We start from the raw sequence: 72,089 nt of genomic DNA, 5'->3' as shown, positions 1-72,089 counted from the left end.
GCAACCTGGGCATGAGGAAACCTTTCTTCTATATAAACATTCAAGTTATATGCCAATCCTATAAAAGTCTTAAGATTCCTGGCTGCAATCAATTAAAATTACTAATGAAATGTTGATCTTTGTGCCCTAAGTCACATCCTCTGTCTTTTCCAATCTCCAGTACGTGTGGTTTTCCTTCCTTGATCAACATCCAATCTCAGGAATGGAACCAAAGTTAATTCTGACGTAGGTAAAAATGACTGATGACTTTTTAAAATATTTCCTTTCCCTGAGAAATTTTCTTTTCAACAAAGATTTGGAAAATTATGGTGGCATTGAAAACATCTACAGGCAGAAATAAAACCTTCAGTGGTGGAATTTCAAGTGATTGCATTCAGGAGAGATTAGGGAAGATAGAGGAGGGAGAAGGGGTTTTATGCTACTATTGGTAGCATTAACATATGCAGTGAAATGCCCATTTAGGAAGCAGAGAATATAGATTTAGCTAAAAATGCATACCTTAGATATCATATCCCCTTTATCGATTACAAAGCATTGGTACCCTGACCCAGCTGAATTCTGTGTAAAAATTAAAGTCTCAAGCTTTTTCCCAATAAAAAATTTTTTTTCATAAAGAACTGAAGAGTATGTCTCTCATGGGGTAAAAATAATACTAACAATGGTTAAAGTTTGTTTTGTATTTACTTTTTAAAAAAAATGCCTCCAGTGCCCTTCCTTTTAGGAGAAACAAAAGCAACACACACTAGAAAGTACTAGATTTAAAAGTAGAGCAGAGGCCCTATTATTTGAAACACAGTTCATGGCAACTTAGACAATAAAGCCATTGGCTGGGGTAAAATTTAACTGACCCTTTCAAGGTTGAGAGAGATCTTCAATCAAAATGCTTCTCTGTCAGTAGAAGAAGAGCTCTGTATTGAACTGATTTAATAGTCAAACCTACTGAAATCCCTCTCACTGGGGAAACATAAGCTAAAACAAAAACAACAACAATAAAAACCTGCCACAATTGTGGTAAGTAGACTTGTTGAGCTGTATTTCTCTACTTCAAAGGATACCACAGGTGAGAGGATTTTTTTTTTAAGTGAAACAAGTCCTATGGACAAAAATTTTCTTTAGGAATAATATTATTCCTTACTCCTGTTGTGTTAAGTTTACTCAGTCATTGTAAACTCTTTTCAGCAGACTTTAGACATCTCTTACATGATATTTAAATAAAAGCCTCTATTTTTTGGACACAAAAGGATACTTATGGTTTGCCGTAATGCATTTACTATCAATGTCACTGACCTACCTTCAGGACTGAATCCATGAGGAAATGTTCCCCTGCAGTAAATGAGTCACAGTAAATATGATGTTAGCTGTGCTTCTTGAGAAATGGAAAACATTTTCTCTGGAAGTTGATTTTCATCCTAGTGAAGTATCTTTCAGGGACTCTATTTTGTTTTTCAGCTCTTGACCACTTTAGCCACAATCACGGCAGACTCACAGAGCTATCAAGTTGGACAAGTTCAGATCGGTGGGTGGTTTGAAATGACTTGACAAGGTGAGACTGGTGTGCCTTCTTAGGTTTGAAATGAAGAACAACAAATATTATTACTGTACTTCTTCTGATTCTCTCTGGGAGCAAATCTGATTGGTGCGCAAATCCCTCACAAAGAAATATTAATAGAAGCCATAATTCTGACACCTCCTCGAATTGTGGGAAGTGAGTCAGAGGCCACACAACAAACCAGCACCATTATTAATTTAACACTTGAGTAGAACCACAGAGTTAAGCATTCGTTGCATGTATTCAAACCACAGCAGACAACTGGATTCAGTGATAACCAAAAAGGAAAGTTGATTTTTTTAAAAAAAAGATGAAAACTACAGAATACAAGGCTTTCTATCACAAAAAGTCACTTTTACTAAAATATGTACTTCCTGGATTTGATCGTAATTTATATGTATGTAGTATGAACTATCAATGAGGCCAAAACTTATACTATTTGAATGAATTAAAGTATAAAAGTAATTTTCCAGATAGTTCTATAAATGACAATTCCTCTTGCCTGGAATCTGAATTAGGGTAAAAGTATTCTCCTCCCTTTCTCTTTCTGTCCCTAATTGTCACAGTTATTTTTACAGTTTGCTCAATTCTTCACTTTGATAATACAGATCTCTTCCAATTACCAAATTTCTCAAATAATTTTGTGATCCTTAGAAAGGCTGTATAAAACATTGAATATACAGTCCAGGAGATCACTATTAAAACAGTGGCCTGCATTATGAATATGCATAAATACATTCATTGGTTGAACTGTTAAATAAATAGATAATATCAGTTTGGAGTGGTACTGATTTAGAAAAATATATAGTGAAAGGAAGAAAAGGAGAGATTACCCAGGAAAAAATTTGCTTGCCAAATGATGGAAAACTGATATGTTTTTCAAAGTAACATCAAAGTAATTTTAATGTTAAGAGTTTCACCTGACTTTTAGCTTTTATCAACATAAAACCTAACAATTTGCACACACACACACACATTCCTGCATTTATCTTTTATTCCTGCCTTTGTCTTAAGCCCTGCATCTGTTTCAAACTCATCAATAAGATCTTTTGGTGACGTGAATTTAGACTTGAGTAATGGACTCATGTTCACTTAGCATTTCACTTTCTTTGTACAAGGAAACATACATTCTAATCTAGATCAGCATCCTCTTTCTTGACCTAATACCTACAGCTGTGCCCCATCCATCAGATGAGTGGATGTTAACACAGATGTTAACAACCAAAAACAACTCTAAAGTGAAAACATTGGTTAAAAAAAAGTTGCATGTCCTTCAAAGCTAATTGTTACTGACTCGAGTATTTTTAAAGCTGATTTCAAGTGAAACTATTTTCCAAGTTATAATTGGAACGATGATAATTCAAATCCAAAGACTGATTTGCTGCAAGCAAAGGTTGAAAGCATTTGACTTAAAATTCTCGACTTTCTACTTCAACTTATGCGTACAAACATGGTCTCAGGGTATACAAGTTGTCCCCATGAGAAAATCACATTTTACTTGGAAAATGATTTCAAGACATTGAGCAATTAATAGGACAACTTTTGTAGCAGGCAAGGAGAGCCACAAAGGAAAGTGTAACTGCTTGAAATCTAGATTAACACAAAAATTCAGTGGACTGGTAGTTTCTGACATGACTTTTTGGAACAGATTTACTGGTGGGCCCAATGCCTCCTTGCCTGGTATTGTGAAAAGTTGACTAGCTCACGCCAAGTCTCATCTCAGAAAAGCATTTTTAAGATTTATGGGTGTATTTTGAGATTTTATGATTGCCGTTTGATTTATGATGTATGTAGTGAATTTTCTAATAATATGCAGGGTGCAGGCACTCAAACGCAAAAAAAATATTACTTTCTAATCATTTTCCATCAAAATACAGAAAGATATGAAGGTGGGATTGAAATAATGCTACATTTAGATGGTTCCCTGACTTGCCTCTCCTCCTTTTCACACCCCGCACCCCCCTCTGCCCATGGTGGTATGTCGTAGCCCATCCTGAAGGCATATGATGCTTATACTACAGCTGCTGCTGCAACATCTTTGATCTACGTGCCAGCTGTGTTTATGTTCCATATATTTTCATGAGAAATCAATGATACTCTTTTTGTTTTTTAAGGGACCCAGGAGACCAAGGGTTTGAGGGACGTAATAGTCCAACTTGACAGTATTTATAATTCGAGAAGTTTAAAATGTTTCCAAGGGCTCCTGATATCCTCATGTCATAGGCATAATTTCTTCATAGAGAAGACATTATCCAAAAACAGAGGATTGAACAGACAGCACTGATGAATTCTCTTCAGCATACCTCCGTTCCACTCTTTTGGTGGTAAAGTCATAGAACCACCACTATGATCTTGTTTAAACTAACAGGAAGCCTCAAATGCTTTTCTGACAGTAGAAAGATCTTGGAAGACTTGGCCAAACAGTTAAACCCATGAGAGATGTTCAAAATTTAATCATATATCATTATTATATTTGCAAAAGTTGTATGGCCCCAAACAGATAACATGAATATGAAATGAATGTAGGATCTCCAAAATTTTTAAGGTCTTTTTAACTTGCAAAGGAGGCCACTTAAATATTAAGAGCCAAAGAAATGCAAAGACCAATCAATTAATATAGCATCATGGGTGGGAATTTCAGATTTCCATGAGTAGCCCTGGAAAACAGACCTCTGGGGCTATAGGGCTATGGCTCTAAATATGAGAGATTATAAATAGGGCTTATGATGTTCCATAAATGTCATGAAAAAGAGGCCAGTGAATATTCTGTCAAATGCTTCTGGTCATTGCACAATCATAACCAGCTAAGAAGGTATCCTCCAAATTGCTTGGGATAATAAAATTGTTTATTTAACAAATAAGACTCTTTAAACTCAGGGAGGTTTTAAAATTAAGCATAGAAAAGCCTTAGAGAATCAAGCATGTGGTGTTAATATCTTTGTGTTAAGCTATCTGGGCTTTTAGTTTCTACAATTTGTAGTGTTCCAGAGAATTTGTCCTATTAGAAGAACAGCCTTGTGATTTCAATTTAATGTGTTGCTGAATAATTGATTTCAACTTGTGATTTAAAGTTGAAAGTGCAAGTGAAATACTAATGAAAAGTATTGGACATTTAATGGAACTTACAAATAACCATTTTAATAACTTTAATAAGTAAATGTACTACTTGAGCATTTGAATGTTGATCAAAAAATCAAATTACTTTAAAAGTATATTTGACTAGTTAAATGAAAATTTAGTTTAAAATATTTACTAGTCTTTAAGTTTTAAATAGCACCAATCATTAATTATAGATCTCTTTAAGGTATTATTAAATTCTTCTTGTTTTATAACTCTATAAATTGATTTACAACTTAACAAAGAACTAAATTTTAAATTTTGTGACTGTAACAAATTTAATATTAATTTTTAAACAAAAATCCCTTAATAATTATTTTGTGCACACACACACACACACACACACACACACCCCTTAGAAGCATCTATAAAGTCACATTCATGACAAAGACTTTTGTGATAAAGAGAATTTGGATTTTTTTTCCCCTTAGAAGTACCTACTATGCCTGGACTACATAAAAAATGTAAACAAGGACTGTTAGGAATTAGCAGATTGATTCTAAAATAAATAAATTGTGTAATAATTTCAACAAAAGAGGTGAACTAGCTACCTTGTTTTTTTTTCTATTGAATTTAGTCAGATTTAAATGTATGGAGAGAAACATCTAAAGCTATTAATTATCTGGTTGGCTTACAACATTCTTAATCTCCATTTATAAATTTTGGAAATGATAAGTATAAATATAGTTGAAGCCATATTATTCACTGGGTTTGGAGAAGTAGTTTGTCAGTTAATGGCAAAAAAAGAAAAGAAGAAAAGGTTCAAGCAAGTAATCATTAGAAATAATTAAATTAAAATTTATTTTAACATAAAAACACATTTGTTTGCCTTTCTTTACATATGGATATTTGCTTTGATTAGAAATCAACAGATTAGAATTTTCCACATTCAGAAGTTCATTATCTAAAATTTCCAGTTTTATTTCTTTTAAGTGGTCCAACTTAAAGCAGCGGCTAGCAGTATAATCGGATACAGAAACTGTCAGCTGGTACTCCGTATCTCTGTCTTTCACAGCTCTTGCTCATACCTAGAGAGCCTTTTTAGTGACTCGCCTTTCTTGATTCTTTCCATAGCATTCAACATGGTTTTCATAGAAACAAAGATAGATCTTCTACTGTATCTAGATACATTGGCAGATATGTACATATGTCATGATATATAATTAAAGTGTATATTATAAAATTCTAATGAAATATAACCTTGTTTCAGTCCCCATGTCAACACCATAAATGAGTAACTTGATCATTTGTCCAAATTGATTTCTGCCCATTTAAGTCCTTGACATGTGCAGCAAATCTGCAAAAACTGAAAGAAGGAAAGAAGGAAGGAGGGAAGAAAGGAAGGAAGGGAGGGAGGGAGGGAGGGACATCACATGAGATTAAGCTTCAATATTTTAACCTATGTTATTATGTTATAAGGGGCAACATCAAATAACATATATACAGAAGTACTGTGTTTAAAGCCAGCTCTTACAGGCTTATAAGCATCAATTCTTTAATTTTCAGGAAGTTTGAAAGTCAGTCACTAAACATAGCCATTATCAAAAATTTAATCACATAAACTTAAAATTAAATAAATTACATCAAAATCAAAGACAGTAAATACTTAAAACTCATCACTTCTTAGTTGCTTTAACGTATTTTCCTATTATCTATGTTCTTGAGGTTACTTACATTTGTTATATATTTGTGGTGGAAATATCCTATAATGGTATCCTACTAATATCTCTTCCCAAATCTCCTCAGTGATGTCACATTGGTACTTTGAAATTGGCCACAGTGGAAGTATTTATACCATGGAAACCAGAAAGTATGGCAAAACAGGTCGTTGCTTTTTTGGGTGGGGGAGAAGATGGGTGTAGCGATGCAGCAGTGAAACATTTACCAGCACACCATTGTATATAGGGTATAGTATATTACCAGCACACCACTGTATATAGGGTCTAGTATATTACTAAAATATATACTATAAATATTTTTGTCATGTTCTTAAATTACTGAAATTAATTTTAGGGCAATGAACCTTCAAAGGGTTCCTGTAGGTCATTTCTAAATGTGTCACCCCACTGTACTCAAGAAGAAAGAAGAGTGCTTTGGCAGCCTTAATGAGAAATCAATAACACACCCTGCCTTCCGGTCCAGACTTGACCCATTAAATTTCATTCCATTAATTGTTAAAAATAACTGTCAGCATATATTTTCCATTGTTGGCTGGGAGGCCAAATGACTTCATGTTCTATTTTATATATTTATACAACTTTTACAAGTAGAATTGAAAAAATTCCCACAAGAACACACCAGAATGGACACAATATAAAATATAAGAAATAACAGTCTCCCCTCCTCCCAACCTCATACTCCTGTACCAGTCACTTTTCTTTCTTAGAAAGATACTTTATTTACCTTCTCCAGATTTTACTGGACTCCAGACTTCTATTAGGCTACCTGAAATAATGCGTGGAGAATTGTGCCTACAAAATCTAAGTTGGTTTATATAAGAAAGAACAGAGCTACATTTAGGAGAAAATAAGAAAATAAGTGACCTGGAAGAAAGTGTCATAATGAAGTAAGCTAGAGTTTTGAAAGACCCAAGGGAAAGAAATTTGAGAAATAACTGCCACTATGAGGGAGAGCAATATATAAAAGAGATTTTAAAAATTAATAGCAGTAATAAAAATTTATTGATTATTAATTATGTAACAGGCACTGTTCTAAGTGGCTTACATGTATGGCTTCAACTTGATCCTCACAACAACACTATAAAATAGTAATAGCATCTTAGCATCCTCCATTTTACACATAAAAAACCCTGGAACATTGAAAATAAGTACCTTGCTAAAATCAGTTTAAAAGTAGCAGAATTGGAATTCATACTCAGTCTGGCTCTTAGCTTATTCACTTAGCCATTAGACTGTAGATAGTTTACTTACAAAATATGCTTTATAGCAACATCAAAAATACAGAAAATATCCACAAAGACTTTACTTTCTAATATTTTTGGAATTAAGATTTGTGTTTCTTTTAATCGTGTTAGCACATTTGAACTGGCCTCAATGGATACAGTTTTATTCAGACTAATACAAGTCAAGTTAAAAGAATCTGAAAACCAGTGTCCTAGTCACTGTGACATTCTAGGAAGATTAAATACAAAATGAATCGTGACATTTAATGTGTTTTGGCTAAAGGCTGAAAATCTGACAAAATTTCTATTGTGTGTGCATTTTTTTGCAACCTGTAGATATACAATTTTGCACATCAAAAACTTTTACAGATAAACGGTCGCATACTCTTCTTTAGTAATGAGAATTTAAGAGAAAAATCATGTAGGCTGGATAGACTCAAGGAATATAAATTCAAAGTTTATTTTGCATTAGGTTAGGATTCATGAAAATAAAGCCTAACCTTTCTAGGCATATGCCATCATTGAGAAAAACATCCACCTAAGTTGCTTGTGGCCAAAAGTCCAGTCTTTGACCTGTACTCAAAGGTTTATGTGCTGGAAATGCTGGAAATTAATGAAGTGGATACTCCATTTAAGCATTAGCAGCAGAGTACCAGGAAAAGGCCAAAGGGAAAGATGAACCTGGGCTCAGAAAAAAAGCAGAGTAGAAGAAGTATAATCTGAGATTGGAATCTTTGCCTTTTGCACAGTCATCCCTCTACCCCCAAGTCCTTTTAGCCTTTTTCTGTAAAGGAGAATAGTGTTTCATCAAATCTGAGACGTTATCAATTTTAAGATGCACCCCTGGTTCATGTAGAGCTTTTTAATCAGCCAATTAAACTGACAATGCTTTCTTGTAACTAGAATTTTTATTTTATACTTGTTGAAAAATGTGCAAAATGTTATATATGCATATAATGCTTTTCATACCTCACTATTTTGCACTCATAAAAAGGAAAAGAGAATAAAAAATGAATTGGTAAAGGAACTCCAAAACTTCTTCACCAGATCTTACTCTTTTGGATCACTTCCCACAAAGAGTCATAGAGAGCTCTGTTTTCTCATAAAATATCACCCTCTATGCCATCCAGAAAACTAGTGATACTTTTAAAATATGTCCCAATATTGTCTTTGGGGTCTTCTTTGAAGTTTCTGACATCCTGCAAGTTTTTGTTTTTTTTTTTTAATTTTTTATTTATTATTTATTTATTATTTTTATTTTTGGCTGTGTTGGGTCCCCGTTTCTGTGCGAGGGCCCTCTCCAGTTGCGGCAAGCGGGGGCCACTCTTCATCGCGGCACGTGGGCCTCTCACTATCGCGGCCTCTCTTGTCACGGAGCAGAGGCTCCAGACACTCAGGCTCAGTAGTTGTGGCCCACAGGCCCAGCCACTCCGCGGCACGTAGGATCTTCCCAGACCAGGGCCCGAACCCGTGTCCCCTGCATTGGCAGGCGGACTCCCAACCACTGCGCCACCAGGGAAGCCCCATCCTGCAAGTTTTGATACTTGTGCTTTCTTGATCTTAACTGGTACTGACAATGGAAGGTTTCAGGTAACAATTAAGACCTTCTTCTATAGACTGAATGTTTGTGTCTGCCCAAAATTCATATATTGAAACCTAATCCCTAATGTGATGATATTTGGAGGTGGGGACTTTGGGAGGTGAGTAGTTCATGAGGATGACACCCTCATAAGTACAATTAGTGCCCTTAGAAAATAGGCCTCAGATAGCTCCCTTGCCTCTTCCACCATGTGAAGACACAGCGAGAAGGCAGCCATCTGTGAATCAGGAATATGATTTTCACCAAGCACCAAATCTGCCCTTGCCTTGATCGTGGACTTCCCAGCCTCCAGAACTCTGAGGAGTAAGTTTCTGTTGCTTATAAGCCACCCAGCCTACGGTATTTTTGTTATAGCAGCCTGAGTGACCTAAGACACCATCTTATTAAGGTCCCTAGATAGTTTATGATTGAGACATTGAGGGTTTCAGTTTTCCCATCATGCTGTCAGAAACAACAGCCAAGGTCGAGCACACTCAAGCAATAACACATCATCCCTTCTACCTGATCAGAGTCCATTTTAAGATTACATCGATTGTAAGATATATGCCAATTTGGGCTTCCCTGGTGGCGCAGTGGTTGAGAGTCTGCCTGCCAATGCAGGGGACACGGGTTCGAGCCCTGGTCTGTGAGGATCCCACATGCCGCGGAGTAACTAGGCCCGTGAGCCACAATTACTGAGCCTGCGCGTCTGGAGCCTGTGCTCCTCAACAAGAGAGGCCGCGATAGTGAGAGGCGCGCGCACCGCGATGAAGAGTGGCCCCCGCTTGCCACAACTAGAGAAAGCCCTCGCACAGAAACAAAGACCCAACACAGCCATAAATAAGTAAATAAATAAATAAATAAAGCATGACACAAATTAAGCAATGTGAACACCATCAAGCTTTCATCATCAAAAAAAAAAAAGATATATGCCAATTTCAGAAAAGCTAAAATGTGGAAAATGTACAGTTAGAATTAATGACATTAAGTGTTCAAGCTGTTCCTTGTTAACTGGGCAAAATGATTTAACAGTTTTGACATAATTCTGTATTTACTAGAGTGAAATAACTGCTGATTAATTTAACCTGTCTGTCCGTATGACTTTTTCTTTCGTAAGAGTACTGACCTTCCTGCCCTCAAAATCCATTATTTTGGAGTCCCCTACATTGTTCTCCATGCTTGGATCTAAAGAGATTGTAATGTCAGCAAGGTTTGTTTTCCCAATTTCTCTTCCCCTGAGCAGAGTGTACTTTGTAAACCTCTTCTCTCACAAAAGGATTCAACATTTTTTAATACCAATTAGTAAAATACATAATAAGTACTGTCCAATTTGAAGTTTAAGAGTACAAGCTGTATAATCCCTTCTCTAAGACCTTGAGACAGATGTGTTTCAGAATTCTCAATTTTCTTTTAATTTTATAAAGATAATATCATACATATACCATATCCTATGTAATCCAATAAGATCTAGGGTGGCACCCTGTAATCAGATGTGTTAATATTTGTGCACTGAAATGTGTGAATTGTGATACTAAGACGGATGAAGGCTATAAATGGCCTCACTTAAATCCAAGTTGGATTTTGCCACCAAATGAGATCCCATCAGATGAGTTTTGCCACCAAGTGAGTTATGCAAATCTTCTAGTTTTTCAACCTAAATGGATTTTAGAATTGCAGATATGGAGCTGTGGACATATGTTAAGCATAACGATTCAAGTTTTTGCATAAAGTTTTAGGCATGAGCTAGAAGGTGAATGATATTTTAAAAGGTTGAAGGAAAAGGCAGGTTTTTCTCAGTTCCCAAGTCATCGCATCACATTTGGAGAAATGGACAACATCCAACACTTGAGATTGGCCAGGTGGCTCTGAAAATTTTCCTCATGGCATCATCTTCTTCCTCCTTAAGTTTCCTCATCTCAGAAAATGGTATCACAAACTACCCAATTGCAAGCCAAAAATCTTAGAGTTGTTCTTGATTCCTTTCTCATTTCTCCTCATGTCAAGCAGTCTTATCAACTCTACTTCCAAAATATGCCCTTTTGGAGCATATATGTTATAGGGCCTATAACATCCACTCTCTCCATCTCCACAGCTACTAACTCAAGCCAAACCTCTTCATGTCTTCTCTGACAAAATAGTCTCTTAATCCATCTTTTGTTTCTACTGTTAAGTCCCCACATAGCCACTCTCCATACAGCAGGCAGAGCGATCTTTAAATTGCAAATCAGATATCTCGTTCACCTGTTTAAAAACCTCCAAACTCTTACCATGACCAGCAAGGCTTTGCATGACCCAGATCCCATCCCCCACTCCCCCTTCACTTACTGTGCTTTTCTTACCTTCATCGGTTTCTTCCTGTTTTCAAATAAGCAAGCTTCTTTCTTCTTTAGAGTCTTTTGCATTTTCTGCTTCCTTGCAGACGCAGCTGGGGACACTGATTCCCCAGACCTATGCCTCACTGGCTCCTTCTTCCTTACCTATGACCTTAGATGTCAATTCCTCATCCAGGACTTCCCTGGCTCCCAATTCAAAGTAGATCTAACCCCGTCACTCAACATATGACTCTTGTTGATTTTCTTCAAAGTACTTACCATTATTTGAAGTTATCTTGGTGAATTGTTTGTTTACTTACTTACTGAGCTGTCTCTACCTTCTGGAATGTAAGCTCCATAGAGGCGAGCACTGTTTACCATTGTATCTACACTGCCCAGACCCTTGCCTGGCATACAGCACTTAATGAGCAGAAGCTCATTAAATATATTTCAAGTGAATGAATGAAAGCCAAGCAATTAATTATTTAACATATTCATTCTATTATTGCAGTCAAATTACTAGTGCTCCTGGTTCACCTAGGCAGTGCTCACACATTTGAAGTAAACTACGCACATTTTGGGGAAAACTATGCACATTTTGGAGAATGGTGGTATGACCAGAGCATTGGAATATTTTTAGTTAGCTTGATATTTTGGCTGCCTAAATCACTACTATATTTCTGTAATTTGTGTTATATTTAATAAATGCTTTCTATGAGCCATGGTAGCCATAGGCATATATATATATACACATATATGTGTGTGTGTGTGTGTGTGTGTGTGTATTATGCTTCCATCAACTCTGAGAAGTTTAAGTAACTTGTCCAACATCTCATATCTAAAATCCAGCGGCACGGAGTTGATTCCCAGATTCCTCAGAGCACAAACCTGAGGAAATGAATGTAATCATTCAATTTATAATGAGATGAATTTAACCTTCTTTTAAAGATTCAAATGTCATTGTGAGTATTGCTCTTCTATAGCACAATGAAAAAAATAATGGTTATTTGAGTCCTGTGGGTTTTTAAAAATATGAAGATAGAAGAGTTTACTGTGTCTTTATGTTGGAAAGATTATCTTCTCTGTGGAAAACCTGAGTTCAGGGCCTCCAGGTTTATGCCCTGATATGCTTATAGAAGATATAAATAAATTAGGAAAACTGTCTCACAAAAATAACTGGGTTTGCAAGGCTATCATTTTAAGCAAGGAAACCAAACTCTGCCTCCCCCTATATCCTTGACCTGAAGGGAGACATGTTTTCAGTAAGAAATTTAAATGTTTTGGTTTAATATTTATAAGAATATTAACCCTGTGTTATAGTGAAGAATATCCAGATTATTTATCAGGACAAAATCATTTTCATGTAATTCAATTAAAACTGTAAGACGATATATTGCAATAAAATTGGGATAGGCAAGTCTCCTGAACAGACCAACAGGGTGACCAAGATGAAGCTTCCAGCTGTCCCATGGGCTAGTTATGTGTCTATTTTAAGACTATCCTGCTACTTTAGCTAAATAGCATTTTCTTTGGCTTATTTTCTCATTTCTTTATTATGTTGCATAAAAGTGTAATTTCCTCAAAAATGACACACACAAAATATAGAATATTAAATCAAAAAAGTTGTCTTAAGGTTTTATTTTCAGTTCTTCTTGTCAACACTTCTCATTAATGCTGACTATATTTAGTGAAACTTCCTTTATGTGTGTAACGACCCTTTCAGCTATAACTATCCCTGTTAATATTAACAGCTAAAGTTTGAAGTGTGATTATAAATGACTTTTTTTCACATGCCAAAAGTCTTTTATTTTTTGAAGTGTCAAATCCTTCTTTAATTGCTGGCTCCACACAATGGCTACAAACATCCTCAAAAGCAATTTTTAAAAAGCCATTTCAACAAACATTATCTAAAGTAATTTTAAAATAAAGTGTTTTAAAATTATAAATACTCTAATACATGCTAAGTATAAAAAATTTAGGACTGCAAAATAGTTATTTTGAAACATTTGAGTGTCTTTTTTCAGATTTCTTTAAGGAATCTTATAATGGCAAAAGAAAAAAAAAAAGAGGTTAATTTCCTGAAAGATACAAAAGAAAGAAATCTAAACAATCCATATGTAAGTCTCATGGCCACATAAAAATGATTGCACCCGTGGTCAAAATGTTACCAAACTGGTCAACCGGACCTAGGCTGGGGTCATAGCCAGGGCCGAGACCACCTGTCCCGGCCAGGGAGATTCCTCTTCTGATCAGATTTCTGCGCCAATAGCAAAAGCAATGCTGAGACTGGAACAGCACAAGCTTTATTCAATGATCAAAGAATGGAGAAGTGGGAACCTAGTTCACAAACTAACTTCTTTTTTTTTTTTTAAATTAATTAATTAATTAATTAATTTATTTATGGCTGTGTTGGGTCTTCGTTTCTGTGCGAGGGCTTTCTCTAGTTGCGGCAAGTGGGGGCCACTCTTCATCGCAGTGCGCGGGCCTCTCACTGTCGCGGCCTCTCTTGTTGCGGAGCACAGGCTCCAGACGCGCAGGCTCAGTAATTGTGGCTCAGGGGCCTAGTTGCTCCGCGGCATGTGGGATCTTCCCAGACCAGGGCTCGAACCCGTGTCCCCTGAATTGGCAGGCAGATTCTCAACCACCGTGCCACCAGGGAAGCCCACAAACTAACTTTTTAACCCAATTCAGGTGGAGACACCAAATATATAGGAGGGGCCAGGTAAAAAGGGAAGGAATTGGAAAGAGCAGGAGGAATATTCATGAGTTATCCAAGAACAGGGGTGTGGCTTGAACCCGGAACTGATGCAACTCTCCTTTTCCGCAATTGTCTGGGCTTTTCCGGTTGTTGTCATGGCAATCATCAGCTGGTGGGCATGTCATTTAGCTAATACATTACAAGGAGTGTATAATGAGGCTCAAGGTCTACTGGAAGTTAAATGCTCCACCATCTTGGGCCTAGTTGGTCCTAACCGGTTCTTGTTTTTTCTCTTTGCAGCTTCCTCCTGAAACTGAGATAAGAGTAATTGGTTTCTATTAGAGGGAGGGGCAGGGGTATGATTCTGGGGCAACAGCCTTGTTAACAATAACCATAGAGAAAAAAATTTTGTATTTGAAAATTTTATACACATGGTGCCATCATGTGCTTTCCAACGTATATTACTTCAGTGATTTTTCAGTAACTTAATTTTCCTAGATCTCTGTTTCACTATTTCTCAATCTCCCTCAAGGCCACCACACATTGGAGGAAAACCTGTCTTTGCTAGAGGTGCAGTTTATAACTGACACAGAACAGGCAGGTCAGCCTGAGTGGGGCTTATATTGAGTCCTAGCTTATTGACTCAGAGAGAAGGGCTGGAATTTAACCAGCACCTCCCAAAACGAGACTATGTCTTTTACCAGCACATCAGCAAACAGGCTGATTTAGAAGCCTCGAATCCTAAAGTTCCTCCATAGGGAGGGTCCTATTGACATTCCTTACTGCATGTAATCCTCCCAATAACGCTGTCTTTTAGGTTCTGCTATGGTTCTCATGTTACATATAGAAGATACTGAGGCGCAAACAGCCAGTCAGGCTTGGGCAAGGCTTTGACTAAAAGCCTCTTTGGTTGCAGGTTATTCTACTGCTTATACTTCCTTTCCAAACACTGGAGAACTGAACGATTTATAGACGAGTAAAGAGGGCCAGGGCAATGATTCTCAGTTGGTTTATGGATAAATAATGGAATACATATATTCCATTAGTTGTATGTATAGAAAGAGAGAGAGAGAGAGAAAATATACCAGTGGTTTTGGTAGAAAATACCAAATTTTAAGAACAAATATAAAAAATGTAAACACAAAGATTAAAAAAACAGAAGGATTAATGTTATGACTGCTTATTCAGAGAAGAGGATTTTTTTTTCTGGTAAGTTTTCATACATGAAATCCCTTCTCTATAAGCATTTAGATCAACCTTCATTCACATTAAGAAAAATTAATTGCTTTCCATTTCAATTTATTTTCACTTAAAGCCAGCCAGTTTTTTCCCTAATATTACAGACTCATGCTTCACAGACACTATTAACTAAAAAAAAAAAAAAAAAAAAAGAAGTTTAAGTTCATGACAAGGAGGGAATGAAAGGCTTAAGAGCTTGAACTTGACCCTCAGATTGCCTGGATTCAAATCAACTGTACCTCAGTTTTCTCCCCTGTAAAATGGAAATTGTGAGGATTAAATGAGAAGATACAAAAAAAGCACTTAAGATATCTGATAAACATTAAATTATAGCTCTTACAACTATTTTGATGTTATTTTACATGCAGAAGTGATCATTTGAATGTCTTAGATAATAAAATGGCTTCAATTGTCAACAATTCATACTAGAAATGCATAGATTGTTGAATCAATTCTGTAGTGAATACAGGGCTGATTGCCAGTTTCCCTAAATTTTCAGATAATGAGATTTCCTTAAAGGTGAGTGATATTCCATAGGTACAAATGCCCCATGCCTCCTGATCTTAAAACTATACTCCAAGCCACTCATGAATCACTTCATTTTGGCATTTGGAAAACTCAAATCAGCATAACACAGCCTTACAATGTCCCTAATGTGACCCCATAAAAGATTTACTTGTAAACAGACAACAGAATCATGACAAGCATTTTCCTTTATCTCCATCAGGAAGCATGGCTATTTTGAAAGTCTGAGAAGATTAATAGGCTTTATAGCTCAAGCATTTTCCCTCCAAAATTCCTGGTTTCATGCGGGCTAGATTAAGGATGATATGGTTGAACAATTAATGCCCAGGATTCCAAGAGTAAAACTGTATTGCCCCAAGCAGCAGCCTCAAAGCAGCAGCTAGCAATTAGCCATTCAGAGCAAAGGGCTGTTTGACTTTATTTATAACTCCTGGCTGTCCATTGCCTGCAGGGGCCCATGTCTGCTGCCAGTGGGGCATATCAAGGAATGAGGATGTGGCGGATTCCATTCCTGGGACCTGTGGAATCCGGGTGGAGCTTGGCATCGCTGCTGTTGTTCAGCTGGTCTTGCTTCATGTGCAGCTGGAACTCTGTCATGTAATAATGGAGACTTTCACTTACAGTTAAGGTATGCTGACATCTGCATGTGTTCATCGTGCTGCGTGATTCACGCACACCTGAGCAAAGTTGGGTTTGTTCTTAGTTAAGTCAGTAATAAAGGAGCTACTTTAGGTGTCTATAGGAATTTCAGAGATCATAGGTATGGTGGTATAATATCTACACAATAGATATCTATAAAATATCTATATAATACCTATATAATATCATATATACCAGAGCAGGGAAAAATTCAGCAGATAAAATTCATGTTGTTAACTGGTTGACCTTAAAATAGAGCGAGTATCTTGGAACATCCAGGTGAGTCCCATGTAATCACAAGATTCCTTGAAAGTTGGAGAGGGAGGCAGGAGAGGTGGTCAGAGTGATGTGACGTGAAAAGGACTGGACACGTCTTCACTGGAGGGAGGGACCACCAGCCGAGGGCTGTAGGCAGGCTCTAGAAGCCGGGAAAGGATAGGCAGTAGATTCTCCCTTAAAGCCTGCAGAAGGAACACAGCCCTGCCAATCGACCCCTTCCTTGTAGCCCGTGAGACCCAGGTCAGACTTCTGCCCGGTAGAACTGAAAAATAATACATGTGTGTTGTTTTAAGCCACTGTTTGTGCTAATTTGTAACAGCAGCAAAAGGAAACCAATACACTTTCTCTGTGGCCCCAGAGACCTCCCTGTTTTGCCTCTTTTTGTTTCCAGGGTGCTTCTCTTTCCTGGTTCCACATCTCTTACTGTTCCTTCGCAATTTCTTGTTAGCTTCTCTTGAATATCTCTAAAAATTGGTTCTTCCCCAGGTTACGCAGCTAGTTCTCTTTTCTTGCTCTACAGGAATCACAAATTTGCTGAACATGGCCCAGATTCAGCTTGCAGCTATGTTTTCATTGGCCTACACGGTGTTTTTTCACAAACCAAATTGAAATGCACTTAGGTAAGACATGTGTCCTCTAGTTTTCCATAATTCACCCAACTCCATACTGTATTTCACCCGGCCTACTTCCCTGGCTTACACTATTTGCTTTGTCCTTTAAGGTTTTGAGTTGAAGATCCCTCTCCTAAAACATAAATGGGTAATGAGATGTTAAGATGTTATATTAAAAAGAATTCTTGGGACTTCCCTGGCGGCCCAGTGGTTAAGACTTCACCTTCCAATGCAGGGGGTGTGGGTTCGATCCCTGTCCAGGGAGCTAAGATGCCACATACCTCGTGGCCACAAAAACAAAAAAACATAAAACAGAAGCAGTATTGTAACAAATTCAATAAAGACTTTAAAAAAAAAAGGTCCACATCGGGAGAAAAAAAAAAAAAGAATTCTTGAGTCAAAAAGGTTTAGGAAATGCCAAGATAGACAAAGGTAGGTTGTTATATGTCAGGAGTTGACAGCCTTGATTATGCTAACTATCATATATCTATATAATATAGGATATAGCTGCATACAGCAGGGCTGCACATAGCATATAGCATCTCCCCAACTTATGTCCCCATGGAACCTTAGCTAGGGGACCATCTTACAGGTAGGTGCGCCAAGTATACACACTGAGATGTGTTGTTCAGTACACTCTTTTCATTACTGCAGCCATCACCTGTATCTTAATGATTTCCCAAAGCTATAAATATAATAAATCGGACACCTACAAAGCATGTACATACTGCATGTCACATACTGTTCTAAGCACTTTCACACATATAAGCTGATTCATGACCCTGAATGATAATAGGCACTGTTCTTATCCCAATTTTACAGGTAAAGAAACTAAGACTTGGGGAACTTATCATGTACTCAATGTCACACAACTAGAAAGTTACAAAGCTGGAATTTGAACCCACCTTGTTCCCGAGTCTGTGCACTGAACCACCTACATCTAGCACTTACCCTGCTCTTGAACTGGAGGTGTGGGTCCAGTATAAGAAAGTACTGTGTACCAGAAGTAGCTGAAAATATAACAAGCCATTTCAGATAAGATTAAATTCATTGCCTCAGAAAGAGGTTGGAGGACTTATTAAGGGGAAATTTTCTGGGAGGTGCTAGTATTGAAGACATCTAATCTAACCATAAGATCTTTCTAAATATGAGATTCTAAAAGGGTAAGAGAATCTATGCTGACTGAGAAGGCAACATGAGCAAAGGTAAGGAATGTTGTCTGGAGCAGACCAGCCTGCCTGTTAGGAAAAATTCATGGAGAATGGCTGCTGAGTAACGCTTCAAAGATAGACTGGAATCAGGCTGCAGGAGGCTTTGAAGGTCAGCGAAAGAGGGATTCGATCTCAATCCTTTAACTGACGGGGAGTGCTGAAAAGTACTGCATGAGGAAAGTGATAAAGTTTTAAATATATATATACATAGTGATATGAAGGAAATTAAGACAATCGTCTTGATCTCCTGAGTGATGACTAGGGTCAGTCCTCTTTTGCATCTTCTCTTCCTCCCTGTCCCACTAGGTGGCACCAGAACCCAAAATTAGGCCGCTAGAAAAGGCTGTCTCTCTGTTCTTAGCCGTTCTTGGAGGATGACTTTGTATAAAGATATTTGATGTGATTTGAACATATCAAAAAATATTTTTATTGCCAATCCGTAATTTGCCTCTTCATTCACCCTGGGGTATTCTTCCAGTAGTTAACAATTTTCAGCTTAACTAACTGTAACGTTCTGAAGAAGAGCTTCTGGGGACCCTGCCAGTTTAGAGTACTGGTATAGACCAATGAAGTAATGCATTCGGCAGAAATTGCTAACAGCCAGCTGGAAGCTGATACAGTGGAAGCATCTTGATGCAATAAGGGGGAACTCTTTTAATTCACAAGACAGGATTTTCAGGTGGCTGGTTGAATTACCTCCTAGGCACTGAATTCTACTTAGAGTATGGAAGGGGGTGAAAGCCTGAGCTAACTAATTACCTAACTCTTCAGGAAAGAAATCTGAGAGCCCAGCACCTTGTCCCTCCTTCCTTTCTGAATGCCTCTTCTAGGTACCAACTATTTTACGCAGAAGAGGGCTCCTCCTTTACGTGTTTCTTAATTGAAGCTTTTTTTTCCCCTTCATGCCACAGTTCTGTTCTTATGCTGCCTTTTTAAAAGATGGGAGGGCTTTCAATTTGTTGGAAAGTTAGTGTGCTCACAAATTTAAATAGAAAGCAATCATTTCTGGTCACATGTAAATATGTATGTAGTGACAAAAGTACCCATAAATCAAGATTCCTATTTTAAACATCTAAGACCAGTTCACGTGGTTCAAAGAATCAACAGGCAAATGGCATATTGCTCAAATCACAGGTAAGTGGGCACATGGAATTTTCCCCTAAATCCTTCAAACTGAAATTTGAGGAGGAAATGCAAAGTTAGTGTTCCTGTCACAAAAGAGGTATTGTTTAAAGATAAACAGGCTTTTGTCTAAATACCATGGTCTCAATTTTTCCCTGATTTTAAAGAAAAAGAAAAAAAATGTATGTACTCTACTTAATTTTGTTTATTTGAAATTTTTACACTTCCATTTTTCTAAACCTGTCTTTTCTAAAATGGGCAGTAGAAGAGAGAGGCTAAACTAGATGATAGACTTATGGACTTGGATAAATAATTAATGGCCTGGAGTAATTAGCTGGAAGATGTTTAATCATTAATCTGTCTGAGTCATCACAAGCATTTGCGCCTACCCACAAAGTATTGCACTAATTATGTGTATATATATTTTGTCAAGATGGAAATAAATATATGATGAGAATCAGCACTTTGAAAAATTAAAATATGAAACAAGTCTGTTTGGTCTACTCTTTGTTTGTTAAAGATAAATGAAATTTCACTTTTCCTTATTTTACCTAATAAGAAAAAAGTTGTAGAAATTCCATCTGCATTTCTAAGCAAGAAGTCAAACTTTCTGGTTAGGGAGGCAAAATAGTTGGCTAATTTTGTCTTTCTTTAGGGACTTTTTCCAGGAAAAAAAAAAAAGCCAAACCCAAAACACCTCATTATTAAAGTATCTGGTGAACAATTAGGGTTCTTTCAGAGGACTTAACGGAAAAAAAATGTCCTTTAACATAATGCTGTTTTGCAATTTATGGCTGTGTTCTTCAATGTGGTGTTTTCCAATACAATTTTATTACAGGCTTTAAATTATACTTTCACAGGAAAGGTCTGCCTTTAAACTTTTAGGTCAGAATTGTTCAGATCTTTTCACACTGAATCAATCAGGTTTAAAGCTGGCAAAATCCTTGGCAGCCTTGTAAATCTTTCAAAAGATGTTATCCAATTACCCTTCATGGGCCACAGGATTCTACAGCGTGACTATTTCCTTCTCTGTGTGGAATTAAGTGCTCGTGAGAGGTTAGAAACCAATGGAGTTGAAAAATAAGGTTTTGCATTTTTCTTCCCATTTACATGTTATAGATATAGCTCCAGCTACTAATATATTATGAGATCTGCCACAGACATTCTGATCTAAACAGTGGCCCTGGTATTTACTTGTTTTAAATTAGCAAAAAAAAAAAAAAAAAGAAAGAAAGAAAGAAAAAACACATTATAATAGTACCAGAATGGTGCCCATTACAAAAACTTTATTTGGGACCTGTATTCAGAATTTAGCGTAAAGATATATGCCAAATAGAAAGCATAAGAGATCACTATTGCTGTTAGCTTTCCAAGAAAAATAGATTTTTAGGTACACTCAATAAATACACATGGATTGGAAAAAATAACAAAAAAGATAAACGTACTTCTTTGGTTTGGGTTTTGATCTTCTAAAAAAATGTGCTTATTTTCCATTTAAAAAGCACATATTAATCTTTGTTAGTTCTTCCTCCTCTAGGTTTCCAATATAGAATACTAATAAAAGGCTAAGGAGACATTCAATTTATATAAAAGCTTATTTCATGCCACTTGGTTTCAAGAGGAAAAATAATCATGGGCAGAATCATTTCGAAATAATTTTTCAAGAAAAAATGTGAACATGCCTATAGATTCCTTCACAGAAGCTAGAAAAGCTCTGTTCTCCTTTGTGATGTAAAAAACCGAGTGGAGGTTATGGGATTGCAGTTGCACCTTTGACCTCAAGGCCTCTGGAGTCATTCACTTGTCATGACCTTTGACCTTTGGCAAATCACAACCCTGACTCTCTGTTTCGCTTGATTTTTACTACCTATAACAAAAGGTCTTTCCCCCTCTGGAATGCATAAGAAGAAGTCATATAAATGTTTAAAAATAGTGTGTCAGCCAACAGTCTGGCCAAGAGAAGATAAGTATCAACAACAAAAACGAAAAAGTCACAAAACACGAAGGAAAATGGCTAACATTTAAAGTGTCCTCCAGTGGAGTAGGTTGATTTCAGGGACTACAGTGTGAACAGTTGACCACATGTTCCCTCTCTTAAAATCTTTGTTTTCTTTGATTTAAAATGTAATGTAGCAAGTGGTGGGAAGGTTGGTGCTGTTATAAATTGTGCTTCTGATTCTTTGCAGGCCGGTCATTAAAACTTGCAGACATCACCCCTGCAGCTGTGTGTTCATCAACACTTCCTTTTAACCACTATCTAAATTGCTTCCATCTCCAAAGAAATGCAATTCCCCTTATCAGGATTGTGAGTGAAAGGTAAATATGTGTAAACACTGGGAGTAAAATGTAGAATTGTAACCAGCTCAAGTACAGCTGACCAAGGCAGTTCATAGTTTTAAAAATGTATACAGGAGCCCTCTGGATTGAATAGTCAGTTACTGAATATATACAGTATTAAGTCCCAAATATTACTTAGTCTTTTTTTTTTACAGTGATTTAAAAATTTTTATCATTTATTTATTTATTACAGTAGGTCCTTATTGGTTATCTGTTTTAAATATAGCAGTGTGTACATGTCAGTCCCAAACTTAGCCTTTAGGATATCAACTGTTAAGGATCTAACATACACTACTGATTGGTTAACTATCAAGTAATTCGAGTTTTCACTAGTTTTCCTTTCTAATACTCAAGTTTATTTGCTTGCTTATTTATTTTAAACAAATAATGGGGAAGGGGACGCTTGAAGATACAGATTAAAAAAGTGTCTAGAAGGCTCAATACAGCAAAGAGTGATGTATGCTTTTTCACCAGGATGAGAACAAATGGAATCTCTTGAATTTTAATACTGTAGGATTTGTCTACTTAAGGAATACTCTTGTGGTTACTTATTTCCCAGCCCGCATGGAGATTCTTTTTTTGTTTTGCATTAAGATAGAATATTTTAATATTTATTTTGGGGACAGTTTAATTTTTAGCTGTTTTCACTGGCTGTATAGTGGAAATCCACCAATTTCTTTTTTTTCCTGATAGTTTCTCATTCCCTAAGAATCAAAAGAAGTGCTTGCTACTTTGAAAATACAGTGAAAACTGGCACATTGATGAAGTTAGTTCTAGATGAGCAATGACCTGGTTCAATTAGAATTTAGAAGGAAAGTTAAGGGTTTGCCAAGTACTCAAACAAGTCTAGTTAAAATCTTTGCAACAAAAATTTTTCACTATTTGTAATTCATTTTAAACAGAGCTGAAAACAAAATCTCTTTTAAAAATCTTAATACAAATCTGTTTATAGAAGTATATCTGCAATCTATCGTTTTTGTAATCTGTAGACAGAATTCATTAGAAAGGTGTCCAACTTTTAAAATGTTATCCTTCCTGAGGTCAAGGTAAGATAAAGTGAATGGGCAGCAAACTATGGAGTGGTAGGTATACTATGCTCTCTGAACGTGTTTCATGCTATGTGACATCCTGTGCTATTCAAATGTACTTTTTCCTAATTTTCACTTCTATCACCACAATACCAAAAACTTCCTGCAGCAACCAGGATCTTTTCCCCTCAGATCTCAGCTAAGGGTCCTGTGGTTTCAAATTAGAAAGCTCAGAATTTAGTCTTCGTTACCTTTCCACTGGAATATTTATGACTTCCTGTAGAGCTAGTCTTCAATAAAACTTAATTAACCATATGGAAATTTGAGGGAATTTGTTGAATTCTTACCCGAACATGTTTTTGAGTCTGAAAGTTGAGTCAATAGAAAATAAATTGATCCCTTAATTTCACAGAAATCTGTGATACATCATTTGGATAAGATAACTAACTGATGGACATTATCCATGTTTTAATTGTTTCCCCTACTTTGAGTCACTGAAATACTGCTGTCTCTCATTTTCTCCTTCTTCCTGAAAGACAGGGTTCTAGAATTTTTATAGCTGTGATTTTTAAATAATAATATTATGAAAGATAGTAAACAAACCAATTTTACTTAGGGTTTTACAAGGCTAATATTGACAGCAGTATTTCTCAAGACCCCCTGCTATGGACTTCCTCTAGAGCAAGATATTTTCGAAATGCAAACCATCAGTCTCACTGCTCTCACCTCCCACCACCTCACCCCAACTGCACACCCGCAGCTCTGCTTAACATATGTCAGTCACTATGCATCCAGATAGAGCAGGGTTTCTCAACATTGCCACTGCTGACAATATGGATGGGATAATTCCCTGTTGTGGGGATTGTATTCTTTCATTTCAGAAGATAGAGACTGGTCTCTATTCCCCAGGTGCCAATATCACCCTCCCCAAGTGGTGACAACCGAAAATGTCTCCAGACATTGCCAAATGTCCTCAAATTTCCCCCGGTTGTGAACCACTGAGATAGAGACAAAATCCTTAAAAAGTGTCTGCATGGTATTTTCGTACCTATCAAAACCTGTGTTATTCAGGGTTCTCCAGAGAAACAAAACCAGTAGGAAGTGTAGTATAGATAGAAAGAGATTTATTATAAGGAATTGGCTCACGCAAATAGGGAGGCTGGCAAGTCCAGATCCACAGCATGGGCCAACAGGCAGGAGACCCAGGAGACCAGATGGCACAGATGAAGTGAAAGGTGTTCCACTGGAATATTCATCTCTCTCAGTGACCCCTTCCCAAGAAGGGATCCTCAGGCTTTAGGGACACAGACCTTCTCTCAGTTCCTTGAATATATGTCCTTTCCCATGGTGGGTCTTTGCACCTGATGTGCCCAGTCCTGGGACACTTGTTTCCCACCACACCCTCCATTTGGGCAATTAACTCCTTTCCACTCACCTTCACTTGCACTTCCTGATGACATTCTTCTCCCCCTTCTTGGGTAGGTAACGTCTGCCTAACTTTTCTTCCACAGCACTTATGCAACTTCTTCAGAGCACTTATCACTGCAAAGTCCTTGGGGCTTTTTTCATTTTATCTTTCTCTGTATCTCCAGCACCTAGCATATAGTAGGTACCGTTGTCCCTTGGCATCCACAGGGGAGTGGTTCTAGGACCCCCATGGATAACAAAATCCATGGATGCTCAAGTTCTTCATATAAAATGGCATGATATTTGCATATAACCTATGCACATCCTCTTGTATACTTTAAATCATCTCTAGATTACTTAAAATACCTCATACTATGTAAATGGTATGTAAATATCTGCTGGCACATGAGAAATCAAAGTTTTGCTTTTTGGAAATTCCTGAAAGTTTTTTTTTGAGAATATATTCAATTCATGTTTGGTTGAATCCACAGATGTGGAACCCAAAGATACAGAGGGCCGACTGTACTCATATTTGTTGGCTGCCTGAATAAATGAATTAACATTTACCCCAAATATTTTTCAGATTATTATTGGCTTACTGAGTGACTGTTGGTGAAATGACTGATACCCTAGGCCTCACTCCCAATGTTTGTTATTCCAACACTTTGAACACTGTAAAATGCATCGCTTTTTTTATACTGTAGCATAAAATGTGTCATGAGCATTTGCACACTACACATTTTGGAATTTAATGACTTAAGGAAAGGTAGGTATGCCCATGATCAATTAATTGCCTCTGGGCTCCAAATTTACCCTTCGTTGCCTTGCTTTATGATATTGGAGTTGGAACCCATGAAGATTTCTCCTTTGCCAGCTGGCAGCATATTAAGCTTTGTCAGTAGAGGGTGTCAGAGGAGGGACAGTGCCAGAGAAAAGACTTTTCTTGACTTGGTTGCATCCTCTCATCTTGCTCCTAGGATACAGCTGCTAGAGGTGTGTGTTCAGGAGGTCCAGTGGCACAGCCTTCCAGCAAGTCTTGCCGGGACCCCAGTGGAAGGCTTTCTGAATTCAATCCCTTTGCAGGTTTCCCTTCTCACCAGCCCCTGCCAGCTGGCTGTGACCAGTTTTGTCCTGGAGCTATTCAGTGAACTTCTCTGCCATCCAGTGGGTCCAGCCACACTGTCAGCAATGAATTCTACATCTGTGTTGGAGAGAATGCGCCCCTCTCACCCCAGTGGTCTTCCTTCATTGAGTACTGTCTCTCAGCACTAGGAGATTCTTTGAGTTCTCCTTTATGCCCTCTTAGAGGCTATATACCTGCTACCAGTTAATAATTCTTTGTATTAAATGTTCCCTTTTCAAATTACTGGTGTGGATTCTGTTTCCTTGGACTCTGTCTGGAACAGTGGATCAATGAATAAAAAGTCTGAATACATACACACAAGCACATGTACATAGTTTTATCTCAAGAATATTGAAATATGCCTTTCTAAGATGAAAAATTGTAGCAAGCAGAGCTTTTAAAGGACCTACTGCAGTGATCAGTATCCAAGAAACAGAATTTTACTGCTGGATGGAGCCCAAGAGTTCACCCAGGCCCTTGTTTTCCAGTTGAAGCATCTCTGTCACCAAGAGGTTAAGTGACTTCATTTACTACTGAGTGGAAGAGTGGATGCAAGACCCTAGGGGCCTAATAGGAGGCAGTTCCTCCATGAAATGTCCCTGCCCCCCTTCTCCCCCCCGGGGAAGATGCTCTCCCAGACCTTCACCAGATGACTCACTGGCTTTTTTACGAGGACCCATGGGAGGGGGAAATTTCTCTCAGGTCTAAGTACCAGAAATAATTATGCTTCTTCTGAACAACTGCTCCAGATTTAGCTCATGGACAATGTGAATCATGTAAGTGCTTGTTTTCCATTTAGGATGGTGGCCAGAAAGCTTCTGGGCCATGCGATGGCTCTCTCCTGGCAAGGGGGCAGCACCTCATGAAACATACCTTTTGCATCCCAGGCCTCCTGCAGCTTAATCTCAGCTGTTTTCTACCCTGCTTTCTCCTTTCCTTGATTATCTCACGTATTAATTCTCATTATCTTATTACACATCAGACACTTTAAAACATCAATTTAAGAATAGGCTAGCTAATCAACTATACTCCAATATAAAATAAAAATTAAAAAAAGAATAGGTTAGCTATAAATAAAATATTCAAGTACAAATCTTCAATTACCCTTATGCTCTCTTCAGCATTCTTTTCATTACGGTGTTTGCTGACAACAGAAAGGAGTTTAAATACTTACGTCCTCCCCAAAGTGGGTGCACCTTGAATGCCTAAAAGCAATTTGTTCAGACATTTCAAAATGTTCCCTGTCACTTGCTCACCTAATTAATATGTTTAATAAAATGCCAGTGTCATATCCAAATAATAGATATATTTAGCTTTATCAGCTTCTTAGATGTTCTTTCAATGCAAAGACATCCAAGCTGATAAAGACTGACTATAGAAAAGCTGGCCATAGGTTCAGAGAGGATAATCTTTTATTTTTATTTTTTTCTGTTCATTGAATTATAGTGTCAAAATTTGGTTTGTTTCAAGGATGGTCATTTAGCAATATTCCACAAAATATAGGGGAAAAAACTCTTCTCTGTCCTTTTTCTTTACTTTTATGTTCTCATTATTTTTTCTCACTGAATAAGCCCTTTTCATTTTGTGTGTCTCTCTGGATGGTGAGAGATGGCTATTCAAAACCTCATTTACACCTGGAACCCCTCATGTTTCTGTCCTTCTGCAGCCCAACTCTACACCTGCCCTTTATCATGGGCAGTGGCTCAGACTTTGTAGGGACAAAATAAATATTTGCTGAATAAATCCTCAGAGCTGCTACCAAAAATGGACAGTATTGGAGACAAAGAAGTAATCATTGATATACAGTAGCTGCAGCTGGAAACTGCATGAAATTCCAGCTTTTCTCCTCATAATTCCTCCAAAGAGAAAGGTTTTTTTTCTCTGTACTGAAGCTGAAAAACCATATACTTTTGGTTTTGTCTGATTTCAAAGACATAATTCTGAACAGTGTTTTTCTTATTTTCCTTTACTTCAGAAAAATGCAGGCACTTCATGCCACTGGTAAAGATTCATTCTTTTCATTAAGTATCTATGTGAGAATTTGCCAAAGCTTTTGTGCAAATAAACCTGATAACCTTTGGCTCCTTCATACCCAGAAAGACTTCAGTGAAACAAAGTCAGGCAAATTGACATACAGACCAACTTAAAGGAGGGAAATCCTGGGAAGTGGGCCACAGAAACATTTAGCCCAGAAAAGTGGGCTAAATGAGGTAAAAGTTAGAATGAAACACTAAGGAGCCAATACCTCTGCACTCCTCTTGTTGTTAGGAATATATTGTAAGACGGAGGCTTCCTGCCGTCTCTGATTTAATTCTGAGTGTGGTTCACAGATAGTGGGCCAGCATCCTTTTAACGCTCAGATTTTGATTTATTTCAGAAAATATAAGATCAATTTTCCAAGTAATTCAATTGGCTTATTGGGTTAATGCCCTTCATGGCTTCAAATGTGTTCTTGTGCCTATTTCTATTACTCAAGGCTTTGATCTGCAAAACTAAAGTCTGCATTTCTCTTAGGGCTCTTCTGGGTTGCATAGCTCAACTGAATCAATGAGGAATGAACCCTTATCTTCAAACACCCTAAGTTCTTCAAGCGACTGAACTAACGGAAATCAGAATAGACAAAGGAATTAGGAAAGACACATTGCAAATACCATACCCTATCAGTTGATATTTATTAAAAGAGGCTAGTAGATTTTCAAATATATACCCATCTGGAAAGTGTGTTGGTTTTGAAATTATTCATAGAAAATATGTTTGTGTTTTCCAGTGTTATCAATCACCTGAAAATTTCTGATGAGCACTTTTAAGACATTTTAACCAAACAGACTTTGCCTGAAGTTTGTAATCGTTTGCTTAAAGAAAGCCCGTACATTGTAAGTGGAAGTTCTCCTGGCATGGTGATGTAACATCGAGCACTGATATAAAAGGCAGTGGTATAGCAGGAACAGAGCTTTCTAGATACTGTGCACAGACAGGGTCCCTGGGAGCCAAGGGAAACCATGTTGGAATTTGCTGCAGTTACATCTGCTCTTGCCCAGCATGGTCAGCCCACTTCTGATAAGATGTCGAATCCCTGAGTAATTATAATCTCCCCACTAAAGAGCCTGTCCTTGGCATTAATATTGGTGTTGCCCCTGAAGGATGCATTACCTGAGCTTCCCCTTGACAACCACGCAGGTTCCTCCAAGGCCATTTGCAGGATAATGTGAGTGAGTAAACATGAAGAAGCCTGGCTTGCACAGTACTTACTAATATAAATATAACAATTCCTGTGGCTATATTTGACTGTTGCCGAATTACAATGGGAATAAAGCAGCATGGAGAAAGCTATGGCTTAAGTGCGCTTAGTTTTGGGGTGAAGGTAGAGATAAGGGCTGGTGCGGTTTAAAAATAAATGATTCTGTTGCCATGGTTTCCTTCTTTACAAATTCTTTTCAACATGAATTTCTGTTGTTGTGTTTAATTTTAGATTCATGCAGATTTTCGACAAACAAGAATTCCTATACATCTGAGAAATGGTTTTTCAAAAGCTGCAGGAAGAGATGTTTGGCAGTCTGGCTTAAACATTTCTGAATAAGCTGCAGGATTCTGGCTTTAGACAACTACCAAAGGAAAGCAAATAAAGAGAATGAGAACTTAGAGAACGCATAAGACTACGTTTAACCTTATGATTAAAAATGAATTCACATTACTGCAACCTTTAAGGGGAAAATGTTGTCTTGAAGATGGCCTCTCAATAGGGGGAACCACAGGGAGACAGATGTCCCTCCTAGGAAATAGCTCTCTTGACAACCAACCCATAAATGTTAATTTAGCTAAATATGCATTCATTAATATCAAAGGCTCTAATTGTGTTTTCAAAATCTGTCATATTACTTCAAATATAATTCAATTCTTGAATAGGGTTTCAGAATTACTTAAAATTTATACCTGCTCAAAAATAGCTCTGCTTCATTTTTTTCAATTTAATAATAGATATTCCAAACTTGGAAAAACATAAACAAAAAGGAAGAGCTGACTTTATCAAAGAAATTCTTTTTCCTCATGCTTTTATTACAGGATTGTTTAAATAGTAAAATCCTCTACCACAATTAAAATAGGACTTGATTTTTAAAAAGAAGGAAAGGATAAAATTACTTGGGCAGAAATGCATTATTATACAGTTGTTAGGTAAACAGTAGACACTGAAATGTTGGTAAATGCTAGTTTCAAAAGTATATTTAATGGTTAAAAGGTTCACAGTATTTTAAATGTTGCTTTTGCTGTTCATTTTCTTTTTCTAAGGATTTTGAGGTTAATCTCAATAATCCAGCAAAATGAGAAATCCAGAAGTTAGAATACATTAAGATAGTAAGGGATGAAATTCATTGTAACTGAAAGGAAATTAGTGAACAATATTTGTCTTTATAAACTTATTTTCTAATTCTGTTACTCTGATTTATTACAGTAATAAATCAACAATTTTGTTAATTGTATATTTAGTGTTTAGTCATTCAAATTCTATTTTTGCTTTTTCTTTAAAAAAAACCTCAGAGAATAAAAAGTAATTCTTGCAGTATTTTAGTCCAATTAAAGTTGAAACAGAAGTTTGTGGTATTTCTCTTTTTTTTGAAGTATAGTTGATTTACAATATTATACTAGTTTCAGGTGTACCCCACAGTGATTCAGTATTTTTGCAGATTATATTCCATTATAAGTTATTATAAGACAATGGCTATAATTTCCTGTGCTATACAGTATATCCTTGTTGCTTATTATTGTATCAATCTCATACCCCTAATTTGTCCCTTCCCCCTTTCCCTCTCCCCTTTGGTAACTGTAAGTTTGTTTTCTATATCTGTGAGTCTATTTCTGTTTTGCATATACATTCATTTCTATTATTTTTTAGATTCCACATATAAATGATATCATACAGCATTTGTCCTTCTCTGTCTTATTTCATTAAGCATAATATTTTCTAGGTCCATCCACATTGCTTAAATGGCAGAATTTCATTCTTCTTATGGCTAATATTCCCTTGTGTATATATATACACAACACATCTTTTTTTTTTTTTTTAAACATCTTTATTGAAGTATAATTGCTTTACAATGGTCACAACACATCTTCTTTATCCATTCATCTGTTGATGGGCACTTAAGTTGCTTCCATGTCTTGGCTTTTGTAAATAATGCTGCTATGATCATCGGGGTGCATATATCTTTTCAAATTAGTGTTTGTGGTATTCCTCTTGATGTACCCTATATTTAAATTTACACATATGAATTTTAGAGCATTTTAGAAGGGGTGTTGTGTGTATTTGGGAGAGAGGAAGGGGATTTGATGATTAAGATATTTCAACTAATAGCATAGACACAGCCCAAGTTGATGGAATGATCGTATCAGTCTCCACTTCTCTCTGTAGGTGAGAGGGTAGTGCCTCATGTTTTATAATATTTCTATAGTATAACAATCAGACAAAAGTATTGTGAAAATTCGGACATTTTGAAATTTCCATGCATAGTTCAGAGCTGCTCCTCAGAGCAGAGTTTGTCAAGTATCTACTTTTTCTAAAGGGGTTGGGATAGCCAAGGACCTACTTCTTTGATTTTCTCTGAGCTTTGCTTATGGCTGACTTGGAAGAACAGCTGGCCAGGCTTTCCTTGATGGCAGTTTGCCTCTGCCCTGAAGCTAAAAGGGCTTTTGGACTATTGCACAGCCTCAGAGTTTCTATAGCTAGTAGGTCATGTGGCTTTGCCAGAAACACTGAAGGTGAATAACTCAAGCTATTGCAGACTAGTGTAGACTGGTCTTCCCACCAAGAACAACTTGACAAGCTTGACAAAATACTTTTTAAGAATTTGCGTGAAGGTTTTGGAGAGCAATCGGGGCAGCCAGTCTTAAGGGGTCAAGATCCCAAGCGGAAGAGACACTCATTGAGATGAGCCTCCATTTTATGTCAGTTTTCCCTTGAGCTCTCTGCCCTTCCCAAACAGCACAGATATAAAGGCTGACAAATTGAGGAGAATGTGGGTATGAAGGGTCAGAAAAGATAAGCAGAGTTTTCTACAGTCTCACAGGGCTGGGGGGAGAAAAATTGGAGTCCAGGAACTGAGGGGCCAAGATCATGGAGAGAAAGTAAACACAGAGAAGAGAACCAAAAAATCTGAGATCAGATGTATAGAGAAAATAGGTGACAGAGGCAGATATAAGATAGATAATGGAATTATGGGGTACAGACTTTACAATAGGTCAAGAAAATATTTGAAAAAATGAAGAATATCATTAGTCCTATAGACTGAATGTTTACATCCTCCCAAGGTGCATATGTTGAAAGCTAATCCCCAGTATGATGATATAAGGAGATAGGACCTTTGGGAAGGGATTAGGTCATGAGGGTGGAGCCTGAATGAATGGGATTCATGCCCTTATAAAAAAGATGCCGGAGAGCTCCCTTGACCATTCCACTATGTGAGGACACAGTGAGAAGATGGTCATCTATGAACTAGGAAGTGTGAACTTACCAGATACTAAATATGCCAGCACCTTGATCTTGGACTTCCCAGTCTCACGAACTGTAAGGAATAAATCCCTGTTGTTTACAAGCAACCCAGTGTATAGTATTTTGTTATAGCAGCCTGAATAGACTAAGACTATAAGAAAATTGTAATCTATTCAAAGGAGGAATCAAATGAGCTCTCTAGAACTAAAAATTAGATAAAGTGAAATTAAGGATGCAATAGATAGGCATAATAATAGGTTAGACACAACTGAAGGAAGGAAAATGACCTGGAAAATGGATCCAAGGAAAAAATATCCAGATTGAAGTATAGAGAGAACAAAGCTAGAAAAGAGAGAAAAGAGACTAGGAGAATATTGGACAAGATGTCAAAATCTAGTATATGTGTGATTAGAGTCCCAAAGGGGAAAACAAGAGCAAAAGAGAGAGAATTCATATTTGAAGATACAATAGCCAAGAATTCTTTAAAATAAATAAAAAATATCAAGCCTCAGATTCAAAAGGCAATATGAACCTCAAGTATGATAAATACGAAGAAAAACACACCTAGGCAAATCACCAAAATGTGACCAAAAAAAAAAGAAAAAAAGAAAAGAGATAACCTTCAAAACATCTAGAGAAAACTTACAAGCTTTTATTTTCAAGGAGCAAGATGACCCTTATAATAATAACTCAATAGAAATAAATGAAGCCAGAAAACAGTGCAATTACATCTTTTAAGAAAAAAGAAAAAAACCTACCAGCTTAGAAATGTATAGTCAGTAAAAATATTCTTCTAAAATGAAGACAAATAAAGACATTTTTAGACAAACTAAAATTATAGCAATTGTTGCCAACAGATTTGCATAAAAGAAATATTACAAGTATTTTTTCAAGCAAAAGGAAAATTAGAAGCACAGAAATGCAGGAAAGAATAAAAAGCTATGAAATCTTAAATATGTATGTCTAAATAAATAAATATAAACTGAAAATAATTATAATTTCACACTATGTGGTAAAAAGTATTTATAGAATTAAAATGCATGACAACAATAATTCAAAAGGCAAGGCATGGCAATAAATGCTATTAAAGTGTTCTAAGATCCTCATATAGTCTAAGAAGTAATAAAGATTCCATTTATATTAGACTCTTATAGGTCAAGGATTGATGTTATGATTTCTAATATAATTAATTAATGTGTAACTAAAAAGCTAAAGGAAGGAAAATGTAACCATAAAAATATTTTATGAAATTTAAAGGATGCAAAAAAAAAAAAAAAAAACCCACAAAAAAGAAACTTAGAACAAGCAGAACAAATGGAAAACAGAGTGAGATAATAGATTTAATGTCAAATGTATCAATGATTACATCGCATATAAGTGGCCTAGTAAAAGGGTAAAGCAATTTAATGGCTTTGCAAAACTTTTTGACAACTTCTGACAAAATTAAATGTACAGGGCTTCCCTGGTGGCTCAGTGGTTAAGAATCCACCTGCCAATGCAGGGGACACAGGTTCGAGCCCGGGTCCGGGAAGATCCCACATGCCGCGGAGCAACTAAGCCCGTGCACCACAACTACTGAGCCTGTGCTCTAGAGCCTGTGTGCCACAACTACTGAAGCCTGCGTGCCCAGAGCCCATGCTCCACAACAAGAGAAGCCACCGCAATGAGAAGCCTGCGCACCGCAACGAAGAGTAGCCCCCCCCCGCTGCAACTAGAGAAAGCCCGCGTGCAGCAACGAAAACCCAATGCAGCCAAAAATAAATAAATTAATTAAATAAATTAAAAAAAAAAAATTAAATGTACATCTATCCTATGACCCAGAAATATCAACCCTTTGTATTTCTCCCAAGAGAGGCAGAAATGTATACACATACAAATGCTTATAAGAACTTTATACATAGTATGCAAAAATGGAAACAAGTCAATTCTATGTTGACAGAAGAACAGTCATACGATGTTATACTACTCAGCAATAAAAAAGAATATGTTGCTGATACATGCTAAGCACGTCTCAGGTGTTTCACGTGGAGCAAAGCTTACATGCTGTATCATTCATTTATATGAACTACATATCTAATTTCATTTATGGTATTAGAGCTGAGAACAATGATTGTCTATGAGAGTGGAGTGGAGATTGCCCGTAATGTGGCCAACAGAACTTTCTGGGGATACGAGAAAGTTCTATATTTGATTGAGGTGTTGCTTACATGTGTGTATACATTTGTAAGAACTCATCATGTTATACATTTAAGATACACCTCACTGTATGTAAATTTCACTTCAATAAAAAATTGAAAGCAAACAAACAACAAAAACCCATGCATAAAGATAAGTGGACTAAATACTCTAAATGTTTTTAAAAACTACCAGACTGGGTTTTTTGAAATCCAAATTAAATGTTGCTTAAAAGACACATTAACAAAGACACATGAAAAGACAAAGAAAGGCTGCAAGCAAAAGCTTGAGAAAAAGATATTTCATGCAAACACAAATTCAAATAAAACTAGCATATATAAATTAATATCAAAGTAGAATTTAAGGAAAGAAGCATTGCTAGACATAAAAAGAGATATTCTTTCACATTCCTCCACAAAGAAGATAAAACAACTCTAAATTTGTATGCACTTAATAATATATACCTGCAAAATATATAGTGTAAAAATTGCCAGAATATAAAGAGAGGTAGAAAGGTCATAGTGAGAGATTTTAAATACCTGTCTCAGTAATGGAAAGAGAAATCAGACAAAAAAATTATTAAGGTTCTAAAAGATTTGAACAATTATTCTAACACTCTTGACCTAATTGACTTAATATATGACAAAGCACCAAGAACTGCAGAATGTACATTCTTTTTCAAATAAACATTGAGTAGTTATCAAAACTGTATGCAGTTTTAGAAAGCAAGCTGCGACAAATTTCAAAGGAATTTAATCAGACAGAGTATCTTCTCCAGTATAATGAAATCAGTAACAGTCAAATCACTGTAAAACCACCTTATGTTTGGAAATTGAGTAATTCATAAAGAAAGAAAGAAAGAAAAAGAAAGAAAGAAAGAAAGAAAGAGAGGGAGAAGGAAAGGAGGGAGGGAGGGAGGAAGTGGAATTTTTAGATACCAATCATAAAAGTCCAAATTGGTACCATCGGTTTTGAAAACAGGTAGTATCAAATGAAACTGAAAAAATGCATGTCCATCGAAGCAGCAATTCCACTCCTAAGAATGTACTCAAGAGAAATGCATACATAAAAAACACATGTACAGAAATGTTTACGGCAACACTATTTGAAATAGTCCCAAATTGGTTGACATTCCCTTCAAATGATCATCAAACCATTACAGTAGATAATGGTGCCATATTCATAATATTCATTCAATATATCATCATGTGAAAATGAATGAACTGTAGATACATGCAACTTGGATAGTTATCAATTTTGAGTAAATAACACAGAAGTATGCATATTTTGTGACCCTGTGTATATAAAGTTCATCTATATAAATTATGTTAATAGCTATCAGGATAGGGGAAGAAAAGAATTGCTAAAGACTGTAAGAGGGCAAAAAGGGGGCTTTGGGATGCTAACAAAGTTCTATTTTCTGACATGGAAACTGGGCTGTGACTAACTGGCGTGTTCATTCTGTGAAAATTCATGGAGCTTTACACTTAGGATTTATGGAGCTACCTACATGTATATATTATTTATACTAAAAAGTCAAAATGAAAATGTGGGGAATTTCTTTTGAATATCTTCGGTAATGGCAAATGTTCACTTCTTTGAGGGTGTGAACTTTTTGAAAAAAATCAAAGGTAATTTTGAAGCTGTTGAGTAAAGTGGGTGATTAAACCAAGGAAAGGTGTTCTGACCAAAAAGGAAGTGCAGCTGTAACATAATGAGATTGATTCTTTATTGAAGCACAGAACGTGGTCACAAAAATATCATTTCAAAAGGCGACTTCCAAGAATTTTAATGGTTAGAAAAAACTGATAGGAATAAGTGTATCGTTTGTAATGAAATCATGCTATTTGATCATGAAGGCATGTATTTAACTGTGTTTCCATATATAGCTTCTCATTTGGGCCACTCTGAAAATCTGGTGAAGTAAGGCTTATAATCACTTTAGAAAGGCAGGAGTTAATATCCCATTACTTTAAATTTTGGAGGGGAAGAGATAGATGAGGGGGAATTTCAGGAAAGTGGTCAAAAGGAACAGACTTCCAGATACAAGATAAATAAGTACTAGGGATGTAACATGCAGCATGAGGACTATAGTTAACGCTGCTGCACGTTGTACAGGAACGTTGTTAAAAGAGTAGATCCTGAGTGCTCGTCACAAGGAGAAAATTTTCTTTTCTTTTTGTATCTATATGAGATGATGGATGTTAATTGAACCTATTGTGGTGATCATTTTACAATATATGCAAATCGAACCATCATGCTATACACCTTAAACTTATACAGTGATGTATGTCAGCGATTTCTCAATAAAACTGGGGAAAAAATATTAGAATTACAGAGAAAGAGAGACAGACATGCAGACAGAGAGACAGAGACAGGTAGGCTACCCAGGCAGTGAGTTACCCAAGATTACACACAGTGGGAAAGTGCTAGAGGCTGAATTTGTCCAGCATCTTCTGATTCCTGCCCATTTTCTAGTGCCACGCATTCTGGAGAGTAATAAGGATATCTGTGTTTCTTTTTATCTTTGAGCTGTTTCCTTATCTACACTACTCTTTTGAGCCATATAGCATGTTAAGCGTCTGATCATGTATTAAACTAACACACCATTTATAGTATTTGTAAGGCAGCAATTTTAATGTTGTAAGATCTAGCAGTTTTATATCTAGGTTTGTGTCATCCATGAATGATAAACTCAGTAAGAAAAATTTTTAAATCAATATTTTTCTTGTACCATTGCCACCAATACCTTTTAAAATCAAGCTTTTCTTTTGGGGTGAATTTATATGATTCCATTATTTTCTCATGCAGAATTGGGCAGCTGTTTAAATTCAAGTACAGAGTTCCTCTTTCAAGTTTGCTAACACATTCACTAGTGTTTGGATGATATCTCAAGCTACTTCTGATGAATTACTCTGTCCTCAGAGAATTAACTTGGAGCATAGAGAGATAACTTACTTCCCCAAATAATGCATTTTACACAGTAGATGACCAACAAATATTTGCAGGATGCATTAATGAATGGATGGATGATTAATGATACATAGCACTTTAATTAGAAGAGAGGCTCAGATCATCCCACTATTTCAGGACCATACCTTGGACATGCTGTATGTTCTCTGCCATTTCTAACAACTTACGCAGTTGTGCTAGGCAATGCTGGATATGCTTGTGATACCACACATTCACATATAGGTGGGTGATTCTCACTTTACTGTTAATTTGAGTTTTGTAGCTTTTTGATGTTTTTATTTTATTTTTCATTGTGTAGAATCCACATGACCTACGGAAGACAATAGCTAATAGGTATAACCAGAGCCAAATTAAGCTTTTGCTGATGTATTTCAGAAGATGATGTTATCTTGGATTTCTTGTGAGAGGTGGGGAAAGACAATGGTTTTTCTTTGTTCACCTTTCTTGATCTATGTTTACAGCTGTGAGTTTTAAAAAATTGGTGGCCTATATACTTATATGCAAAGATCACATGGCAAAACAAGTTTTACAAAATCAGAGACTTCTTATATTTCCAGCATTTCATTTTTCTCCAATTTCAGTGTATCAGTTCAAACAGGAAAGAGATGGCTAACTCAAAGGATTAAGAGAATATTGACAGAGCTATGGGAAAGGTTAAAATGGAGCAGTCCTACAAAATAAAACATGCACTGAACATACAACTCAGCAATTGTACTTTTGGGCATTTATCTCAGAGAAATAAAAACTTATGTTCATAGAAGCTGTATTCCTAGAGCGCGGAGCAAGGCAGAGAAAGGCCTGGGGACCAGAGAGCAGGGGGCAAATAGAGAAACCTGCATGTCTCTGCTACAAGCAAATATTTTCTTCTAGTATTTCCCAGAGCGAGATTTTTCTTTTAAAAGTAGTATTTATTTTTCTGAAATTTCATTACATGTTTTTCAGTTGTCTATGTATGCTTCTGCCTAGTCGGCCCTATGATCAGAATCATTCTACTGGTTGTGAACCTGTGTTTATAATTTCTGTACAGTAAACAAACACCTTGTAAACTGGATACATTTCATTTCTTAAATTTTAATTAAGGGTATTTATTAAGCTCTCACAATAAGTAAGTCTTGCCGGAGACACAATTAAAAGTGGGAAAAGGGGGGAGAGGGTTTCCCTGACCTCTAAGTTATTCATAACCCTATGCAGAAGATAGAAATATTTACCAAAACCCACCAGTACATGGAACAAACTGAAAGGGAGGGGAGGCTGTGTCTTTAATCAGGTGTAAAATTTTAAATTGAAATATTGACGTCCTTACGCGTAGAGCTTTAAATTTCCGCGGCAGTCGTGCAAGTGTTTGTGGTGGGGGGTGAAGTGAGAGCTGTGATACTTCTGCATCTCATCCCAGGAACGCAGTTAGCGGAGACTTGAGATGCCTTTGCATTTCTGAGGCAGATTAGGCTTCCTTCCACTCTTCATCATTTTCCTGCAGAAACTTGAGATGGTTTTTTCCGCAGTCACCTTGTCCCTCTTCCCGTCTCATGTTGCAACTATCTGGACTTCATCAATCTTTCAGCCTTAATCCCTGACCAAATCTTCTCCTCTTTTCCTGCCACATCACAACATTTGAAGAGAAACAAACTTACGATTTGATCGTAGTTTTTTAACAAGATAGAAAAAAATTATGTCTATCATCTATTAATTTTGAAATGTAGGCCACGTAGGACATCGCTGTGACATGAAGGCATGTTTTTCATTTAAATTCCAATTTTTTGAATAGAAGGAAAGATTTGACTGGGATTTCCTGAATGAAATAAATATCATCTCACCAACTTTGCAGTATTTTCATCTGAGGAAATGTAAAAGGATCCACATCTCCTCTAAAGTATTTATTTAGCTTTTTTTCCCTTAAAGCTGTGTTTTCTTGCATTTGCTTGTCACCAGCAAATATAGGAAGTGATGAGTTTTCCTAACGGCTGGAGCTAAACAAGATCTCTCGTTAAGTAGCAAAGAATCCAACAGCCTTTGTTCTTCGTGCTCACTTTCCTTACACAATGACTTCTAATTTGCCCAACTGTTACCTTCAAAGTAAAAGGAAGAGTCTGATTTATAATCAACACAATTTGCTCAGTTTTACAAAAATTGTTTGATTTAAATAATTTGTACAGAATGAAGATGTCAAAAACACTTCAGATTTTACTTATCTTCTAAAACAGATTTGCTTTGAAATCCAATCTAACTAGTATATACATTTTGAGTCTATTAGTCTTTAATAAAAGATAGTGGATATTTTTATCACACTGTCTCTGCAGAATACCACTACTCTGCATTTAAAATAAAGCATCTTTATCTTGAAAAAGTTGGAATATCTTTCATCTCATTGCATCCTAATTCAGGGGCAGTAGAATCCATCTTGCAGATGAAGGATTGAGACAGAGACAAATGATTTGTTGTCCAAAGTGACATCTGCATAAGGGCTGGCCCTGCGTGAACTTAAGACCCTCACATCCAGCGCCACTTGCTCTGCTCGCAGTAGCCAACACTGCAGGAGCCACAGGGACTGATGTAAAAGCTCCTATCTCCCTCTGCAATTCCAGCAGCAGTGGTCACTACCCTTCTGAAGATGGCTGCTGCAGGCACACTTTAAAAGTAGAAACTCAGGAAGTAAGAGAAAGGGTTTGGGTTTGTTTTCTGGGGCAGGAGGAAAGGCAGGAGAACTCCTCTTAGCAGGATGCTAAACTGGTCACTCCTGGAAGTCACACTTTTCATCCCCAAAATGACAGCTTTCTAAAGGAAATAAATAACCCCTCCCATCCTGCATATTGCCAGGGGACTCGGTGGAAAAAAGATGCGCGACCCAGGGCAGTGTGCTGCAGGGGCTGGATGCGCTGGGGCTAGGGGTGTGAAGGAGAGAAGGGCCAGGAAAGACGGAAAGGCAGATGGTAGGTGATGAGCAGCCGGGGCTGGATAAGAAGAGAGTGCAGTTGAAAGAAAGTGGGGAACTTACCGAGATTGGCTACAAAGGCTAGACAGCCCTCACAGTGCTGCTGCTTGAAGGTGAAGTCACTGTATCGGGAGCCTGTAAGCCCTGTAAAACCAAAAGAAAGAACGATCAGGAAGGGTAGGGCTGAGGCAAGACCTGTGGTTACTAACTCACAAATGACGAAGAATAGGAAGATTTAAGTCCACTACTAAACAGCATTTCTATAAGCACTTCAACCAAAATGTTTAATCAATTCTTCGGTCAATGTCCATGGTGCTCAATTGTTCCCTTTTTGTGACAAATCCCAAAGAAGTAACCTCAATCTGTTACCCTTTGCGAAACTGCTGATTCTGGGTGGGCTCAGAAACAAAGCTGCAGCACATGCATTTTGCGGAAGGAAAGTAAAAAACGTAACATCAAGTCCGGTGTTTTGGGAACTGGACGACTTTGGTTGCCAGCTCCAGCCTCCTTTATCTCTTCCGTCTCAAATTAGGAAGAAAAACCTGTTCTCCCTGACTGCATTCCTTTTCAAAAATGTTCCTTTCTCATACCCAGATGGTGCCCTTTGAACTTAAAAGCTAAAGAACTTTGTTCCCCACTGTAAATCGTCCCCAAGGCCACGTTGCTTTTCCATTTAGCTGCCAAGCTGGGGAGAATTGGCAGTTATACTGGACAATTAGCACTTTGAAATATTATCCCAGCACATATGTAACAGGTTAGCACAGCGCCTGGACACGAAAGGGAGTGCTTTCCTTCCCTCTGGGCACTAACCTAGGCAGGTCTAGCTGCATTTCTACCACTGAGATAGGGGAAAGCTGGTGTCCTAAGAGGGGATAGATACAAAAGCAAAGAAAAATATGAAAGAATGTTGCTGGACTGTTATTTTAAAATTAAGTTTTAGATTGATAAGTCATTAAGCAAAGCCCGAAAAAAAATCAAAGGCAGAAAAAGACAACAGGAAATGAAAATATTAATACTGAAACCCCTAAAAGCAATCATCTTTATCTCTAGCTGTAAAACAGTACACACTCTAAAACTCAAGTCCAAAGTATTACAGACACTGACCAAAGACCTATCACTGAACTGTCTCTATTAATAATTAGGGATGGTTTTAAGTTTTTCCCTAGCACTTTATTTAGTACAATCCAAAATGTTATCACCTAGAAAAAATAAGCAATAGCAGGGCTGTTATTTATATGATCTGTGAAAATAAGCATTAACCCACTCTTCTAGTCTCTGAATAAAACCAGACATATGGTGAGTATTAAAAAGCAAATGTAGTCTATCGCAACTTTGTAAATTTTTGTTTGTTTGTTCATGGAACCTCTCACTTAAAGGAAATTTTCCTGCTTCAGTCTTCCTTTAAGAGATGAATTCTCTGAAATACTACCCACCGCTTTCAAAATCCTTAAATCCAGAGAAATGTGGCTCTTAAAAGTATTCAGATTAACCTGGAAATAATACGGCAGTTTAGCCAGCTAAGAAGTATGTAGGACTTTCTAGCTATTCCTCATGATTTCCTGACCAGAAGAGAAAATAACTTCTAGCTTCACCTTGAGCTAACAAGTCAAGAGAAATTTGAGCCAATGTTTAAATAGGACATACATAATCCAGACTGTTATACAGAAAAGAAAATTGCATTGGATTTGGTTGAGTTTTCAGAGTTTGATGGAAAGACTAGATCAGGAATCAGAAGATGTGGGTATTAGTCTTAGATATGCAAACTTGAGCACTACCTCCCTGATTCTCACTTTCCTCATCTACAAAATAGGATAAGAGAATCCACTGGGCCAATCTTTATTTTATGTGAGAATTTCATAACTATAATCAGATATACATTATCATTCACAGTTAGAGGGTATTCATTCAACAAACTCATTTTGAGAGTTCCACCTTCCAAAAGGATTTTATTCCATTTAAATGTTTATTATCATTGGGTGTAGCCAAAACCTCTGGTGTTTCTGGAAATAATAAGAAGGGTTAAATCTCAGGTATCACAAAGCTCGCTTTATTCCTCTGACCTCTAAGCCCTTAATTCTGGAAGTCCTGCCTATCCTCTCCATGCAGACAGCTTGATCTCACTTGGGGTAGGGAAAGAGATGCTTCTAAATTTAGTCTAAGTGGATTTAACATATGGCATCATACCTTCCTGGGTCAAGAGGTCCCTGTGTTTCTGGAAAACTGGAAGACAGATTTTGCTGGGTGGTAGAAATTGGAGAAGGAAGACCATTCAACTATTTGGAGAAAAACAGTGACTTGAGGATGTGGGGTTGCTTTAAACTAAATTTCTAAAAGAAAGCTATGCCCTAATGCTAAAAAGGCTTCTTGATTTAGGCCTTTGAGATATTTCCCTGATGGCATTTAAGACATATTAAATTATTTGGCATTTGGTCCATGTGTGAAATGGACTCAGCTCTAAGTGAGTTACTCAGCCTTGGACTTGGTAAATTATCTTTATTGTATTTGAGGATAAAAATAAATAGAAGCACAAGGAGGGTTAGAATTGAGGTTTTCTTTTCCAAAGCCAAAGGCTCAGAGTCAATAAAAAGTCAAAAGATAAAAGTATAAGAAAAAACAACAGCAACAGTGAAATTAAGACTTTTAAACTGGAAACAAGTTTTTTTTTGGAAATAATTTTTAATAAAACTGTGATTCAAATCTCATAAGTTTCTTATTTAAAAAGACCTGGCTTTAATTTCAGGTGAGCATGGGTGGCTTCAGATCAGCAATGACAGTAATGTGTATTTCGGTGAACTTCAAATACTCGTGAGGGAAAAACAGGTAGGATCTGCCATATTTCCTTATGGCTTAAGTAAGGCATCAGGATTCATGCTTTTATGTCAGTCTGGGATATCCACGATTACTAACATTCTTATAAATGTTTTTTCCCTCGTTGCACCAAAGGCATAAAAGGACTCCAAGAAAAGAGCAGCTTTAGAGACAGAGCTGAAATGGTGTAAAATCCAAAATGAAGGTGTATATTTGGTTCTGTGCAATAAAACGATGGCAGTAAGTGCCATTGTAAACTATGTGAACACTGCCATCTAATGCATTGCTAAAAATCAGCAAGTGCTTTGGAAAGTTTTGCTGGGAAGCAAGAGAAACAGAAAACAACCACCTAATCAAGAACACTATTATCAGGATTTTACTTTACATTAAATGGAATGCAGTATTTAAATAAATCATGGCTCTTGTGCCTTATTTTTCAGCACACCAGCGGTATTTATTTTCTAAATACCTCTATCTTTTCTCATTTTCCAAGAATAGATTTTTTATCTTACCAGTGCTGTGTAGCAAATAGTATTTAAATTAAGATCTTTTCTATCTGAGGACTGCTTTGTAGCTTGGAGAAAACAGGTCATCAAAACATATCAGTTGAAAAAATCCAAAGACCTAGAAAAGATCCACCAGTGTGTCTTTATTCAATGTGGGATGTGATTAAAATGTCAGATGTTGTGTTAGAAGCTATCAATCCTGTATCCACCATGGCCATTTTCATTGCTTCAAGACTACCAAGAAAAAAAATTTTTGAAACCCTGTTCACCATGGTTGAGCTAAAAGAAGCATATCACACACATGTACACACACCCACCCACCCCCATACACACACAATAAAACTATCATAACTTCCCCTAATCTTTACATAAGGAATATTTGGGGAAAAAATACTTAAAAGATATATCAACCACTTCTAATATTAGCACTTTGCAAACGGGCTTTACTAAAACTTCAAATGAGCCTGGCACAATCATTTATATAAACTCTATAAGCAAGTAAGTTGAAATAATCCTGTATTCTTTGGTTTCACTGCCGGGAAATAGCTGATGGTTATCTTGCTGCAACAATTTCCACCCTGAAGAAACTGCAAATCACATAGATCCCACATGCATGCCACAACTAAGGAGCCGGCAAGCCGCAACTAAGGAGCATGTCTGCCGCAACCAAGACCCAGCACAACCAAATAAATAAAATTAAAAAAAAAAAAAAAAGAAAGGATGAGTAGTGGGCCAAAGGAGAGAGGGTGCAGTGAATTTGATAAGTTTGGGGAGGGAAAGTGTACTGCTATAAACTGCAGCTGAGGTGAGTCCTTCATGGTAGCGAAAGATATGTGAGGGGCAAGGCAGTTGTTTATACAGACAATGGTAGAATGTTTAGAAAATGATCGCATTTGAGCTTCATTAATTCACCCAGTTTTCTGAGCTGAGACCAAAGAGTGATGGAGAGATCAATGAGATGATGTCTCCATGTTTTAAAACTTCTACCCCAGTAGGAGAAAGAAGATATCTTCATAAATACAATAATATATGTATATATTTTTACATAAATATATGTGATATAATATGGCTCACAAATACACAGTATATTTGAAAAGAGTTTAGTAATTAGCAGAGTAGATGCCCAATAATTATATTTTTGAATGTGTGGATAACTATTTGGATAAATGAATAAATGGATTTATGAATTAGTGTCCTAAGAGAGGTTATGGGAGTTCAGAGAAAAGACAAATGATTTCTGTTAATTTTGGTAAGCTGGGGAGTGGAGACAAGTTATAGGAGTTTAAGAAAGAATATAAAATATAGTTGGGATTTGTGCAGCACATTGAATGATTGTTAATATAAACCCAGGTAGTGACAATAATAAGTTAGGCCATTGGAGGCAGAAAGAATAATAAAGGCTTGGAGACAGGAATTTATTCTGAATGAATGCATTTCTGTTTGCCTGATGATCTAAAAATGAGGGGGAAATTTCTACCTCCCACCATATACAAAAATTAGCTCAAAAGAGATCAATGACCTAAATATAAGACTTAAAACCCCAAGAAGCAAACATGGAGGCAAATCTTCATGACACTAGATTTGACAATGGATTCTTAGCTATGACACCAAAAGTACAAACACCAAAATTAAAAATAAATTGGACTTCAGCAGAAATTTAAAACTTCCGTGCATCAAAGGACATTATCAAGAAAGTGAAAGGGCAACCAACAGAATGGAAGAAAATACTTGTAATTCGTATATCTGACAAGGGTCTGGTAAATAGGATATACAAAGAACTCTTGAAACCCAAAAACAAAAGGATAAACAAAGCAGTTAATGAAGGGCAAAGGGCTTAAATAAACATCTGTCCAAAGCACATGAAGAGATGCTTGACATCGTTAACCATTAAAGAAAAGTAAATTGAAGCTGCAGTGAGGTACTGCTTCACACCCATTAACATGGCTATAATTTCTTTAAAAATACAAGTGTTGTCAAGGATGTGGAGAAACTGGCACCCTCATATGTTGCTGGTGGAAATGTTAAATGGTTCAGCCACTGTGGAAAATAGTTTGGCAGTTCCTCAAAAAGTTAAACATAAAATTTCCTTATGACCCAGAAATTCCACTCCTAGGTATCTATCCAAAAGATATGAAAGCAGGTACTCAAACAACTATATATACATGCATGTTCATAGCAGCACTATTCACACTATCTAAATACAACCCAGAGGTCCATCCACGGGTGAACAGATGAACAAATGTGGCATATCCATACCATGGAATACTATTTGGCCATGAAAAGGAATGAAGTACTCATACGTGCTAACAGTGATGAAACTCAAAAACATTATGCTAAGTGAAAGAAGCTAGACACAAAAAGGTCACATATTACATAATTCCAAATATATGAAATATCCAGAAGAGTCAAATCCATTTTCTGACAGAAAGCAGACTGATGGTTTCCAAGGGCTGGGGGGAGGGGAGAATGAGGAGTTACTGCTCAATGGCTATGCCGTTTCCTTTCAAAGTGATGAAAATGTTTTGGGAGTAGAGAGAGAGGGATGGTGGTTGTACAACACTGTGAATGTACCAGATGCCACCAGACCGTTCACTTTCAAATACCTAATTTTATTTTGTATGAATTTCACCTAAATTAAAAAAATATATGTTAAGGAAATAGGAAAGCAGGATACAAAATAAAAATATAAGTTGAATAATTGTTATTTGCTGCCAATCAAATGCACACACAGGGAAGAATCACTCTTTGTAAGTTCTTGGTTAGAAGAGCGATGTGATCATCTCCATGCTAGGGGACGTTTGAAGTAGCTGCAGTGTGTGGTAGAGATTGGACAAAGTGACAGGAAGCAAAACTACCTGCTCATAATTTTAAAACTAGTTCTGCTGCAGGAAAGAAAGCGGGGCGCAAGAGGATGGTCATGTCCCAGATCTCAGGTGAGTCCCTGAGACGGCTGCCAAGTATGGGTTCTTGGCTTCTCGCAGGAAAGAATTCAAGAGTGAGCCATAGTAAAGTGAAAGAAGGTTTAATCAGGGAGATACACACTCCAAAGACAGAGTGTGGGCCATCTCAGAAGGTGAGAGGCCCCAAAATATAGGGTGGTTAGTTTTATAGGCTGGGTAATTTCATAGGCTAATGAGCGGGAGGATTATTCCAACTACTTTGGGGAAGGGGCGAGGATTTCCAGGAGTTGGGCCACCACCCACTTTTTGACCTTTTATGGTTGGACTGGGAACTGTCATGGCACCTGTGGGTATGTCATTTACATGCTAATGTATTATGCGTGTATAATGAGGCTCAAGGTCTACTGGAAGCCAAATCTTCCACCGTCTTGGACCTAGTTGGTTCTAACCAGTTTATGTTGTTCATTTCCATGGAGTTTAATGACATTTTTTAAAACTGGAAAGTTGTTTCTTGGTCATAAAGAGATTAACAAGACCTGCTGTATTAAGAAATTAAAAATAGAACTACCATACAATCCAGAAGTTTTACTGCTGGGTATTTATCTGAAGAAAATAAAAACACTAATGTGAAAAGATATATGCACCCCCATGTTCACTGCAGTATTATTTACAGTAACCAAGATATGGAAACAACCTAAGTGTCCATCTATGAATGAATAGATAAAGGGGTGGTACATATATACAAGGGAATATTACTCAGCCATGAAAAGAATGAAATCTTGACATTTGCAACAACACAGATGGACCTTGAGGGAATTATAAGTGAAATAAGTTAGAGAAATACAAATACTGTATGCTTTCACTTACGTATGGAATTTAAAGAACAAAACAAACAAACAAAACAAAAGCATAGATACAGAGAACAGAATGGTGGTTGCCAGGGGTTTGAGAAACGGGCAAGACAGGTGAAAGGGATCAAGAGGTACAAACTTCCAGTTATAAAATAAATATCATAAGGGTGTTATATATGGCATGGTGACTATAGTCAATCGTTTTGTACAGTAGACTTGAAAGCTGCCAAGAGAGAAATTCTAAAGGTTAACTTAGTACAGTGACAGATGGTAACTAGACTTATTGTGTTGATCATTTCACAATGTATACAAATATCAAATCATTATGTTATACACCTGAAACCAATATAATGCTATATGTCAATTATACATGGATAAAAAATTTTTTTAAGAATTTGTGACTACAGTCATATAAATCATACATTTGGAATTATAAACATGAATATAAAGTAGCCTCTCCACCCATCATCTATCAGGAAATAATTTCCATTACACAAACGTTCCCACTAAGAAATTTACATTCTAAAGATGCTTAATTACATTTCTGTTAGGTGTTCAAATATTCTTTTATATTTTCTGATTTTGACTAAGGCTCTTGGAGAAAAATACCTTGAAACTGCTCATCTCATTTAGATGGCGCTAAACAGAGTTAATGCCACCTGGTTGCACACTTAAGAGCTATATTTACTGAGGAGCGATAGACCTGCCACACTGCAGCATTGCAAAACACAGGGGGAAAACAGGAGAAGGTCCAGTTCTTTCTGCTTTTGTTCATCAAGCCAATCCTGTCTTTGCTGTACCTGTTTTAATGTCTCCTTTTCTGCTTTCCTATTTGGTCAATTTCTTTCCCCAAAACTTTGGCTGTGTAGTAACAATTACAACCTAAGTACTTCCAGGCCACCCTTATCCTCTTTCAGGGTTCTCCTTCCTCTGGTCTATTTGGGGAAAGAGAAACTGGTTCATGTCAATTACTAAGTCACTTCCCCTCTGCACTATTTCATTAGCCCATCTGAGGCCTCTACTCTCTCGGTTGGCAATCACCCCTACCCATTCACACCTCAGAAGGTCATTAAATCAAGGGGACATGTAGCATTCTTTACTGGAGGTTTGGAACAAAAATTAAATATTAGACATTCCACACTTAAAAGTCCCTCAACTATCTCTTGCGCTACAGAACATTAACCCTTGTGTGGTGGTGACCTCCTCCCATATTGCAAGTCCTGATCTGTCCCTCTCACTTCTCCTAGGAAGCTCCCACCATTCAATTTCTCTTCATTTTGCAGTCAATTTACCAATCTTCTATTTTGCTGTCTCCTTCCAAATCATATAGGCATTGGCTCAGGGTCAGACCTTTAAATATTTTCTTAAACAAAGTCTCCAGAGAGAAACTATGCCACTTCCTTAGAGGCAAAAACAGCTATGTTATTTGTAGTTTTAACTAGCCTATTTTTCCCTCCTTGTTACTTTATTTTACTCAAAAACAGCTCATGTTGTCCTTTATGTCAGGATCATAATAACCAAAGATAGTCCCTGGATACCCTCGAGTTTTAGAAGTGCTGTTACAAGAGAAAGAATTTATAACGATCTAACTTGAGGTTACAGAAGACACAACAGCGATGAAAAAATTAAAATACTCATTTTCTGTTTCAATACAAACCAGTTCAGATTAAAAAAAAAAAAAAAAAGGCAGCACTTCTCTTTTTCTATTTCCAAGTTGAAGCAGTGCAGAAACTTTCAGCTGACAATGACTAAGTCATTAACTGAACAGTACACTAAATAAATGAAATAAGCAAACCCTTGTAAAAGTACAAGGCGATCATGGTTATGATTAGGGTAAGCCAAGGTGTAGAATACCCAGAGAGAGAGCTGACGGAAGTATTAAAGACTCCATATGTGGCCCACCTGGCTGGGAAAGAAATCTGGAGAAGCAGTCAAATGAATAAATCAGGAAAGTAGATCAAAAGAAAGTTGGAAAGTGAGATAAATGTAAGTGAATTAGAAGAGAAGGAAAAAACTTTTCTATAATATGACCAAGATTTTGAGGGAGCTAAAGTGTAAGATAACAACAATTAAGGGAAATATATGTGTATATATATATATCTCGAGTCTGTATATTTCCTGTATATAATCTGTCTGCTTATAAGTTGTTCTAAAGTGCAGCAGTCAGCATCAGTAGGGGTCCTTCGTGGCAAGCAACAGAAATCAATTCAAATTTAAGCAGAAAAACAAAATACTGAAGGGTATCTAGTATCTCAAAGGCTTGCTTGAGGGAGGTGGAAGGCAGCTGGAGAATGAGTCTCGGAAATGGACAGCACCCAAGGGAGAGGAGGTGGGCTCTGTGCTCCCAGGGTGCTTTCTTATTAACAGTGCTCCCAGTGGGCACTCAAGCTAAGCCTCCTCTGATGCTTCCAAGACCGCTATGGGAAATGTCTCACTGGTCGCTTCTCCCCTGAAGATCTGAAAGTTCAAAGCCCCAGGCATGAACCTCTCCTTGCTGACTGGGCCTGTGTCACATGATCATTTGATCATTTGTGGGAGAGAGTGACCTGCCATGTCTCTCACCACGGCTCACAGACTGTAGGGGACTTCCTCAAAAACAGAAGTCTCTTCTCTACCCTCCCACCAAACCAGATACATCGAATGCCCTCCATAAATACTGAATGTTTGACAGTGCTAGCAGTTTAACTTAGTTGAATTAATAAATGGAAATAGTTAGAATTCAGTTTTCCTGACTGATCTGCTCCTCACAAAAAAAGGAAGGAGTAGGAAGCTGGAGTCCCCAGGCTGGGGATGGGGACAAGCATGTGTGGGGTGAAGGGCCAAGGTTCTGAAGTCTAGGGTTTACATCTCAGTTATAATATTTATTGTCTTTGAACTTGGGTAGTTTTGTTACAGCTTCATATGTGTGATAGTTAAAATGGAAATGAAAAGGCTATCCATCTCTTGGAATTATTCTGAGGATGAAATTTATAAAATGCAACCCACTTGCATACGGTTTGCTTAGAACAGGAGCGAGCGCTCATAAAACATCAGCCACTGTACCCACTCACGCTGTGGGGCTCCATCCCCCTCTCACGGGACTCCCAACACACACAGCTACTCTGAACACATTCTTGATTTTTTGATTCCTCTTCCTCCCAGAGCTGAGGGGAATCCTGATGTTAGCTTTCTGCTTCCGGTCATCTTGACGGCTTTCCTGAGTTGTTCTAGTCATCTCCCTCTATCTTGAGCCTCAATCTCCTGAGGCTGCTACCTTGTGAATAAAAGCATTCTTCAGTTCCATGTTGGGTTAAAAAACATAAGTATTCCAACAGCCCTTTCTAGTACTACTGTCCTGCTCATCTCTTGCTAACCACCTGGCCACCAATCTCTAGCTCCCTTGTGGCTGGATCCCACTATCATGAAGATGAGCTCGAAAGTCAATGATTTGGCTTTGAATCCAGCTCTATCATTCTTAAGTTGTGTGACCTTAGACAAGTTACTTAACCTTAACAATGCCTCATCTGCATTATTTGTATAATGAGGATGCTAATGAATCTGGCACATAAAAAAATACCCTTGATTATTACCTCAATGAGTGTTCTTAATTATGAGTAGGCAAAGCTTCTGGTGGGATACAGTAATAGAAAAGGCTCTACAACTGATTTTCACATGAGGGATTGCAGTAAGAAGTTCATAGAAGATGTACCAGTCAGAGTACCTGTAAGAAACTAAGATTAAGATCACTCCATTAGGGAACTTTATAAAATTATTGTAAAGGTGGAGGGGAGACAGCCTTTCTCCATCCACCTCAGCTCTGTGGATCACAATGAAAGATGCAACCACAGGTGCCGGGCAATAGGATCCCATCACAGGATCAGTCCCTCCCGGTTTCTGGGACTCGTTCTACCCAAGGGGCAGGTGCCAACCTTGTGTGCACAATGGAATCATTTGCAGAGTTCTTCAAAAGCACCAATCTCCAGGCCCCACCCCAAAGTCTAATGTTTAACTGGATGAAATGGGGGTAGAAATAAAATTTTAAATATAATTTTGTTTTAGAAAGGAAGGGGAAGAGGAAACGAGGGGGAAAGGAATTGCTGTCCTGGGAAATTACTGTTCGAGGTCATCCAGGCCATTTCTTTGCTTCCTAGAAGTTCTCTGAAATCTGTGAAGAAAAGATAAAACCCCTAGATAAGTTCCTCAACGTGCTATTGTTCATGTGCTCGAATAGCTCAAAACTTTCACCATCAAGAAACTCTTAACCAAAGTTTAATCTAAATCCCTCCTGTTAAAAGCTAAGTCCCATTATTCCAGTGTTTAGCTCAGAGGAAACAAGACCTGCTCACAGCATTCAGATTGTACCCTTCTCCATCCTTGAAGTGTCACCTCACTTTACATAAGTGAGTTCTTTTTGTGCTTAATGAAATTGATTTGCCATTTCTACTGAACTGTAGTGTGAATCAGCTCTCAAGCAACGCAGGGCAGTACCTTCTTGTTTCCTAAGCCAGATTTTGCTGTGATAGCAGGCCGCCCGGGGCCTGAGGGCCATTATGGAGATGGGATGGCAGGACCCAGGGTCTGGCCTCCACGCAGACCAACCATTACACTGGCCTGTGGCCACAGGCACCTGGTAGTAGCCTGACTGCATTAAGCCTTTCTGCCAATCCTGGGAGATGAAAAATGAGTCTTTGGCAATCTTCAATCTGACTCAGTGTGTATTTAAGCCAAGGTATGAAATATAATAGCCACTGTTACTGAGCATCTAGTATATGCCAAAGATGTCGTAACAATTAAAGGAGAAAACTTATGGACAGCGCACACTGCCAGGAACAGAGTAATCTCAATAAATGGTGACTGGTATTAGCATTATTACTAATCCCAAAAGTGGCCTTAAAAGGGTGACATGATTATTCTCACTTTATAAGGATGAAATCAAGGTTTAGAGAGGTTCCATCACTTGCCCAAGGTTATACAGTTTATAAATGGAAGAGCAGTCATTAAATGCAGGACAACTTTTGAACAACAGACGCTTGCCCGGGATGGAGAGGGCAGAACATTTTTGACTGTTCATGGAAGTTTCCCATGGTTGGGAAGGAGGTTGAGTAGAGATTGCAACGAATTACTTCCTTTTCTTTTGCACAGCATCACAAACCACCTAAAAATTAATCTTCCAGTAGACAACTGCTTCTTTGGTGTGTGTGTGTATGTGTGCAAATCACACATGGCTATGCATGTGTAGACAACGTGATTTATTGGCTTAGTGGTAATAGTAGAGAGAGACAGGTGATGGATTGCATTGTAGCAATAACACAAATCGATCACATTCAGAGATTAATCAATATCATTCACTTCAATTCTCTAAGTATTTATTATCAAGGGCATATTATGTGCTTGATATTGTGCACTAAATTCCTTGGAGGATATTAAAGAAAAAGATGGCAGGGTCCCAGCACTCAGAAATCTTCATGTGGTTAAAACTCTCTATGAAATAGGGAATCAAATGATATAAGAAATTGTTCATTAAAGTGCTAAATTAAACATAAAATTAAGTACCAAAATATATAATAGATACCTTCAGGATGAATTAAGGGAAAGGAAAGAGCTGGACCATTACCAAGGAAGGATTCAGGAAGGAAGAGAGATGGGAGATGAGCACTGAGGATTTGAAGCCAAATAGAGAAAAGGGTGTGAATATCTTTTCCTTTCATACCAGGCCTGTTAAGAATCAGCCTGAGCAAAGCACTTAAGTCAGGAATTCATTTAATTATTCATTCATCTGACAAGTAAACCTAATATATGCCAGACTTCTAGTAAAAAGAGAAATCAGCATGATGTGTACAGGGAACAATGAAGAAGCTACTTGATGGAACAGACAGTTTGATAAGGGGTTGCAAAGACATAGAAATTGGGTGGAGTGAAATTCTGGACACCCAGAGACACAGAAATAGGATGGCCCATGAGAAACTGCTCTAAACTCTTGAGGAGGAAAAAGAAAGATACAACGAAAGTGGTGTTAGAGAAAACCTCATTGAGGAGAAGGGCTCAGGTTCCTTGGTGCCAGGCTAAGACACATACATCTGCACACACTCCCTACGTTCATATGTATATACACAGAGAGAGGCTGAGAAGTCTTTTGCCTACTTGATTTGGCCATGCTAAATGTTCAAGAAAAATACTATTTGAAAATGGCAATGGATACTCTTGAAGGCAAAAATGAGTCAGTAATCCTCAACTCTGGTTTTCAATTGGAAATCAAATAGCCCTGGTCTAGCCCCTTCTGGGGAATGTTCTTTGATTCCACCATCCATAACGTAGGTTTGGTTTTACATTACCAGTAAACAGAATATCAAGAAGTTTTCATCTGTACCCAGAAATCTATGTATTTAGTTAAAGAAGGGATTTTCCCCCCAAGAGACATAAGGCAATGGGGTGAGAAAGGAAAATCTTTTCAACGAAATTAAACAAATTCAAACAGTTTCATGTGCTTCACAGCTACTAAAAAGGCACAGAGATCAAATCTTATTTTCCTACTGTCAGACCTAGGGTCTAATTATTTAAAAAAAAAAATCCATGACACCCAAGCTAATTAGTACAAAACTGCCTTAAATGGCATTGGCTTCATTAAATGACAGAAAAATATTTTAGAATGACCCTCTTAGTGGGGGAAGGGTGTGAAAATTACCAAAGAATGGCTTTAATTTTAGAATACCGGGAAGAATTTCACACAGCGGCAAACATAATTTCACTCAAACTGTATGAAAACATTATACACTTAAACAGCTATAAATCTTTGCTTGAAAAAATAATAGTAAACACAGGACTTCTAGTGAATAAAAATGGAGTTTAAATCTATATCAAGTATTGGCTCGGCTGCTAACAGATTTGGTCTAAATGTCAGTGTACGACCTTCTCACTTAACTCGAGACCATGTGGGTTTGCTTTTCCCGATACAGGTTTAGCAAATATGGAAGCAACCATCTCAAACATCAGCCACTCAAGCAAAAGGATATGTATTACTCTTAACCTATCATGCCTATGGGTACACTAGGAGCTTCCACAGAGACAAAAGTGGCCTGAGACTTCACAAGGTATGATGCCCCTGAGATCACTCTGCCCTTTCCCGCTGCTGCACAGACATCAGTACAGACAGCAGCAGACAAGGGAAAGCAGCCAAGAACAGCAGCAGAAATGCCAGCAGACAAATCCATTGTAGCCAATCCAACATCTCCAACAATTTCACTAGTTTGGTTCAACAGTTTCTGGAGAAACGGAAGCTATCGCTCCAAATGACTCCTGGCCAATTTTTACAGGTCATCTCAAGCTTCCTGTACCATTGCCCTTCCAACTGCTCACATAATAAGGGACCAGCAAAGTCAGCTATGGATTGGCAAAGCAAGGAGTTGGCTTTGGCTCTTTGTAACATTAATAGGAATTACGGGAAGCAAGGAGTTTAGATGTTCAGCCAATAGAGTGCTTTAGAGCAATACTGTACCCACTTGATTTTTCTAGCGCTGACACATTGGCTGGTCCTGCATCTTGAAATACACAGCCATCCATCTCGTTTCAGAGGCAGAGAAGATGTACCAACCTAACAATGTGTGATGGGGGATGCCCACATTGACTTAGGATGCCTAATCTGAGTTAATAGATTATTACTAAATCTACAAAGGAAAAGATGCACATCAACGGTTCGCATTAAGTCACTGTACCTAGGTCACACACAGTACCATTTAGTAAGTTCTACATGCCACTGTCCTCAATAAAAGTGGTTTCTTTGTCCCGGGGGAAGGCATGTTCTGGGCCAAAGATGAGACTCTCAGTTCCCCACACCCAGGAAGGCAGATGGAAGCCATATAATACACAGCCCTAAGCTGGGCCTTATAAGGAATATTTTTTTTAAATATCCCTAAGTTTTTAAGGTTCTTTTCTTATTGAGAAAAACAAAATATACACAAAATGCAAATTGAATGCTACAGCAAGATCACCAGCTGACTTCATTTCTCAGGTCATGTTGCATTTACAAAATATAATTTATGCTATGAGGCAATATATCTGCTCCTAAAAAAAAAAACCCACACTCAGCAAAATCATACATGAAAAATAACCAGAGATTATGCAAAAAATGAGATTATGGGCAGACCACTCACTATCAATTCAATCCATAACAAGAATGCTAGCAAAAACAATAATGATTTTGAGAAAAATACTAGCTCTGTTAAAAAGACATTGACATTCCTAATAAATAAATAAATACTAAGTGAAAGTATTGGCGGAAGGGGATATAAGGAAGAGTTGAGGCTGCTGAGTTGTAAACAAGATCAAAATGGACAAATGTTGGGGAGAGTTGCAAAATAGGAACTTCCAAGACAAAGCCCGTGTCCTGTGGCCACACTGAGTCAACAGGAAGAGCGTAGGGTAAGGAACATCACACACAGACTCCATTCCTGTACACCAGCTGTGTTACTGTATTTGTGTTCAGCTGCTATCACTTGATGGTGTAAAACAGTAACCTGCTGGGGCAAATCACCCATGGACTGACCTATGTGATTGATGCGTTACAATGATGTCTTTCTATCCACCCACCACATATAGGCTAGTTTTCAACACAAAAACAAAAGTTTTAGCAGAGCAGATCAAATGTCATGTTTATTTTATTTTCTTACCCAAGCCTCCATTTAACTACCTATCAGTTTCTCCCATTGTTACTAATAGTGTTACCAATATCTGAACACCCCAAGCTTGAATTGCATTTTTTCACTCCGTCTTATTTTTGAATAGCAAGTTGCCGAATATTTCATTTACCATCAAAAAATACCGCACCAGATTTCAGGCCCCTCTCTCCTGTCAAGGTGTGGTTGAAGAAAGAATCAACAAGAGAGACAAGATACAGGAGAGAGGTAACTCTTGGCTTCTCTCACAAATGTGAAACCGGAGAGTGAGACCTGGACATCATGACCAGGGTGGAAAGTGAGAGAGGAGCCACCGGTTCTCCGCCAAGTACAAATCTTATCATACTATCTGGGAGGTAAGTGGGGAATGCTAGCCTCCATATAAGAAGAATCCAAGGCAAAGTCAAAGAACCAGGAAAACAAGAATGAGAGAAAGCAGAGCTGGAAAGGGAGATGCAGTCTGGCCAGGACTCATCCTTCATTTAAATGAATCAAGATTCATATATTGATACATCCTTTGTGTGGGAAGGTGGGATTCATTTCAGAAGGCTCAAATAGGCTTAGGCACAGCAGCCTCTTTTCTTCCTGAGCTGTGACTGCAGGCTGGCCATCAAGCTCTCATCTTTCTCTCCCACTATGTGTTTAAACAGTTGTCCCGGGAATGTCCCCTCCCAATCAAGACTGTACATCCTAAATTTACTCACCGTTAGGTGTGATCACATGACTACACTTTCGGCAAAGGAATATAAATAGAAGTGATGGATGCCTTTTCAGTTTCATAATGAAATAAGGCCGTGCCTTAAAACCCTGAGCTTATCTGTTCCATGCGCTCTCTTCCCTTCTTTCTTGATGTAACTCAGACATTGCAGCAATCCAGTTTCTTGATTGCCATGCACCACATGAAATTGGCAGAAACCTGGGTACCAAATAACTCTGAGGAGTATAGTTGCCCTATCGACCTGCAAATATTACCTGTGAAAGAAATCATCTTCCATATTCTTTAAACCTCCATCCCTTGCAGTTTAGCTCATCTCAAATAGTATATATTCTAAGACATTCTATAGTCTATCTAGTCATATTTTTCGGTTAGTTAATTATTTTTAAACTAATTTATTAATCAAAAGGCAACTTCGAATATTCACTATCTTGCCGTTCCTGAGCAAAATAAAGCAAATCTCTTACGAACCTGTTGATAACCGTCCATGAGCGGTATTTTCCCAGTGATGTGGGAAAATGATATGGGATATTTTCTTGACACTGTTCCCTCCATCTGAATGACATTCTTGAACATCTTTAGCTGTTCCAAATTGTCATAATTATAATTTTTGAGTTGGGGAAGGCAATAAAGCAAACTCATATCATTTGGAAGAATAAATGAGCTAGAATACACAAAAAATTTTTTTAAATAAGGAGGTTCTTGCTCTTTGAAATATTAAAATCCTCTTTTAAAAAAAAACTACAATAATTTTTAAAAGGGAGGTACTGGCCAGAGAAGAGAGAGATATTTGAGACAGAATATATATATATATATACACTTAGGTATAATTACAGATAAAGGTGGCATCTCAAATCAAGAAAAAAGACAAGTTGTTAATAAAAATGGTGTTGGGTCTAACTCTCCATTTGAAAAATGCAGCAAAAATCAATCCCTACCTCATCTCTTAGAGCAAAATTATTTCCAGACCAACTAGAAGCTTAAATGAAAAATAAATATACAAATTTCACAGTGAATATTTATCTAATTTATCTAACAAACGAAAAAGAATTTTTGATAATGACAAGCAGAACCTCCAGAAGGAAAAATTAATAATAGATTTGATTGTACAAACATTTAAACCTTCAGTACTAAATTTTAATTCAAGGAAAAATGACGAAAATATAAAAATGTATACAAAAGAAATCAATGTCTTTAAAATACATAAAACTCTAAGCGTTACTATGAAAAAACATTCCCATAGAAAGTAAACAAAGGATTTGAATAATCAAGTCGTGGAATAGTAAATTAAAATTGACAGTTAGCATATAAATATGTTCAGCTTCACTAGCAATTCACAATTTCAAATCAAAATGAAAACGAGAAGCTATATTTCAACTATCAGATTGGTAGAGAAGCTCTTTCCACCAGCAGGAGAACTCGCAGATTGGAGAGTAGGTGTGAATTAAGGTTTATGAAATCTCTCCTTCCACTTGGATGACCTGTGCCTCGCCAGGGGCGTCTCTTCCAGACTGACAGGATCTCTAAGTCTCTCCTGTGTTCTGATCCTCAGGGGGTTCAGTAGATGTGCCTTTATTCACACCTACAGTTACCAGTCTCTTTTTCTGTTCATGTCTAGATTCCAGAAGATCCTTTCTGGTGTTCATACCTTTAAATATGATCACCTCCCTAAAAAGGCCAGCACTAAATGATGACTTCCTTTGGCTAAAACTAAATGACAACGTTATAAAGAGGGTTTCTTGGCTAATTAGGAAGAAGAAGGCTGGAGGAGTGGGGATGCAGGCGGGATGAAGTTCAGGCCCACAGGAGAGCATCACTCTTAATGAGGTCACCTCTACTTGAATGTCCTTCCCTCTGCTTCATCCTCTCTCTGGATCATCTGCCTGCAAGACAAACCCTCCTTCTTTCCAGAGTATTTCCCCATGTGAGACTACATATGTCTCATTTCCCATTTTTCAGGATAAGCAAATCAATCAAACTGATTCCCTAATGAAGCAGTGGGTGTGCTTTTTACACCCCTTGGGGAAAAATGTCTTACTCTAAATGGGTGGTTCTAATGATGGTATTTGCCGGCGCTGTGGCCCGGGTTTCAGCCTTAGCAGCAAATGAGAATCACCTAAGAATGAATCCAGAGCAGATTTTAAAACATATCAAAATGGCCCGGTGTCATGACAAACCAGTTAATTCAGAATACCTGGCACTGGGGCTGAGCCATATTTTTTGTTGTTTTGTTTGTGTTTTAAAGTTCCAAAGATGAATCTAATGCTAATATTCAGTGAGGATTGAGGATCCATCCCTACAACAGTGGTTCTCAAAGTGTGGTCTCCAGATCAGCATCAAGAGCACCTGGGAACTTGTCAGAAATGCAGATTCTCAGGCTTCTGAGAATTCTGTGGGCCTCCAAACCTACAGAATCTGAAACTCCATGGGTGGGACTGAAGACTCTTTGCTAGCAATACCTCCAGGCGATTCTGACATGCACGCTCAAGTTTGAGAATTACTGCATTAGGACAGTCATCCCATGACATTTTGTGAGTCCCTCCTGCGTCCAAGCATTCAGTATATAAAGATGAAATAACAGTTTAAAAAATCAAATTTGGTGTGATAAGTACCATTGGGGAAGATTAACTATGTACTATAAAACTCCAGAGGAAGAAACCATGGACAAGGTCATATCTGAAGGGTCATCACAGACCACAGGCTGGCGACTTTAAACCCAAATATTCTGTTTACTTTCCATCTTCTGATGAGAGATCTGCCAACCCAGTTACACAGAGTGAGCCCAAGACTGAGAGGAATAAATGGCAAGCTGCATTTCCTTATCTGCTGGACCCCACTGCAACTCCAGCCTTTCTCAGAAGTTGACCAGTCAAGGTTTGCTGAATTTAAACGCTCTGACCCAGTATGCCCAGCATCCAAGTGAAGCCAGATTCCGACAGACACCACACACACACACACACACACACACCCCCTCGGTGTGCGCCAGTTCCTTCTGGTCCAGGGGTCCCTCATCAGCTAAGCCCAGGTCCTCCCGCGCAACCCAGAAGGAAGGCAAGGAGCAAACGAGAAGCAAGAAAAAGCAGAAGGGCTGATCTGCTGGGGCTTTCCAGGAAGAAGCTTCCGGACGACGGCGCCACTTCCCCGGCCGCTTGCCCCAGCGCCTCCGACCGGGCGCACCTCTCTCTCCGCCGCCGGCCCGGCGCCCCCTCCGCGAGAGCGCAGTGCCCAGCGCGCGCCAAGGGAACGCGGAGACCAGCCCTCGCCCGGGAGCGGACAGTCAGCGATCAGAACTGGGCCTGGGGTTTGGTACACCCGGCCTCCTGGGGGGGGGGGGGGACAGCGAGCCGGCCCCCGCCGGCCAGAGGCGGCCCCTCTCCATCTCCCCTAGGCGGCCAGAACGCGCTGCGCGGCGCGCAAGGAAGCAAGGCGGGGTCTCAGGGTTGCCGGTACCTCTTGGCCTCCTGGGCTCGCCTCCCTTTCTTGCCCCACCTCCTGCGCCCTTCTTCCGCGTCCTCCCCTTCGCTTGTTCCTTCTTTTCTGGACCCTTCTGCAGCTCTCCTCCCAGACAGTGGTTTTAAAGGTGGGAGGGAGCCGCTGCCGAACTGGACTCCTGACCTTGCACATTCCTGAAAGCACCTTCGAAGTAGGGTTGAAAAGAAATAGCAAAGGATAAAGCTGCTGGAGAGAATCAACGGAAATTATTTTGGGCATCTCCCACCCATCCCTCCGCGCACACCTGAAAATAGAGTGCAAGAGAATCACCGGTTCTGGGCAAAATTCTCAAGCGGACTAAAGAAACGCCCAGCTTTGAGTTCCTGGGGAAAGAGTACCCAGGACATACCATTTTCTGGTGGGGAGGGGTGAGTCCCGCAAGGCATAGAACAATGGCGTTCAGTCCTGACTGCGTGCCGTAATCACCTAGGAAACAAGAAGATGTAACGGAGGGGTTCGGGGTGTGTGTGTGTGTGTGTGTGTGTGTGTGTGTGTACACACAAAGTACCAGGGTTGGGGCTGGGGTATATATCAATCATTTAAAAATAGAGCAGTTATTCCTATGTCCTGTGATGGGCCTAGACATAATTTGGGATTTTTCGTCTTGTTTTGATTTTTTTAGTTCCTCGGGTTATGCTAAGAGGCTGGCATGATTCAGAACGGTTACTCTAAAGCAGTTTCCAAAGTGTGGCTTCAAGACCAGCCGCGTTACCATCACGTGGGAGCTTGTTAGAAAAGCAAATTCTCCAGTCCCACCCCCAGATCACTGGATCAGAAACTCTTGGGTGAGGCCCAGCAATGTGTGTTTCAACAAGACTTCCAAGTTACTGGGGTGCTGAAGAACCGCTAGGGATTGGCTGACCTGTGCCGCCCAGAAAGCTAAGAAAGATTGGAATATTTTTAGAGGGCTGTAAACAAAGAACACTGTACGCACACCTAGGTGGCCCACAAGGCCAAAAGTATTTACCATGTGGCCTCTTACAGAAAAAGGCCCCATTCTAGACTAGAGGGTCATATGGTGGAGACTCTGTTAGCTCACCAGCCACAGGCAGTGGGAGGACACTGAGAAATTGTGTGAAATAGTGAGGTGCTGGGAAGTGCAGGGAAAGACAGGATAGGAAGGTATAAGGAATAGAGAGAGGGAAATACATTTTCTTCTCATTCATGTGAAAGACCAGGCTTGTTAGAGGATGTGTTAAAATCACTTGAGATCGAAGTCCGTTTTCCCTCTTTTTTTTTTGTAGACAGGCATTATTATTAGCATCAAACAAACAGATATGTAGGACAGGCCTTACACGCGGCGCATGTGAGCCACAGCAGTCTTCCAAGTGGACCGTGACATCAGCTAGGTCCATACTCAGACCCCGTCCGGTAGCTCTGCATCTACACAGAGGTTTGTGTGGAGTTTGGCTCTCCCTAAGCTCCCTGAAGACGGAAAATAGAGGCTGTGTTTATCTTTGTATTTATCACCTGAAGTACTGTGACAGGCACACAATAGGTCCTTAAACGTGTATGTACTCAATATGTTTTAAATGCCTACATGTGGTTCCCCAAGATGTAGTGCCAGCTCTCCACATATGTCCTAGGTTGGTATTTGGAGAAACTGTACCAACTGTCAGATAAAGAAGAGGCTGAATAAAATAAAGGCTTTGGGGCATCTAAAATAATGAACGTTATATATATATATGTTTTATTTTTAAAAGAAATACAGGTAACCCCTACTTTCTAACTTTATTCTTATGAAAGTTCTGCACTAGTACCTGTTTTCAATAACTGAAAGAAATCCAAAAAGGATTTTCATTTTTACGAAAAAAGGTGAAAAGTGAAAATTGCGTTCCGCATCTGTTCTGCAGGGAGCTGCTATAGAGGCAGGGTGCGTCCCAGCAGCAAGGGTGGCCCCGCCGAGCTCCTTCCCCAGGAACTACACTCAGCGTCTCAGCATCTAGCCTCTGTAGCTTTGAACTGTGTCTATGAACATCTGGGCTTCATCTCGATTTATTTTGTGCATCCGTTAGCAAGATGTGTCCTAAGCAATTCGCTGCTTCACCTTAAGCCGTTTCGGCTTACGAAAGGTTTCATAGGAACGCTCTACTTTTCGATAGCAGGGGAAGCCAGTAATGTCTGTCTTTGATAAAACAGTGTATCGCCGCATAAAATGGGGCATATCTTGAACCACTCAAAACAAATATTTCATTGGAGAAGCTTATTGTTGGTTAATGTTAGTGTTATTTCTTCACCTGCATCACCTCCCTATTCACCATTCTTCAAAAGTTTAGCAAACTATGCATGTATGCTTAGATTTCAATTTTAAAGACCAGAATGACAGCATCCATTTCTACTGAATGATGTTATTTCTAGGTGCTGGCTGAGAGCCATTACTAATACTGCTTGGCTGTGGTGAGGCTAAAATGAATTCTATTAAAAGAAAAAATCCTAAATAACAGATATGTTCACAAGTTGTACTCCATTTAGCATGCAATCTGCTTTAAAATATGTGATTCTTTTAACCCAGAATTAATATGAAATGATTGCATTTCAGCACAGTATTATGTATTTTAATAAGAAGCTAAATTTTTGTTGTGTGTGTGTGTTTTAAGGGTTTTTTTTCCAAGTGTCATATTGTAATTTTGGGAAAAGGCAATTATTTTGAGATTTGGTAGCCTTTTTCTGAAAAAGAAACAAGAAGCCATTGATTCAGAAGCAAATGACTGTTTCCTCAAATTTAATCCCACTAGAATTAATGGTCATGTTTCAAAGTCACTTCCTGCCATCCAGACACCTCACTTGCCATTAAATTAAGAACAGGTGTAGCGACACCCACATAATCTACTACCTAATATTTTTAAGATCTAGAAATTCAGCATTGTCAAGTACAGACTACTTAGGTAAATTCAGTTGGAGCCAGCTACCATGTGAAGTCTCGTTTATGCGTGTAGTTGTAAAAACACAACTTTAACTTGTGTCGTTAGCAGAAGTAATTTTTTAAAAATCTATTAAATGACAATATCCCTTCATGAAAATAATATGAATGTATGAAGGTGTAGGTTGAAGCCTCATGGGAGGGTGAGGGATGAGACCAGGGCAAAGCAAGAGAGACTCCTCAGGCATGAACTTTAAGGAGGCATATTCCCTCTCAGGACCCTGCAAGGGCCTTCTCTGTAGGCATCTTCCTTAATTCACTGTATTCCTGGCTTTGCTTGACATCTTGTGTAGTAAGTTTTTTAATGAGCAAGTATTTTGCTCATTTTATAGATAAGTTGTATAGATGTTTTCAGCCCAAGTTCTCACTCCATCCAAATCACATTTTCCAATATGCATATATATTCATGCATGAAGCGTTTGTAGGTATGGAGGATCTGAAGAGGCAATGACACCAAGAATTGTTTCTTCTTTAACAATTTAACAATAGAAAAAATAAAACAAGCTTTCGAACTGCTTAGCAGAAACCAGACATTGTCATCTGTGATACCATTTTGACTTTGGAGTTCAGGATGCATGTCTCCCCTCTCACCACAAACAAATCACAGTCTACAGGGCTCTGCTGCCCGGCAACACTAATATATTACCTGGTCTTCACATGGAAGACATCAGAACTCCCTTTGGAGTTTCTAAGTTGAAGAGATATCCACACTATAGAAAATTGGTTGCTACGAAAGAAAAACTCAGTCTGAACTAAAATGCTTTGCAGACCATGAAGGAAAGTGGCAGAGCTGTAAACACTAATGGACCTTGTAAACAGTGGTTTCAGGCATTATATCCAACCACTGTGGCAGATGAGTCATATTTTTTTCCTTAGTGTCAGACACAAGCATTATGAAAAAAATCACTGGCAGCTTTATTGAATGCTAATGATACATTTTATGAAATATAAGATGAAAGGGGATGTCAGGGAGACTTTAAAATGATACTTTCATTCAGATTACTTCAAGTTAAAAAAAAAAAACCCTTCTAAATGAGGTTTACCTCTCTATTAGAAAGGTTAAGTTAGGAATGTTTACATGAAAAACCTAATTTCCATGAATAGATATTAACATTAGAATGAGATGTTGTTCCATTTGATAATATAGATGAATGGGAGTTATAAGGGCAGACAAGGTCAAATTTAAACATTGAAATGAATGTTATGTCTTAGAAAATTAAAAGATATAAAACCTTAAGTCCAGAGCTCCTGAAATCCCAGCCTTGGAATGATGAAAACTATCCTATATTTAATTTTGTTTGGATGATATAGTAGGCATAAAGAAGGCAAGATCCATATACATGAATATAGACATTCATATAAATATAAATATATAAATACAAATATATACTTAAATGTATGTATGTGTGTGCATGTGTGTGTGTGTATGTGGGTACAGACACACATACATGTAACACACCCAGACCACAGTCAGTCCTAAGAAGGCAGTATTCTCTAAAGAAAGCTACTTATTTTGTTTCCCTGTCTTTGGACCCAGTACCTTTACTGAAATCATCAGGTAGAATCCTTTCAGTCCTTCTGTATCAGTAACAATACAAGAGTATCTTTAAAATTGCCTAGAAGGATTCTTTAACTTAGAGCTTTAGGAAACAATAAGAGACTTAATGGAGAATGATTGAACCAACATAGTAAAACCTTATATTCAGTTTTACTAATCAGTTAACTTATGCCCTGACACTAAATTACCTTGGGGAAGTTACTTAACATCTCTCAACTTCAGTTTTCTCCTGAGGATCATAATAGGAAAGGATACCTTACTGTTATATTGTGGATGAAGGGAAAAAATGCACATAAAGTGTGCCTAACTTTTTAAAATGCTAGTTATTTTTTTTCATTATACATATCATGGAAAATATACTTTCTCCTCACTGAGAATTGGTGAAAACCATTAGCTGTGTATGATGCTAAGCAGCTGATCTACGGTTCTCTTCTGATCTCTCGGTTCTGCGTACCATCTTTGGAGTACCTCACAATGTTCTTATCCTGCCCCTCGTGGGGGTCGGATGCCTCCCAGGACCGGGACTGAGAAGTCTCAGATGTTATCTGCAATATCTCAAAAGTTCCCATTCAATATCCAAGTCTTTGTCTCCCGCGGTAAATGATCTTCCAACTGTCCTCCAAAGTGCCCCTCTGAATGCCTGCCAAGGATTACTCATGTCCCTGAAAATGGTTTCTCTCTCATGCATCCTGCAGCTTCCTGGTTCTCTCTGATGGCTGCTAGTCTGACACCTCTGTGCCTGCTGCCAGGTCTGCGTCCTGTGCCCTGCTCTGCTGCGGGCATGGGGGGAACCTGATTCCATGACATTTCTGGTAGGAAGAGTCACCTCTGAGTTTGGTCACTGCTGAAAAGAATCCCCCATTGTGTGGCATGCAAACCATGATGCTGTCTGTTTGGCTTCATTGAACATCGACCTGCTTGGCGACAGCAGCCAAGAGAGCTCACTTTTTAAAATGTCATTGTTGATTGGTGTGTTCTGCAAAATACTTGAGACAGAAGAAATCAGACTGATTTTATAGAAAGACACTCTGGGAGCAGGTGTTAGGATTACAGTGGCATCTCCCACCCCGTCACCAGCAAACACTTACATAGTGCTTTTTGTGTGCCAGCTACTGTTCTAAGCACTTTATGTATATGAATTCACTTAATCCTCAACAACATGACTGTGAGATAGAAACTAGTATTATCACCATTTTGCAGGTGAGTAATTTTAGGCACGGGGGTTAAATCGGTTGCCCATGGACACAGCTATTTGGTGGATGAGCAGGGATTCTAGTCAGAGGTGGCACTCCACTCCCTATAAATGGTACATTTGAAATAAGATTACATGCGATCATTATAAATAGTGCTTAATATTGGCCATTCTCAAGGGAAAAAAACGGAGCTGGAGTAATCAGACTCCCTGATTTCAGACTATGCTACAAAGCTACAGTAATCAAGACAATATGGTACTGGCACAAAAACAGAAATATAGATCAATGGAACAGGATAGAAAGCCCAGAGATAAACCCATGCACATATGGTCACCTTATTTTTGATAAAGGAGGCAAGAATATACAATGGAGAAAAGACAGCCTCTTCAATAAGTGGTGCTGGGAGAACTGGACAGCTACATGTAAAAGAATGAAATTAGAACACTCCCTAACACCATACACAAAAATAAACTCAAAATGGATTAGAGACCTAAACGTAAGACTGGACACTATACAACTCTTAGAGGAAAACATAGGAAGAACACTCTTTGACATAAATCACAGCAAGATCTTTTTTGATCCACCTCCTAGAGTAATGGAAATAAAAACAAAAATAAACAAATGGGACCTAATGAAACTTAAAAGCTTTTGCAAAGCAAAGGAAACTACAAACAAGGTGAAAAGACAACCTTCAGAATGGGAGAAAATATTTGCAAACAAATCAACAGACAAAGGATTAATCTCCAAACTATATAAACAGCTCATGCAGTTCAATATTAAAAGAACAAACAACCCAATCAAAAAATGGGCAGAAGACCTAAATAGACATTTCTCCAAAGAGGACATACAGGTGGTCAAGAAGCACATGACAAGCTGCTCAACATCACTAATTATTAGAGAAATGCAAATCAAAACTACAATGAGATATCACCTCACACCAGTTAGAATGGGCATCATCAGAAAATCTAAACAATAAATGCTGGAGAGGGTGTGGAGAAAAGGGAACCCTCTTGCCCTTTTGGTGGGAATGTAAATTGATACAGTCACTATGGACAACAGTATGGAGGTTCCTTAAAAAACTAAAAATAGAATTACTATATGACCCAGCAATCCCACCACTGGGCATATACCCAGAGAAAACCATAATTCAAAAAGACACATGCACCCCAATGTTCATTGCAGATCTATTTACAATAGCCAGGTCATGGAAGCAACCTAAATGCCCATCGACAGACAAATGGGTAAAGAAGATGTGGTACATATATACAATGGAATATTACTCAGCCATAAAAAGGAACAAAATTGGGTCATTTGCAGAGACATGGATGGATCTAGAGACTGTCATACAGAGTGAAGTAAGTCAAAAAGAGAAAAACAAATATCATATATTAACACATATATGTGGAACCTGGAAAAATGGTACAGATGAACTGGTTTTCAGGGCAGAAATAGAGACACAGATGTAGAGAACAAACGTATGGACACCAAGGGGGGAAAGTGGCAGGTGGGGTGGTGGTGGAGTGATGAATTGGGAGATTAGGATTGACATATATACACTAATATGCATAAAATAGATAGCTAATAAGAACATGCTGTATAAAAAATAAATAAGATTAAATTAAAAAATAATAAAATAATAATATATTAGTTTTTAAAACCCATAAAAAAAAAATATTGGCCATCCTCTAACTTTGAAATTTTAATCATGACATATATGCAGTTATATCCACAAGAAGAGAAAAACTGTTTAAAAATTACAAAAGAAACATTTTGACCACTTAACATTAGAAATAACCAACTGGAAATAAAGTCACTTGTCTTTTAGCAGCTTCCCTAAAACAAAAGTAAGTAGAAGAGGTAAAAGATTACAAAACCAGACCTGTGGTACATTTTATGCTTTCCCTTTGCAGAAGTAAAAAATAACTATTTCATGAAACGTTCTTAGGAGAATTATGAGTACCTTTAGAAATAGCTGTAACACAAGTCAGCTCTGAATGTCTTGATTAATACTGCCATCTAATGCCCAATGGAGAAATCCAAATTTTGTTTAGACTCTAAATATGTCCTAGTGCTGTCCTCCAAAATTACTAACAGAAATGGCAGCACAAATTGTATTATCGACTAGCACCCTTTAACTGCAGCAATCGTTTTGAGATAAATTTTAGAAAGCTCAGGTTCTAACATGGCAGTCCCAGGCACCTTTGGTGTAGATATGGTGACTCATTATAAAACTGATTTCATTATAACCTACAATGTACAAGGCAAAATATCACTCAGTGGTGATAACCTGTTGATATAATCAATATTTATTCTGGTTTCTATTTAAATCTCTTTAAATTTTTCAGATTTTTCCTCTATTTCTTCTTGAAAAGTGTATTGATAAAACCTTTCTCCCCTTGGATAAAACATTTCTTTAGAAATATACCATAAATAAATTTGAAATATTCTATATATTATTGCATTTTTATCATCTAAGGCTTAGCTAATGATATGATATTCTCCTAATGAGACTTTCAAATATTAACAAACTCATTCCTATCAACGTGGTTAAGAAATTCTTAGATAACTATGGCTATAATAGCCACATATATTTCACACCTAGAAGAATTCAATTCATGGGTTAAAGCTCATTTGAACTTCCAACTTCCTGAAACTAAGAATGCTTCGGTTAGTGTACTAAACCACAAGGAGACCATCAGTTGGTTAATCAGTTTCACAAGGACCTTTCTCACACTGTGAGTGGGCCTGAAACAGGGCTCCACTCAGAGCCCAAGGGTGTATGGAAGGACAACTTGAGCAGTGCACTGGGCAGAATCTCAGGACCAGAACAGAGGGTGCCTAGGTGGGCGGTGAGAGCACCACAATTTATCCACTTAACATCCTCCCTTCCCTTTTGCCTTCAGCTCTGACTTCCTTGCTAGCCTGCTAAGACTGACAAGAAAAGCATGATCACTGTGTCCAAAGGGCAGAAAAATCATCCAGGGCTAGATCTGTCTCTGAATGTAAACTAATTCCATCCTACCACATTTATACAAGTATCTGGGGAAAAGAGGAATAAACGGTATCTAGGCAACTTCAAACCAGTTTTTTAAGAAAGAGGTGATTTACTGTTAAAAGTGATTCTGAAAGCTGATAAAATATTGTCAAATCTGTAACTAAGTAGCTATTTTCAGAATACCAAGTAGTTTAAGTCCATTCAACCTCTACCATTCAAATCAGTTTGTGGTTGGCACAGCTGAGATCACTTGCTGGGGTACTTGGAACTGAGCACAAAGGAAAGGAAATAGTTTGACCTGACATTAATTAATATAATGTTATTAGGAGCAATTTAGCTTGCTAGATCCAAGACCAAAATTATTTGAGATTTAACCTTCTGGTATGAAGTACTTCTAAGCAATTTTCAGCAACTCCATGTGGAATTCTTAAAATGCAGAACTAACATTATTAGAATAATGACTACGAACCAAGAATGGGAAAGAGGCAGACATTCATCTTGACAGAGATAAATAACAGGCAAAGTAAATTATTAGCTAGATACTTGTTATACGTTAACTAACCCATCTCACTTATATTTATACACAAAGCATAATGTAAAAGGAAATACAACTACACTGGAATCTACTTAAATGAGCATAATAGTAGTTACTAGGGAAAAATGATGCTGATTGTATCATTAAATTTAAATCATTCACTTTAGGCACTGAACACAGCCCTCCAGTGGGCCTTTTATCACAGGCTTAATGTGAAGAGTGCAAAAAAACTTGCAAACCAATGTTTTTAGCATCTCCAGCTCTCCTCACTTTGTGTTTGGGATATTGAAAATACACACACAGGAGAAAAAAATCAGCATCGCTGTCCTCAAAACAACTTCAAAAATAATGTGGAAATATAAGAAAGAATAAAGGGGGAAAACACCACTTGTACTGATTTTCTGCCTGATGTTCAGGTTAGTGAATTTCATTGGCCATCAGGGACCATGTAGGCCCAGTCTCTCTCTAGATTCCATGAAAGACAGAAACCAAAGTATAAGTCACTGAAGAAGGTCTGCTCCCTTGAATCACTTACCACAAACTGAAATGAACATTAAAGTTTTATGTAAGTAATTATTGTCCATGTTTTGAGAAAATTTTCTTGCATTGATTTTTCACCCTAAAAAACAGAAATATCCATCTAATAATTAAAGTCGGCCATTCTGTGTAGTGGTCCCTAACCTTTATAGTTCTTGTTGTTACATATCCATTGGAGAATCTGATGCTCTCCCCAGAGAAATCCACATACTCGTACATCACTCCACTGGATTGCTCGTGGAGATAGGTATCATTATTTCCACTCTTCAGTGATGGAACTGAGGCTCAGTATATTTATGTGACTTGACCAAAGTCACAGAACTGGTAAGTGATGTGGTTGGGACAGGATTCTTACATAGTTGAAGGTACAGGTAGTGGATTTCAGCTGCCTAGATTCAAATCCTACCTCAATCACTAACTATTTGTGTGACTTTCTGTCCCAATTTCATCATCAATAAAATGGAAGTAATAATAGGACTTCATAGATTTTTGAAGATTAAATGAAACAACATATATACAGAACTTTCAACAGTGACAGGCATGTAGTAAATGCTCAATAAACCTATGAATTATTATGATGCCTATAAATGTTGTGTTCCAGATCCTATATTGGCAGTTTCAATCACAAAATGTTTTAAAGATAATGTACAAGAAATATGCAGGGTATCACATACTTTTGTTTTCATATGTTTCTTCTAATGACATATCCTAGTAAGATTAATAGTAAATAGTTGGTCTACAATGAGATCCTTTAATATTTAACTTTTCATTATTATGTTTTTAGTTTGTCTACCTGGTCGAAGAGTGCATTTGTGTCATGGCACTATATACAACATATAATAAATAAAGTTTTCAATTTTTAAATTTTATATTACAATTGATTTTAAATGGGAAAGTCAAAATTTCAGTGATTGATTAATATTTGATTATATTTTTCTTTAGTATGTAATAGAATTCATACTGAACAGTTTAAAAGTTCTGGGGAGCAATATTCAACAGCCAACGAAAGTTACTTCCAACATGTAACTATAGAGCAAAAGCACCATAGCAGAGCTCAAATAGTAGTACAATATTGATCAGAGGACCAAGATTCTGGTTTGGACTTTTCTCCTAACAAGTTGTATGATATGTGGCACACATATATCACCTGTCAGGGTCTCCTCATCTGCAAAGTATACCTACCTCAGGCTAACTTCTGTAGTGGATGCCATGGCGACCCCACTGTGGTAGACAGCAGTCACCCACTTCCTCAGTTCCTCCCCCAGAGGTGGAGTCTATTTCCCTGTTCCTTGAATCCAAATTGGCCTCATGACTTCCTTTGATGAGCAGAAATAGGCAGAAGGATCTTTGTGCAGGTTCCAAGGTTGGGCCTCAAGAGACCTTGCAGCTTCCACTTTTGCACTGAGAATGCTTCTTCCACCATTCAAGCCAGCCTGAAGCTGTCCTGATAGATCAGGGATCAGCAAACTTCATCTGTAAAAAGCCAGATGGTAAATATCTTAGGCTTTGGGGATCATACAGTCTCTGCCACAACTCCTCAACGCCATCATTTTAATAAAGCAGACCTAGACAATATGTAAACAAGTAAGCGTGGTTGTACTCCAATAAAACTTTATTTACACAAACAAGCAGCAAACTGGATTTGGCCCACAGGGTGTACCTGGCAGATCCCTGTGATAGATGATGAGAAATTATATGAAGAGGAGCTGCAGCTACCCCAACTATTTCAGCCATTCCAGCGGAGGCCCCAGATATGTGAGCAACACCCAGCTGAGGACAGCTGAAACCTCCCAAGACCTGAAGAATTGTCCAGCTGAGTCCCCACCAAATAGCCAACCTAAAGAAATGTGAAATGTAATAATTCACTGTAGTTTTAAGTCACTAAGTGGTTTGCTACACCATAAAAGCTATATGATACATACACTTTAATCTTCTTTCCCAGTCTTGGGTGCCCATTCTTCAGCTTCTTTGAGGTTACTGAGGGCTCAGACCTGCCCCCTGCGCTGGAGAACTTCCTTGCCTAGGTGATTACACTCTCCCCAGAGGGCGGTCCACAAAAATATGACTGACGGGCGAGTACAAGCCAAGCCCCTGCCTCAAAGTGGGACTGACTCAGTGAAGCAATTCTACTCCACGAGGCTCCCTCTGGGAAAAGACTGAAGTCAGTTTCCATCTGAAATTTTTGCTTAGCTTTC

At 37.9% G+C, this 72,089-nt stretch overlaps 1 long non-coding RNA gene across 2 annotated transcripts; it reads right to left on the bottom strand.

The window, feature by feature from the left end:
* Positions 1–37,978: 37,978 nt before the first annotated feature.
* On the bottom strand, positions 37,979–60,246 carry LOC133076440 (uncharacterized). Of its 2 annotated transcripts, none has more exons than XR_009697534.1 (3): positions 60,115–60,246; positions 40,300–40,380; positions 37,979–39,373 (listed from the first exon to the last, which is right to left on the bottom strand). It is a non-coding gene; the product is annotated as an uncharacterized LOC133076440 (long non-coding RNA). The 2 variants fall into 2 exon arrangements; XR_009697535.1 differs by having other exon boundaries at positions 37,979–38,901; positions 60,115–60,245.
* Positions 60,247–72,089: the final 11,843 nt, after the last annotated feature.

The sequence above is a fragment of the Eubalaena glacialis genome, chromosome 16, assembly GCF_028564815.1.
Source record: "Eubalaena glacialis isolate mEubGla1 chromosome 16, mEubGla1.1.hap2.+ XY, whole genome shotgun sequence".
NCBI classification, from domain to species: Eukaryota; Metazoa; Chordata; class Mammalia; order Artiodactyla; family Balaenidae; genus Eubalaena; species Eubalaena glacialis.
The sequence above is the reverse complement of the archived record's forward strand: the minus strand, read 5'-3'. Positions and strand labels throughout refer to the sequence as shown.